Genomic DNA, 72,089 nt, shown 5'->3' with positions numbered 1-72,089 from the left:
GATCCCAGCGCATTCAATGCGCGATCGAGGCAGGGTCCTAGGAAACGGAGAGTATTTCAAGGACTGAACTGTTACCCAACGAAGCAAAAACGTGATCCAAAACCGGGAGAGAATTCTTCGTAGATCCAAAGGAACTCTCAGGCTGCAACAAACAACACAGCTACTCCTGTGGTCAGGTGACAAGCACCGGACTGTAGACAGAGGAGGAGTATAAGTAAGAAAGACAAAAAAGAAAGATAGGACATCACCCCTAAGCATTCTGGGTGATGTACTTTGGTGTTCTTCCTCATTCGTTCTTCATTCTCACGGGAAACCCAGGGCGAAATGTGACAGAACCCTCTCTCTATGACCGACGTCTCGGCGGTCCACCAGGCTTCAGAGGGAAACGTGTGTGGAAACGCCGCAATAAAGCCGGGCAATGGAGACTTGCACGAGGCTCCCATGACCGGTCTTCAGGGCCATACCCTTGCCAATCAACAAGATACAACACCCTTCCTCTCACGCATTTAGAATCCAGAATGGCTCTCACCACATACTCTTCTTCGCCCTCCACTATAACAGGGGAAGGTTTAGATGGCAACCTAGTGTGAGGGGGACAGGGTTTCAATAGGGAAACATGAAACACTGGATGTATATGCCAGGAAGACGGAAGGGTCAATTTCATAGCCACTGGATTGATGACACTGCTTATAGGATAGGGACCTACATACTTGGGTTTTAGCCTAGTGTTTCCTTTAAATCTCAAATGCTTAGTATCAAGCCACACCTTATCTCCTACCTTATACAACGGTTCAGGTGTTCTTTTCTTATCTGCCTGGTTCTTATCCCTAGCTCTAGATGATTCTAGATGTACCTTAGCTTCTTGTAGTACTGCTCGAAGATGAGTGTGATGCTCTTGAATGGTAGGATGCATAGAGGCAACTGGATGCTCAAAGGGAATCATATTCGGATGAAAACCGTTAAGACAATAGAAAGGAGAACAGCCCAATGAAGAGTGGACCGCGTTATTCTAGGCGAATTCCGCTGTCCAGAGAAGCAAACTCCACTCTTCACTGTGCTGTAAGGTGAAGCATCTGAGATATTGCTCCAAGGTTTGATTCAACCTTTCTGTCTTGCCGTCTGTCTGGGGGTGGTAACTAGTAGATAATCTAGCATCCACTTTCATGGCTGAGCATAGTGCCTTCCAAAACCTAGAAGTAAATTGAGTCCCTCGATCTGTAATCAACACGGAAGGTATCCGTGTAACCTTACAACTTGGTGAAGGAATGTTATAGCTAACTCCCCTGATGTAGGCAACTTAGGCAAGGATACAAAATGGCCCATTTTAGTCAGATGGTCTATAATTACTAGAATGGTGTCATGCCCTCTACTAGGAGGCATCTCCACTATGAAATCCATAGAGACAGTGTGCCAGGGTGCAGGTGGTACAGGTATGGGTCTCAACAGGCCACAAGAAGGCTGATGTCTAGACTTAGATTGAGCACAAATCGCACATTGTTTGATATAAGTCTCTGAGTCCTTTCTCATAGTATTCCACCAAAAGTATCTAGACAAGATGTGTAAAGTCTTTTGTAACCCCAAATGACCAGCTAGGGGAGAATCGTGGGTCCAGGAGAGCACTCTTTGTTGTAGCGTTATATGAGGAATAAACAACTTTTTATCATGAAACAACAAGGCATGAGTCTTAGTTCTGTGCAGTGGAACCTCGTCCAACCACTCCTGTTAGTCCATTTGCTGATATTTGGTTTTTACTTCTTCCAGGAAGTCATCAACTGTTGTCACCGCTGGAATCATTGAGTCGAATGAGGCTTCCTGCAGGATTATAGGAGGTTCTTCCATTGCCATTTGGGTTTCACTCACACTAGAAGAGGGTCTTGACAAGGCATCTGCTTTGCCATTATGTGGTCCAGGTCTAAACTTGATCACAAAATCAAAATCGGCGAAGAAAAGTGACCACCGAAGTTGTCTAGGCGTTAAAGCTCTTGCACTTTTCAAAAACAGTAGATTCCTATGATCCGTAAAGATTTCCACTGTATGCCTTGCTCCCATCAAATGATGTCTCCATTCCTCACACACTCTCTTAATAGCCAGCAACTCTTTATCAGTAATGCTATAGTTCACTTCACATGGCGTGAGCTTCTTTGAAAAATAGGCGACCGGATGCAATTGGCCTGTGTCTGGATTCCTCTGGGATAATATTCCTCCGATGGCATAATAGGAAGCATCCGTTTCAATTACAAATGGCTGACTAGGATCGGGATGTCTTACAATAGGTGCGCTGATGAAACACCTCTTTAGTGATTGGAAGGCGCCCTCAGCCTCGTCGGTCCAACGAAACTGTACTCCTTTTTTCAACAGATGAGTCATGGGTTGTATTATTTTCGAGAAGTCTCTGATGAACCGACGGTAAAAGTTAGAGAACCCAAGAAAACTCTGGAGACTTTTCACACTGGAAGGAGATTCCCATTGTACGATAGCATCCGTTTTCTTTTTATCCATACAGAGCCCTCCTGGCCCGATTACGTATCCCAAGAATTCAACTTCTTCCGTATGAAAGAAACATTTTTCTAACTTGGCATACAAGGCATGTTGTTTCAGTCTTTCCAACACTGCGGCTACATGAGGCACATGCTGCTCCAAAGAAGCAGAGTATATCAAAATGTCATCTATGTAGACCATGCAGCATACATCCAGTAATCCCCTCAACACATCATCCATAAAATATTGGAATGCGGCGGGGGCGTTGCAAAGACCAAAGGGCATTACTTGAGATTCGTACAAGCCGTATTTTGTACGAAAGGCCATCTTCCATTCATCCCCCCGCCGCATTCGCACCAAATGGTATGTTCCTCTGAGGTCCAATTTTGTGAAGATGGTGGATCCTTTCAGTTGGTGAAGTAACACAGGAATCAAAGGTAGTGGGTACCGGTTCTTTTTGGTAATCCTATTTATGGCTCTATAATCTATGCACACGCGTAAGCCACCTTCCCGTTTTGGTATGAAGAAGAGCGGCGACGATGCAGGAGATGAAGATGGGCGGATGAATCCAGAACTCTGCATTTTCTCCAAATATGATTGCAAGTACACATTTTCGGCCTCCGTTAGTGCATATATCCTACTACAGGGTATAGACGCCCCTGGCTCCAGATCAATGACGCAATCATACTCCCTATGGGGAGGCAATCTACTCGCTTCCTGGTCATCAAACACCTCCTTATACTTCCTGTATTCTTCGGGTATAGATCCAAGAAAACACACCGAAGGAGTGGTACAACTGGAAGCTAACAGTAAGGCAGGGGTCTCTGGTTTCTGTGAGGAATCAATTGTCACTCGGGTACAGTGTTCTGCACAATAGGTAGAATTGAGGTCTATTGTGCGGGCCGCCCATTTCACCAACGGATCACGTAAAGTGAGCCAAGGCATCCCCAAGATGAGCTTGAAATTAGGAGCATCAATAAGGTCAAATTGCAATGTCTCAAAATGGGTAGACCCTATTTGCATGGGCAACATCTGCGTGTGATAACACACTGGTCCTGATGTCAAAGCAGTTCCATCCACTGCTTTTACAGGTTCTGGTTTCAATTTTTTAACGCACTGAATGCCCAACTCATATGCGTATCTTTGATCCATAAAATTTCCAGTAGCCCCGGAATCCAAAAGGGCATGTACTTGTGTGATTCCAGAACCTTGGATCTCCAATGCCACACATACATTCATGTGAGCAACAGAAGTTTGTACCGTATTAGCCAAGGTAGGGAAGACCTCATAACCATCCAGCTGCAAACAAGGGGTCTCCTGCTTCTTTGCGCTCGTTAGTTTTCCGACTTTTCAAACTGACAGTCAACAGCAGATGCCTTTTTTTTCTCCTTGAGGATTCTTATATGGAGTTCTCATCCGAGATTTACAGTGTTTAATTAAATGACCCGACTTCCCACAATACATGCAGAGCCTCAAATTCCGTCTTCTCTGTCTTTCTTCGGAATTAAGGGGCCCTCTGATTCCACCCACCTGCATGGGTTCCACTCGATCCCCGGACGAAGGACGTTCTTCTGCAAGGGGTTTTGTTCTGGTGAATAAAAACCGAGAATCATTCCGCTGTTTATCTCCCTTCCTCTCCTGGAGACGATGGTCTAACTGGACTGTCAAATCAATCAATTCATCACAAGTAGAAGGCATAGTCACTACCTGTGACAACACATCTTTCAATTCACCTCTTAAGCCTTGATAGAATAGTGATGTTCTTTTACCCACGGGCCAATCGATCTCAATAACCAATCTGTTAAACGTAGTGATATACGCTATCAAGTCTTGTGAGCCCTGCTTCAGCGTTATGAGTTCCCTATCTAGTGACAGTTGGTGTGCCTTCCTATCAAAAGCTTGCGCATCTCTTCACAAAAATTATCAAAATTGTGCAACACCGGGTCGTTCCTTTCGATCAAAGGGAAGGACCAACTGGCGGCGTTCCCCCCAGATAAGACATAACAAAAGCGGTCTTAGCTTGATCATCCGGAAACACAGCTGGTTTACACATAAAGTGTAATTTACATTGCCCCAAAAATATACCAAACTTTCTTGGATCACCAAAATATCTCTCGGGAGGGGCTAGTGGCAGTTGCAGGGGTTGTATTACTTGAATGGTGGACGACCCAGATCCCCCTGCCTGAGCCTGTCCTGCATCATGGGGTGTGGGAGGAGGAAGAGTCCAATTTCTAATGTAAGGGGTTCCTCGCGTACTAGTCGGAGTAGCTCGAGTGAATCCAGCTACCTCTCTACATAGTGTACCTAACTCAGTCCTCAAGTCTGTAGTTTCTCCCCTAAAGGCATTCACCTCCATCCTCAAGGCAGTCATCGTTTCCAATACTGACGTTAATACAGTATCGGTATCCATCGCTCAGGCTGTACTTAACCGTGGGCTTGTCACTCTGTCGTGATTCCATACAGGTTCCACTAACCTGTTAGCCGGGTACAGCAGGAGCGATGACCGAAGCTAATTCTCCCAATCCCCAGGTAATGGCACACCCTGCGAGTATGTAACTGTGGTCGTGGGCAGTCGGCGGACTGGTAAAGCAGGCGAGGAGGCCGGATATAGTGGGCGATAGTGATTTATTTGGTCTTTATACAGTGGTTTACGGGGACAGAAGGAGAGTTCCGGTCCAACAGCCAGGGAAAGGTGCACGTCTTCTTCTCTGTATCGTCCGGTTCCGTCGAGGGTCCAAGGGGCGTCCGGGTCTTGGGTGTAGCTGCCTCGATATGGTCGGAGAACACCTCGGAGGGCAAACAAGAGAAAGAGGGAGCCGTTAGCCGTGCTTGGACTCAAAATCCGATCCCGCCACCGTTACCCGGTAGTGTGAGGAAGCGAAGAGGAAGTGAGGGAGGTACGGGTAGGGGAAGCTACGGGCAAGAGTCGAGGAAGGGGAAGTAAAGGAAGTGCATAGGGTGGTGGGGAGAGGGGTGCTCTTTATACAGTGCTAAGGGCGTATTTACAAACTACCTAGTGCCTACTGGTGACGTGCCTAGGATAGCGGGAACAATTTTACACGGGGAGGGGTTTCTTACTATGTACACAGTGCACCTAATGTGCTTAAGAGAGAAACTGGTACTCACGCGCTCCGCCGTAACTCTCCTCCGAGTTACGGCCGCTCTCCAGCAACCTCCGTGGGACTCCACCACTCTTCGGACCACTCCTCGCTGTCTCCGTTCCCGTCTTCTCCGTCCGTCACCGATCTAGCCGAAAGCTCCTGCCACAATCCTTCGACGCCGTCTGTCTCTTCCCTTCCGTCTTTTCTGTATCCGGCCGTCTGTAGAGAGGCGGGACTTCCGGGTTCGCGGGGTAGTCCTTCCGGTCCTCCGTTACCTCTGATTGGGCCCTGCAAAGGAGAGAGGGGCGGGATTCCGGTCGTCATGGGCGCTGTTGTTGGGGATTCTACGCGTCTACCCGGACATGGTGCGGTGCGATGTGGCACCAGAGGTGAGGGGGCGTCTCGGGATCGGGTGTCCCGTGGGGCCGGATCACATTCCCTTCCCCTAGCTGTCTTTCTTGTACCCGGTATGGATACAGGGTATCGAGATAGATAGTCGGCATTGCCTTGTTCTAAGCCCTTCCTGTGTATGGTTGTGAAGTGGTAGGGTTGGAGGGACAGGAACCAGCAGAGGACTCGATCGTTGTGACCTTTATTTTGAGCCATCCACTCTAAGGGAGCATGATCGGTATAGATGGTGAATTGTCTCCCCTCCAAATAGTAACGGAGGCTTTCCACCGCCCACTTGATGGCCAGGGCTTCCTTTTCTACGACGGCATAGTTTTTTTTCTCGTGGGAACAGTTTCCTGCTAAGGAAGAGAATAGGTTTCTCGTCTCCCTGGGGTTTTTTTGTGATAGGACTGCCCCGAGTCCCTGTTCTGAGGCGTCTGTCTGTAATACAAAGGGCTGTGTATAATTAGGGCTTACTAACACGGGATGGGAGGTCAGAGCGTTCTTCAGATCGGAGAACGCCTGCATCAACTCGGCCGTGGGAGATCTAAGGAGGGTGTCCGTTTTTACGGATTTTTTTAAGAGGTCAGTGAGGGGGGCTGCTCTTTGGGAAAAGTTTGGTACGAAACGTCTGTAGTATCCCAAGAGTCCCAGGAAAGCACGAAGGTCTCTTTTGGTCTGAGGGAAAGGGAGGGACTGTATGGCTTCGATTTTGCTTTCCTGAGGTCTTATCAAGCCTTCACCCAGGAGGTAGCCTAGATATTTCACGGTCTGTGCTGCTAGGGTGGTTTTGGTGGGATTTATGGTAAATCCGTAAGTCCCCAGGGAGGTGATGACCTGGTGTAGGTGTTCCAGATGCTGTGTCCAGTTGTCACTATAAATGACGATATCGTCAAGATACGCGCCAGCATATAGTGAGTGAGGTTGTAAGATTTTATCCATGGCCCGCTGGAATGTGGCTGGGGCGCCATGAAGACCAAAAGGAAGGACTAGGAATTGGTACAACCCATCAGGGGTGGAGAAGGCCGTCTTTTTTCTGTCTTCTTCTCGGAGGGGGATTTGCCAATACCCCTTACAGAGGTCTAGCGTAGAGATATACTGGGCCTTCCCTATGCGTTCGACCATTTCGTCGACGCGAGGTAAGGGATATGTGTCAAATGAGGATATCTTGTTGACCTCCCGGAAATCAATACAGAACCGGACAGACCCGTCCGGTTTGAGCACAAGCACTATCGGGGAGTTCCACTCGCTTACCGAGGGTTCGATGATACCCATCTTCAGCATTTGTTCTGTCTCGTTCCGTATTATCTCCCTGCGGGCCTCGGGGACTCTGTAGGGCCTTTGTCGTATTACCTTCCCAGGAATGGTCTGTATCGTGTGTTCAGTGATGGTGGTGTGTCCCGGGGAAGAGGAAAACACCCGTCGCAATGGAAAAAGGACTGTCTCGAGTTCCTGTCTCTGTTGTGGCGTGATATCGGGATCAATACAGGGGGTGAAAGAGAGGGGACCCGGGTTAATTGATCCAGTTAAAACCGGACGAGGGCCTTCCCACTTTTTGAGAAGATTGACATGATAGATTTGGGTTATTCCATGGGTGGGATCTATGTCTAGCTCGTACGTGACCGGGGTCACCTGCCGTAATATGGCATAAGGACCCTGCCACTGTCCCAGAAGTTTTTGATCGGAGGAGGGTAACATCAGTAACACAAGGTCGCCTGCCAAGAAGGTTCTGGGTTTGGTGCCTTTATCATACTGTCCTTTTTGCCTGGTCTGGGCACTCTCGAGGTTCTGTTGTACTATATCTCTCATGATGGCTAGGTGGGTTTTCAGGTTCTCCATGTATTCGGGAAGGGGCCGAGTACGGTCTGGTTCTGCTTCCCAAGCTTCTTGGGCCATATCTAGCAGGGTACGAGGGGGTCGTCCATATAACAACTCGTAGGGCGAGTACCCGGTGCTACTCTGGGTGGCGCAACGGATGGCAAACAGGGCAAGGGGTAGCATATCCTCCCACCTTTTGGCTTCCAAACCCAGCAGTTTCTTAAGGGTCTGTTTCAGGGTGGCGTTGTACCTCTCGACCAACCCGTCGGTCTGGGGGTGGTATGCCGATGTGCGGATTTGTTTGATTCCCAGGTGGGAGCATACCTGTTTCATCAGCGTGGAGACAAAAGGAGTACCCTGATCTGTTAAAATTTCTCTGGGAAAACCCACCCGAGTGAATACTGAAATGAGGGCCTTCGCAATGTTCTGGGTGGTGGGCTGTCTTAAGGGTAGGGCTTCAGGGAAACGGGTGGCATAGTCTACAATAACCAGGGCGTAACGACACCCGCTACGGGAAGGCAACAGGGGTCCTATTATGTCCATCCCCACTCTGCTGAATGGGACGTCAATGATGGGAAGGGGTTGCAGCGGTGCCCTAGGGGGTCGATATCTGCTATGTTTTTGGCATACCGGACATTCTTTACAAAACTTTTTGACGTGTTGGTAAATCCCAGGCCAATAGAACTTGTCCAGGATTGTTTGACTGGTCTTTTCTTCCCCAAAATGACCTCCCAGAAGGTGACTATGGGCTAGGAAGAGTACCTTCTCCTGAAAGGGACCGGGGACCAGGAGTTGGGGCTTCTGTTGGTTCCCCCCCTTGCGATACAAAAGCCCGTTTTTCTTGAAGAAGTATGGACCTACGGTAAGGGGATCCTCTTGGTCCACGGCCCTTCACCAGGCTTCCTGCAATAGAGGGTCTTCCTGTTGTGCTGCCCTGAATTCTCGATCCGTTTGCCAGGGGTGTTCATCTGGGATCACGGGGTAGGCGCCTGTATATTCTCTTCTTTCCTTTTTCTTGTGTGCTTTGGTTTTGGGTGGTTTACATGCCTGCATGGGGGAGGACAATCCTTTTGGGAAGGGTGCTTCCTCCCACCAGTGTGACAGGGATTCAGTGGTGTCACATAACAATCCGGGTAATCCGGGGGTAATCGCTCCCTAGTATCGCCTGCTCCGGTAGGGTGGGGATCAGTCCCACAGTGAGAGCGGTTCCGGGATCCTTATCATGGTGGACCATTACCTGGGTGGTGGGGTATCTCTTTGTATCCCCATGAACACACTGAATGGCGACAATGTCGGGCGGGGGCTCAACAGGGTGCGATAAGTCCTGAGGTCTGAGGACGCTCTGTCGACACCCGGTGTCAGTTAGGGCCATGAGGGTCTGTCCATCAAAACTCACTGGGCATCGAAAAGGAGGTGGTGGGGCCCCAGGTACGGAACATACATAGTTACGTGCCAGACCCACTTCCATCGGCTCGTCTTTGTGCGGACATATCCTGGCGATGTGACCGAATCCGCCACAGCTGTAGCATTGTGGACCAGGATTGACAGGACGTGGTATCACCGGGGTGGGGAACAAAAGAGGAGGGTCAGGTCTTCTTGGAACAGGGGGACGTGGAGGTCGTATGCCTGTAGGAGGGTGAGGTTTGTGGGGGTGATCCTCTTTTCCTCTCTGGGCCTCCTGGGCCCTGCTATAGGCGCTTGCAATTTCTATTGCCGTGTCTAGGGTCAGGTGGGCATGCTGGCGCACCCATCTTTGCGTGCCTGGGAGCAAAGACGACAGGAACTGTTCCAAGTAGATTTTTTCTAGGATGTTCTCTTTAGTAGAGGTGTCGGGTTTCAGCCAGCGATTGGCTAAGTCTTTGATCCGGAAGGAGAGGGCCCTGGGGGTCTCCTGGGGTCCTTCCTTTACTTGGCGTAGTCGTACTCGGTAGGTTTCCTCATCAATGCCTAGCCTTTCAAGGATGCACTTTTTGACGTCTGCATATGGAGTGTTGCCCTGAATGTTCGCTTGCTGGTAGGCTGCCTGTAGGTCCCCCGTTAGCAGGGGTCCTAGATAATGAGCCCACCGGTCCAAAGGCCAGGTGGCCGCCTGGGCTAGCCGTTCAAAGTTGGTAAAAAAGAAATCAGGGTCCTCCCCCGGCACATATTTTTGAAGGACCACCGAAGGGAGAGAGGACATCGGTCTCGGTTGACCCAGGACATCGGTCAGTTTCCCCATAGCCTGGTCATGGGAGGTTCCCTGTCCCTTTAACACATCATGGAGTTGTCCACGGTCATCCTCAGCAGTTTTTAGGAACTGCTCCATTAGCTTTCCCAGTTGTTCCTGGGATTCCGCCATCTTCTTCATCACGGCCTCCATTCCTCCAGTTAATCCCACTTCTGACACCAGATGTGGTCGTGGGCGGTCGGCGGACTGGTAAAGCAGGCGAGGAGGCCGGATATAGTGGGCGATAGTGATTTATTTGGTCTTTATACAGTGGTTTACGGGGACAGAAGGAGAGTTCCGGTCCAACAGCCAGGGAAAGGTGCACGTCTTCTTCTCTGTATCGTCCGGTTCCGTCGAGGGTCCAAGGGGCGTCCGGGTCTTGGGTGTAGCTGCCTCGATATGGTCGGAGAACACCTCGGAGGGCAAACAAGAGAAAGAGGGAGCCGTTAGCCGTGCTTGGACTCAAAATCCGATCCCGCCACCGTTACCCGGTAGTGTGAGGAAGCGAAGAGGAAGTGAGGGAGGTACGGGTAGGGGAAGCTACGGGCAAGAGTCGAGGAAGGGGAATTAAAGGAAGTGCATAGGGTGGTGGGGAGAGGGGTGCTCTTTATACAGTGCTAAGTGCGTATTTACAAACTACCTAGTGCCTACTGGTGACGTGCCTAGGATAGCGGGAACAATTTTAAACGGGGAGGGGTTTCTTACTATGTACACAGTGCACCTAATGTGCTTAAGAGAGTAACTGGTACTCACGCGCTCCGCCGTAACTCTCCTCCGAGTTACGGCCGCTCTCCAGCAACCTCCGTGGGACTCCACCACTCTTCGGACCACTCCTCGCTGTCTCCGTTCCCGTCTTCTCCGTCCGTCACCGATCTAGCCGAAAGCTCCTGCCACAATCCTTCGACGCCGTCTGTCTCTTCCCTTCCGTCTTTTCTGTATCCGGCCGTCTGTAGAGAGGCGGGACTTCCGGGTTCGTGGGGTAGTCCTTCCGGTCCTCCGTTACCTCTGATTGGGCCCTGCAAAGGAGAGAGGGGCGGGATTCCGGTCGTCATGGGCGCTGTTGTTGGGGATTCTACGCGTCTACCCGGACATGGTGCGGTGCGATGTGGCACCAGAGGTGAGGGGGCGTCTCGGGATCGGGTGTCCCGTGGGGCCGGATCACAGTAACAAACGCCACAGAGTGCAACACCACCAGGGAAGGGAAAAAAGGGACAAAAGAAACAATAAAGATGCAGCGGCTTCAAATAAAAAGCTGTTATCTTCGGATATCTGGGTGAAGTATTAACTCTCTGATCTCTGGTGGTAGACCCTGCAGAGGGAGAGACAAGGTGTCATTCATACATTCATAAACCCTTTCTAAGATCAATGAACTATGCGTGGTATTAACTTACAGTTTACATAGCCGCAAGAATCCCATTCAACTCATTCAAAAAACAGAAAAATAAAGCATAAAAGAAAAGAAACGATCTTGAAGGTAGCAAGAATAATCAGGATAATGTCAATATAGTCACCATCAATTTCTCTGGCAATTATAACATATGCTCCGGAGTAACTCAAAGTCAAAGTAAGCAGCACAAACGATTTGCATAGGGATACTTTGTTGCAACACAAGAAATATCTACTGAGCTGCAATAAACAAGAATTCCTGTAGACTCCTTCCTAGAGAACCGAGAAGTAAGCAAAGTTCATTCCAAAACAAAAATAATCCGCGCTACTTGAAATGTTCATGTCAAGAAGCAAACAACCTCAAAAGACCTTGAAGGAAATATCTTCTCTTGTTCCAACACGCTCGCGAGCAGTCGCTCTTTCTTTTGTAGTCTGTGCGTAGATACGCGAAAATGGAACAATACGTCTGTGGGGTTTCAGGTTGTTCGCCAAACAAATCCACTGACAAAGGAGTTTTAGGTAGTGCAGGTTTTATTATCTTGTACAGTCTCCGCTTTATAACAGGTATCCTGCAGAAGGGAAGAGGGTTTGCAGCCTCCTCTGCAGCCTCTCGTATTCCGCCCTGTCGTCTTGTCTCCCGGTGTCTTCTGGGAGGCGTAGTCCGTGCTTCCGCCGTGGTCGCGTGGGATCCGGGTGGTGTCACCAAAAGTTAAAGAAAACCAGTATTACTCGGCTGGTCTGCCGAACAAGTGTAAGGGAGGGAGGTGAGGACACGTGCAGACTATCTACCCCGCTATTCGTGAGGGACTGTGAAGGGAGGGGGGGGATGTTTGTCAGCGGTGCTCCTTATGGGTCAAGGGGGTTTGCCCCGATTACGTCCCGCCCAACCCAGGAAACGAGACCGTACCTGTCCTAGCCACACTTCCCGGGAAGCGTGGCTGGGCGATGCGCCTTCTCGGTGGCCTCCTGGCGTGTCGCTGCAGTCCCGCTGCTCCGAAGGGCTGACTCCTCTGTTCTCCGCTCCAGGTTCGGTCTGGTCTTGCCTGTTCCCGCTCGGCTCGTCGCTCTCTCTTTCCTCCACCCCGTCCTCGATCCTCCACCACTCCTCTCCGTCCTGGCTCTTCGTCCGCTCCACTCCGTCCTCGATCTTCCACCACTCCTCTCCGTCCTCGCTCCTTCTCCGCTCCTCTCCGTCCTCGCACTCCAGTCTCCACTCTCCTCCTCCATGTGTAACACACACCTGTCTCGCTTCAGGGTAGGGTTTTACCGAGCTGATGAAGGCGGGTTCGCGCTCCGGGGCCGCCCATTTAAAGGAACAGGGTCCCTCACTGTCCAGCACGGGAAGGCAGCTGACCACATCAGGGGTTTTCCAGGAGTCGGTATGCTGTGTAGAAAGAGGAAACACATGAATAGGTAGGCCAGGGGGTCCCGAGTCCGGGTCCCCCACGTCACACACCTCCCCCCTAGGATTCTCCCGATCGGGGAGAGGAAATCTGGACAGGAAATCCGCGTTGATGTTGTCACTTCCCTTTTTGTGGCTGACCTGGAACCGGAATGGTTGCAGGGCAAGGAACCACCTCATAACCCGTGGGTTGTTGGAGATGTTTCTGCTCATCCATAACAGGGGTGCGTGGTCAGTGTATAAAACGAACGGATGCCCCTCCAGGTAATAGTGCAGCTTGTCAATCGCCCATCGTATGGCGAGACACTCTTTCTCGATAGTGGGATATTTCACCTCTCTAGGGAACAATTTCCGGCTGATATACAGTATTGGTTTCTCACCCCCCTCCCCTGAGTCTTGGGATAACACGGCCCGATACCAAAGTCTGAGGCATCCGTGTGTAGGATAAACGGTTTTGTGAAATCTGGTGATGTTAACACAGGACTCGTTGTGATGGCTCGTTTTAGTGTCTGGAAGGCCTTCCACATAGCAGGCGATGGATTAAGGAAGTCGTACCCCTTTCGGTGCTTCTGCAAAGTATCCATCAAAGGGGCTGCTACATCAGAAAAGGAGGGGATGAATCTTCTGTAGTAGCCCACTAACCCCAAGAAGGCCCTCATGTCTTTTGTGTTCTTGGGGAAGGGTGTCTCTGCGATCGCTCTCACTTTTTCTATCTGCGGTTCTATTGCTCCGTGTCCCAACAAATAGCCTAGGTACTTGACCTTCTGAAACCCAACCCGGGATTTCTTGGCGTTGACGTGTAGTCCTGCGTCTCTCAGTTGTTGGAGGATGACCTGTAGGTGTTGTAGGTGGTCCTCCCATGATGGACTAAAGATAATGATGTCGTCGAGATACGCTGAGCTGTATTTCTGGTGCCCCCGCAACACCTTGTTCATTAGTCTTTGGAATGTGGCCGGGGCACCGTGTAAACCGAACGGGAGAACATTGAATTCATACAGCCCGTCTGGTGTTGCGAAAGCGGTTTTCTTTCGGTCCTCTTCGCGAAGGGGTACCTGCCAGTATCCCTTGGTCAGGTCTAGGGTACTGATATATTTGGAGTCTCCCAGTTTTTCAATGAGCTCGTCTATCCAGGGTATGGGGTACGCGTCGAAGGAGGATACCGCGTTCAACGCCCTGAAGTCCATACAGAAGCGGCTACTGCCGTCGGGTTTCGGCACCATCACGATGGGCGAGGACCACTCACTTCGGGACGGTCGGACCACTCCTAAACGGATCATTTCGTCTACTTCTCTCCTTATAGCTTCTCTCTTCGCTGCTGGTATCCGGTACGGGCGTTGCTTGACTGTGACGCCCGCAGGTGTCTCTATCCGGTGTTCAGCCAATCGTGTTATGCCCGGTAGGTTAGAAAAGATCGGTTCAAAAGGGAGTAGGACCTGATGTAATCCCTCTTGTTCGTTCTGATATAGCTCATCATTGACCACCAATTCACCCAGCGTGGTCTCCTGATTGACACCAACCGTGTCTGCCAGGTTGGAAGTCACCGGGGGTGTACCCAGCCATTTTTTTAGGAGGTTAATGTGAAATATCTGGGACTTCTTCCTGCTCAGGCGTAGGCGATAGGTGGTTTTCCCTATCATCTCTATGACTTCGTACGGCCCTTGCCACTCGTTCTGCAAATTCTTGGAGGTAGATGGTAGTAGTACAAGGGCCCAGTCGCCAATGTGTAGTTGTCTCCACTTCTTCCCCTTATCGTAGTGAACTTGTTGCTTCCTTTGACTCTCTTCCAGGTGTGCGAAGGCCAGCTCACGTATCTTCCCAAGTTTATTCTTTAAGTTTTGGCTGTACTCCAACAGGGTTCTGGTCTCACCCGACGGCTCGGCCTCCCACACCTCTCTAGTCATGTCCAGGAGGCTCCTGGGTTGTCATCCATATAGCATCTCAAACGAAGAGCAGCCTAAACTGCTCTGCTTCTGGCCACGGATAACATATAAGGCCAGCGGAAGAAGCAGGTCCCAATCACTTTCGTTCACTGTTAAAATTTTCTTCAGTATGGACTTTAGGGTACCGTTGTATCGCTCCACCAGGCCATCTGTCTGAGGATGATACACCGACGTTTTTATCTGGTGGAGCCCCAGGAGGAGGCATACTTCTTTCATGATCCTCGACATGAACGGAGTCCCCTGGTCCGTGAGGATTTCCTTGGGGAATCCTACCCTTGAAAACAGTTCCAGGAATTTATCTGCGATGTTCCTGGAAGTGGGGGCTTTCAGAGGGAACGCCTCAGGGAAACGCGTGGCGTGGTCCACGATTACGAGTGCATAATTGTATCCTTTTCGTGTCTGGGGTAATGGGCCGATGAGGTCCATGCCAACCCTCTCAAAAGGGGTTCCGATTATGGGAAGGGGTTGGAGTGGCACAGCTGCGGGCCTCTGTGTGTTCTTTCTTTGACACAGATCGCAGGTCTGACAGTGTGTCTTAATGTCATGGTAGATACCAGGCCAATAGAAGCTCCTTAGTACATTCTGGGTGGTTTTTTCACTCCCGATGTGGCCTGCAAGCAAATGCGTGTGAGCGTAGAACATTATTTGTTCTCTAAAACAGGTTGGTACAAGCAGCTGCATGGGATCTTCCTCTTTGGCTTGTCTATACAGGAGATCCTCTTTAATCAGGAAGCGAGGATAGCGAGGCTGTGGATTGTTCAGGTCTTGGTGGGCTTGTTCCCAGGCGTTGAGTAAGCTGGCATCGTTGGCCTGAGCAAACCAAAAGCTTCTATCGCCCTCCCATGGATCCGGGGAGGTCAGGGCAGGGATGGCAGCAGTCTCGGTCTCCCTGTTCTGCTGAAGGCGGTCCTTAAAGAGATCAAGGAAGTGGGGATTGTCTGTCCCAAATATAAGACTTTCAGGTAGGGCATCCATTACTCCGACCTTTACTACCAAAGTGTCCTTTCCCTCTACCACAATGGGGACGTAAGCTACTGGATACCCCTTAATGTCCCCATGTACACATTTGATAAACACTAAGGCGTCTGGCATTACCTGGCGGGGCTTCACGAAACAACCCTGTATCACTGACTGCTTGCAGCCCGAGTCTAGGAGAGTCTTGACTACCGTAGCGTTGACTGTAACACTCACGTGATAGGCACCGCCCAACTCCGCGGAATACATGACCACCTTGGGTAAGAAGCTGACGTTCATGGGTTCATCCGGGGGTCGTTTCTGAGGGCAGAGACGGGCGATATGGCCCCACATTCCACAGTCGAAACACTGCGGACCCCGGAAGGGTGGGGTCTCTGCTGGCATTGGTCTTGGCAGGGTTAATCCAGGGGGAGCCCCCAACCTACGTTCCGGCCGGGGCGCTGGCCGGGGTGCTTTCTCAGGCTCCGAAGTATGCAGGCGGGGTTGAGCGCGGACATAGGTGGCCACCATTTCCATCGCCTGGGTGGTCGATAAATTGGAGTGTTGTCGGAGCCACCTCTTTGTCCCAAAGGGAAGGGCTTCGAGGACCTGCTCTAAGTAAATCTTATCCATTATTTCTTCCTTTGTACTCGTAGAAGGGACAAGCCACTTGTCTGCTGCAGTCTTTAGGCGAAAGAACAATGTTTTCGGGTTATCCCCGGGTTGCCCTCTCTCCTTGCGGAAGCGTACCCTATACGCCTCCGCGTCCAATCCCAAGTGATCTAGAATGATCACCTTGATCTGTCCGTATGGGGTCTGTTCGTCACCGTTGGCGACTTGATAGGCCGCCTGCGCCTCGCCAGTCAATAGGGGAGCAAGACAAAATGGCCATTTATTCAGGGGCCATCCACATGCCAGTGCCACCCTCTCGAAATTCGTGAGGAACGCGTCGGGATCCTCCCCTGAGACGTACTTCTGTAATGATATTCCTGCTGGGGTGGCCGGTGGTCGACTCTCTCTCACCGGGTTACTGGCTGGGTCGGCTGTGGGGCGCATCCCCTCGAGCTGGTTCACAACTGTTGTTCTGAAGGTCTCTCTGTCCAGTTGGGCGGCGGCCAGCTGCTGTTCAACCGCCCATCCCAGCTGCTCCTGGCCTTTCACTAATGCCTGTAATATTTCCTCCATCGTTGTGTCCCGGATGGGTTCCTCGGTTATGCCCGCATTCTCCACCACTTGTGGGGTTTCAGGTTGTTCGCCAAACAAATCCACTGACAAAGGAGTTTTAGGTAGTGCGGGTTTTATTATCTTGTACAGTCTCCGCTTTATAACAGGTATCCTGTAGAAGGGAAGAGGGTTTGCAGCCTCCTCTGCAGCCTCTCGTATTCCGCCCCGTCGTCTCGTCTCCCGGTGTCTTCTGGGAGGCGTAGTCCGTGCTTCCGCCGTGGTCGCGTGGGGTCCGGGTGGTGTCACCAAAAGTAAAAGAAAACCAGTATTACTCGGCTGGTCTGCCGAACAAGTGTAAGGGAGGGGAGGTGAGGACACACGCGTGCAGACTATCTACCCCGCTATTCGTGAGGGACTGTGAAGGGAGGGGGGGGATGTTTGTCAGCGGTGCTCCTTATGGGTCAAGGAGGTTTGCCCCGATTACGTCTCGCCCAACCCAGGAAACGAGACCGTACCTGTCCTAGCCACACTTCAGGGGAAGCGTGGCTGGGCGATGCGCCTTCTCGGTGGCCTCCTGGCGTGTCGCTGCAGTCCCGCTGCTCCGAAGGGCTGACTCCTCTGTTCTCCACTCCAGGTTCGGTCTGGTCTTGCCTGTTCCCGCTCGGCTCGTCGCTCTCTCTTTCCTCCACCCCGTCCTCGATCCTCCACCACTTCTCTCCGTCCTGGCTCTTCGTCCGCTCCACTCCGTCCTCGATCTTCCACCACTCCTCTCCGTCCTCGCTCCTTCTCCGCTCCTCTCCGTCCTCGCACTCCAGTCTCCACTCTCCTCCTCCAGGTGTAACACACACCTGTCTCGCTTCAGGGTAGGGTTTTACCGAGCTGATGAAGGCGGGTCCACGCTCCGGGGCCGCCCATTTAAAGGAACAGGGTCCCTCACTGTCCAGCACAGGAAGGCAGCTGACCACATCAGGGGTTTTCCAGGAGTCGGTATGCTGTGTAGAAAGAGGAAACACATGAATAGGTAGGCCAGGGGGTCCCGAGTCCGGGTCCCCCAAGTCACAACGTCTTACCGTGAGGCTGGCCGTTTTTGGAAATGTTTGTCAATCGTCATCCGACGATGTTTCCCACCCGCCTCAGATCCCGGCGCGTTCAATGCGCGATCGAGGCAGGGTCCTAGGAAACGGAGAGTATTTCAAGGACTGAACTGTTACCCAACGAAGCAAAAATGTGATCCAAAACCGGGAGAGAATTCTTCGTAGATCCAAAGGAACTCTCAGGCTGCAACAAACAACACAGCTACTCCTGTGGTCAGGTGACAAGCACCGGACTGTAGACAGAGGAGGAGTATAAGTAAGAAAGTCAAAAAAGAAAGATAGGACATCACCCCTAAGCATTCTGGGTGATATAGTTTGGTGTTCTTCCTCATTCGTTCTTCATTCTCAAGGGAAACCCAGGGCGAAATGTGACAACAGTGTTCTCACGTCACAAGTCCTCCAATAGTTGAGGAAAAAATTACAGTGTTGAGCTATAATTTTAAACTCGAAACACAAATGCATAAAGCCTCACTTCCAAATACTTAATCTCTGGCTGATGTCAGTGGCATAGCCGGTGTGTCACTGGCCCAAGTGCAAGAAACAAAGTGGGTCCCCTGTTTGAACTGTGAACTACAGCAATAATCAGGTGTCAATATCCCCCTCTGACCTCTGGGCTCTGGTGCCACTGCATCTGCTGCACCCTGGTATCTTTTGTCTTCTGCTGGGTGATGGTGAATAGTGTGGTAGAGTGCAACGTGAATGGTGCGAGTTTGGGGTTAAAACTGCACCAATGTGAGTGTCGAGTGAGCTGCATGAATACAATACGAGAAGAAGGTTCATGTGAGTGTCAGGTGAGAGGATTGAGTGCAATGTGGTGTGAACAGTGTAAATGCAGGGTGAGTGGTGTGCCTGTGTGTGAGTGCAGGACGAGCGGCAAGAGTGAAGGGTGATCTGTGAGAGTGACTAGTGAGTGTATGGTGAGAGATGTTAGTGCAGGGTGAGTGGTGTGTCCCTATGACTTCGGTAGACCATTCTGCCTGTGTGCAGGCACAGTTAACACATTTCTTTTTGCAATTTTCACCCCAAGTGGGCTGGGTATGCTCAGACGTGAGTCCCAGGCTCTCCACATCACTGGAGTCAAGCTATCCAGGCTGAAGAAGGCTGATAGTCAGAAACCGGTCCTTGGATGCTTGATTCCGGTCTAGGAAAGACATGGCTTGGTAGTTCGGGCTGGACTGTTCCCATGAGGCACAGGGTCAAGGCTGAATTGCATATAGCCAGTGTCTGACCTAGGGTGGTGTGGAGTGCAAAAAAACGATGGATTTAGGCCCAGATCTTTGTACTGGGGTGAATGTAAGGCATTGTTCTGCATTCTGCCCATCAACTGTGTTTTTTGCAATTTTCACCCCGAGTGGGCTGGGTATACTCAGACGTGAGTCCCAGGCTCTCCACATCACTGGAGTCAAGCTATCCAGGCTGAAGAAGGCTGATAGCCAGAAACCGGTCCTTGGATGCTTGATTCCGGTCTAGGAAAGACATGGCTTGGTAGTTCGGGCTGGACTGTTCCCATGAGGCAGGGTCAAGGCTGATTTGCATATAGCCAGTGTCTGACCTAGGGTGGTGTGGAGTGCAAAAAACGATGGATTTAGGCCCAGATCTTTGTACTGGGGTGAATGTAAGACATTGTTCTGCATTCTGTCCATCAACTGTGTTTTTTACAGTTAACACAGTGCCTGTAAGAGTGCAGGCTCATAGGTTGTCCGTGTGAGTGCAGGGTAAGAGGAGGGAGTGCAGGGGGAGTTCGGTGACTCCAGAGTGAGTGATGTGTTTGTTTTGCGTGGTGTGAGTGCAGGGTGAGTGGTATACCCATGACATTGAACAGTTAGCTGTGGGAGTTCTTTTATAAGTGCACATGAGCGATGTGCATTGTGAGAGTAGGGTGAGAGGAGTGGCTGCAGGGTAAGTGATGTGACCATATGAGTTTGGGTGCAAGTGAAAGTGCAAAGTGGGAGGAATGAATAAATGCATGATGAGTGACGTGCTTGTTTGAGTGAGATTGCAGGGTGAGCAGTGAGAGTGACAAGTGAGTGAAGTGTCACATGAGTGCGGGGTGAGTATTGTGCTTGTGTGACTGCAGGGTGAACAGTGTGAGGGCATGTTAGGGTTGAAATTCTCATTCCTGCAGTGCACTCGTTTCATGCTCTATTAGGTTAGCAGTATGTGGCTAAATAGACACCATTTGTATTCACGTTATGCAACATACTGAGTTATTCCCATAATGTGCAGGCTTCAGTTAGCAAGTGTGACTTCATTTTGTATTTTGTAATCCCTATTAGGCTGCTTAGGCTGTGCCCGAACTAGGTCTCATTATTTAGTATTGCTAGCTTCAGCAGAACACTGTATTTCTTTATTATTTTCTATTCTGTTCAAGGCTGTTTCTCGACTTACTAAAGAATAGGCCATTCTGCCCTCGCATACCTATCCGAGAGTGTAGGTCTGCTCCGAAACTAGGAGACACTGAGGCTCAGGATGGTAACCTTGAGTTGCAGATAGCATTTACCCATCTGGCAGGTGGTAGCTCATCCATCTGTGCCCTCTTTGTTCATGTTCGGCCCATGTAGGAGAGTAGGGTCTGCAATCCTATGATCACCCAGATTTTTTTGCTTTTGTTTCACTGGTTTACGACTTTCTCTGGCTGTGGGCCTGCCAATCAGACCCACAGCCTGGCTGTTCTCTTTCTAAATTACCACATGTACCCTAGGTGCATTTACCAATTGGTACTGGGCCACCTTATCAGACCCTGTAACTCAGGGCATAGGTGTACCCAGGGCTGCCAGGGGCTGCAGCATGTATTATGCCACCCCTGGCTGGCCTCCTAAATTTGACACAACTGGCTGCATGACAGCTGGGGCAAAGTCGTGTAATCACCCTTTGCTGTAGGTGTAGTATACCTATACCTAACCCTAAAAAGGACACACAGATTCCTATCAGTCACTCCTATGGCAGGCCTTGACAATCCTGAAGGCAGAGTGCTTGGAATCGTGTGAGATGGTGCTCTGGCATGAGCTGAGCCTGTCTGCAGCTTGCGGAATCAAGTCCTAATAGCTGTTCCATGATATCGCATACCATATACTCTTAAGGGCATTATAATCCTCGCGGTTAAATGCTAACTTTGGTATTGCTTTATCAAAACATGTCGAGTAAGGTGTCATACGAATTGGAATACTAACCCCTCGCCAATTCTGGCGACGGGGTTAGCATTCCACCCTTCTAGAGGGACACGACATGTATGTAACTGTGAACCCCGGTTAAAGTTAACTGAAGCCTCAGCTCCACAAAATGGATGCTGCCACCACAGACACGAGTCTGACCTCCTGCTGCTGGGAGTCCTTCCAGCGAGGGAGGCCTGGACAAAGGGTTTCCTGTCCGGGGCGGTGCTAGCACCGTCCCAGACATGGTTTTGTGTATCCTGGGTAGGCAGGGCTTTTCAGGAAGGTGACTGCTGAGTGGCACCCCGGTGCTCACTACGCATAGGCCGGTCAGAACCAGTTCCAGGGGCACACCAGCCCCTGGCCTGGGGAAGTCCGGCATGGCAGAGGGGTGTAACCACCCCCCTCCTAGTCCCACCCATAGGCAGGACCTAGTCACCGGGTCAGCCCCCCTTTTTTAGTATAAAGATGGGAGCGGGCCCCCTGTTCAAATTAGATCATCTTTGGAATCAAGACACGACTTTCTGCGAAAGGACATCAAGATTTCTTCTTCAAGATTCTCCCTTGTGGCTAAGGAGTAGTCACCCTGCATCCGCAGGCACCATCCTAAGAACACTGCGGTCTGCTGCAAGTCCTTCTTCACGAATCCGACGACCCAGCTCGACGAGACCCGGCTTCCCTGGCACCTCTGACCTCTACTCACCTCTACAGCAAAGCTGAGAACCGTGAGTGCGACGAGACCTCGAGGGACCGATGATCGCCAAGACTGCACGACTTCTTTGTAACAAGCCCACCGAGTCTTCCACTGGTGAGTGCTTTGGGGTCCGAGAAGCCCCAACCCTGAGCAGCTCCAGCACCGAAGATCAGCCCTCCAGCATCTCCACGATCTGCGTGGGGCCCTTCTGCTTTTGCGTGCTCACCGCGCTGTGTGGCTACTAGCCGGCTGGCTTGTGGCCTTCTTCACGACGCCCGACGACATCACTGCTGCTGGTCTGGTTGCTCCAGACTGGCCCTTGCTTCCTTCTTTAAGAAAGGCACCCCGGACCCTCCTGGTCCACTCCAGACGCCATTTTAGGTCCACCGCGTGGGCTTGAATTTGCCAAGGCTTTGTTGCCCAATCCTGGGCCCAGCGACGCCGACAGCTTCCATCTCCGTGGGACAGCTCGCTCCTCCTTCCTGGTCGCCGACAACGCCTCCTGGTCCGTGAGATCTTCGAGCACAGCGTCACCCACTCACCTTGTCGAGGTGGCTACCATCCGGTGCCCTCCTGGTGCCCACTGACTACTGGCTAGTAGTCTCGAACTTGGTCCCCTCTGCTTTCAGGTGTCATCTTCCATCGATCCAGGCTTGGATCCACCGAACTTTCTTCACTGGTCGCCTGCCAGCAACTTCTTTCTTCCAGGCTCCTGGTCCGGCAACGAGGATTCCCGACGTCTTTTGAGTCCTATGCAGCTGCAGCCCCTGGGCTAGGTAACTTCGGCATTTCGGTGCCCCAGCATAGCCTCACTATCCAAGGGTCAGGATCCACTTTCGTTTTCTCCCTACCAGGTCGGGTTCGCCCGAGAACACTAACTTTGCAATTTCTAGCTACCATAGACTTTGTCCCGCATCTCGCGTGAGAGTGCACACACTGCACCCGAGTCCCCTGGGTCTCCTAGAAGTAATCTAACGATTCTATAGTCAAGTCCTAGCGATTCCAAAGCCTATTAGTACTGTACTTACCTGCTAGTAATTTCGCATTCCACTTTCAGAGTATATGGTTTTCCGTGCCCCTCGGGCATTTGTATATACTGTGCTAACTTAAGTATTTTTGTAAGAGTTTTGGTTTGTGCTTAGTACCCTGTCCTCATAAAGAGTACAGGGCTGTTGTGATTCTTAATAAATATCTGTTTATTTTCATAACACTTGTGTGGTGTCCTTTCACTTGGTGTTCAAGGGGTATATGTGTGGTATAACAGCTGGCTTAACACGCCCTCTCGAGTCTTTAGCCTTAGACTGCTCGTATCCACGCTACTAGGATAGCTGGTCTATAAGGTTGACTTACAACCAATCATCAATAAGGGTTGCTGGACTGATACATAGTGTTCACTAGAATAGTGAGCACTGCATATCAGGCCACCTTCTCACAGCCCAGGCCAGTAACTTTCCACTGTAGGAATGGTTGGAGGCTCTTGCGAAGAATCATTATGTGTTGTAGACTGTTGGAGTGGTCAGTCCTTTGGCAGACATCTTAGTGTGCAGGTCATATTGGACTCCTCTGCAGGGTATTGCTAATAAAAGTATGTTTGTATTCTCTACTGTCTGACAACTCTTCATTACTTGGGAAGGCATAGCAGGTAGTTGTAAGGCACCCAAGCAGGGACCCCGTAAGATGACCCAACTCACTTGGAAACGGGTTGCAGGATCGGGGTTGCGTCCGGTCAGTTAGTGGATCAGGGTACCAAACACGATCTAGCTTGGTTCTCGCAGCTGCCCCGTCCGTCTGATCGGGTGACTCCTCATCTAGTGGTCACCGACTGGGGTCCTGAGAAGGTGAAACCTTGGAGCTGATTGTTTGGTCTGAAGAGTTGGCAGTGGAGAATAATTTGACTCGACCTAAGTGCACCAGGTGAGTGATTTGATTCTTGGAAAAATTGTGCCATTCTTGAATGGCACAAGCCTGCGGGCTGTGTCTTTGTACAGTTTCCTGACTATCTTGGTGCAGTTTTCATACTCCCTTGCTTGAACAACACGAGTTGACGGGCTGAGTCTTGGTACGGTCTTCGGGCTCTCTTGGTTTGAACTTGGTGGGTCTGCGGACCCCTTTAAAAGACACAGAGTGTTTGTGAACAATCTGCCAGGCCAACTGGAAATTTGGTCTACCCTTGAAAAGGTCTGAGGCTAGAGCCTTTCTTCTTGAACTTGTTACAGTCTCCGGACTGTCTTCTTGAACTTGGTACAGTCTCCGGACTGTCTTCTTGTCTTGGTGCAGTCTTTGGACTGTTTTGTTCTGATGCAGTCTCCGGGCTGACTTGTGTTTGATTGTTGTGTTTGGGTGCTATGAGGTTTGTGGACCGACATCGCTGATGGTGCTTGTGAAATGCTTGTTTCAGCAAGTAGCTTTGTGTGGAGGTAAGGATGCTTCGCCTCAGCAAGCTGTGTTGTGTGGATTTTTTTTGTTTGACACGGTATGAGGATCGTCTTTGGGAAAAGTACTTGTAATTCCTTTGCCAGGAAAAATTATGAGTGTGGCCCCTTCTTGAAAATGTCTGGAATGAGCTTAATTTGGTCTCTGCAGATGCCCATTGGAAGGAGATTAGCTGGCGCCTCCTGACAACACTTTAAATTTTGAAGAATAAAGAAATTGATAAATAAATAAAATTCTGGTTTGATCAAAAATCCTGGCAAGAATGTACATTTGTTTTGACATAGGAAGAGTACAACATGAGAAGAATGTAAGGAAGGGATACACATTTAAATTGAAAATAGTGTTGGAACGAATCAAGGTAATGTATATTTATGCTGAACAGACACACATGCTAAAGGTACATTAGGAGAGGTGAAATACACACTCGTAATTCAGTAGCGATTAATGTGTTCGATCTCTCCATGAAAGGGGGGTAGGAGTTCTGGAAAGGGAAAAGGGGCAGTGGGTTGGTACTTAGAGCTTTCCAGCTTCAGACACAAACTGCATTCTGAAAATTGGCACATAGGAATTCGGTGCAATGCTCAGAAGTTAACTTATGATTGATTTGAGTGGGTGTGTTTCATTTGGATTTGCCCACAATAGAATGTGTATTTAATTCGGAAAAAGCGTTTCAAGCACTCCAGGCAGTGTGTCTTTATTCTGAATAAAAAGGATTTTCAAAGTTGAAACACATAGCATATGAATTCAGTGTGTGGCAGGCTTGCTATGGCCTTCAGGAGAGCCAGCAAAGGATGTTAATTGGGTACAGATTAAAGGAACAGCACAGGAGCTAAAAGAATTGGTTCATGAGTTTTGTAAAAGTGTGTATCTAGAGTTTCCACAGCACTGTGGGATAGAATGTCCTGGAGCCAGTGGCATGAGATTCTTTGTGACTCAGTTGGCTATTGGATTAATGTTCTCTGATCAGATTAGTGTGCACATATAGTAAATATTGGTTTGTTTTCAAGGAAAGGTGATAGATGTTATTCAGAAGGATGAAGGGTACTATAGCGTTGGACAAGGAATGAAGTAGAAGAGTTTTAAAAAAAATATGATGGTACAGAGAGGGGTTGCTAAAAAAAAGTGATTTTACCAGCCTTGAACATAGAAATCCCAAAGATCTCGGCCAATCGGGCTTCTGAACTTGGGCTTGAAATTAGTATAGGGGAAATAGTACTCTATAAAAGCCACAGCAGGGGCGAAGGCTTGTGGGCAGGACGGATTCCCAATTGAGTTTTTTAAAACCTTTATAAAGGAATTATCGATACCTCTCAAGAATTTATTCAATCATATTAAACAAGGTGGACTGGTACCTGCATCCTTCAAGGAAGCCACTATAGTATCATTTGTCAAAAAAGATAAAAATCCAGAAGATGTCAACTCCTATCGGCCTATTAGCCTTTTAAATTCAGATTATAAGATCCTTATGAAAATCTGGGCTTGCCGTTTTGTATATGCTGCACAACAAGTTATACATTTCGACCAGTCTGGATTTATAGCTGGCCGTTCAATGGCCTCAAATACTGAATTTTTAATCCAGGCTCTGGATTTTTTCAACATTAATTCAACCCCTGCTTGCATCCTAATGGTCAATGCGGAAAAAGCATTCGACCTAGTGAACTGGTCAACCCTGTTTTATTCTCTGGGGCAGTTTGGGTTCCCAGAACAAGTGATTAAGATGCTTCAAAATATTTACCAGGATGCTTCAGCGAAGGTTATAATAAACTCAAACAACGCCGGTTCTATCAAAGTCAATCGTGGTACCAGACAGGGCTGCCCGTTATCTCCCCTACTTTTTACTTTTTTTATTGAACCCTTGGTGATCAAAATTAGAAATAATCCGTCCATTTCCCCCCCTATCCATGGGATGGCGAAGCTCAAGCTTTTCACAGACGACATTATCCTCTATATAAGGCCGAATAAAGAGAATATAGATTGTATTTTGAGGGAATTCAAGGCCTATGAACAAATAGGAGGATACAAAATAAATCCAAGGAAAACTGAAGTTCTCGCGTTAAATACTAAACTCAGCCTCTTTCCATCTTGTCTACGTGCTCAGGCTGCTAGCCGAGACCCGATAAGATATTTAGGCATATATGTGACCCGCAAATATAATCAGCTGTATTCTCTCAACTATGGAAGAATGATTAATAAAATTAAGAGTCTTTTTGCTCATTGGCTTTTACTCCCCCTCACTCTGATTGGCAGGGTATCCTTGATTAAGATGTTGATCCTTCCCCTATTAATATTCTTGTTTTGTAATGTTCCTATTAAATTGAATTGTATCTTTTTCAGGGACATGGAAACTATGATTAGAAGTTTTGTATGGGGTGGGAAAGCACCTAGGGTGAAGTTTTCCGTAATTCAACTTCCAACTGAACAGGGAGGACTGTCTCTGCCACATGTTAAAACGTATTATGAAGCGGCCTTTATCGATATAGTGGCAGGCCTGATAGGCGCAAAAAACATTCGTGATTGCTTCTTCTTAGAAAAGATGTTACAGGAGGCTGACTCTCAAGTCCAGGTATTTTTAAAAACTGCAAAGCTCCCAAAAAGGACACGATATAAGACTCTGAAAGATTATTTATTCAGAGTACAGTCTTTTTTTAAGAAAAACCTCGGCTCCCCTGCCTCTAAGTTTTTGAGTCTACGAGAGTGTACTTGCTTGGGCCTGCAAATTAGAAACAGCCATATAATAAATTGGGAGAATCTGGGATTTAGGGAGATAAGGCATTTCATTATCCACAATAGCATTATCACATGTCAAGAAGTATTGGCTAGAGTATGTAATTCTGACAGACTTGTGTTTTTTGAATATTTACAAATTGTTCACTTCCTAAGGAAAGATATAGGTGGTTCACTAGATTCAACGAGCGAGATGGCAACACTCCTGTACGAGTCTAAAATCAGCGGGATAGGAAACTGGTATAAGAAGCTTCACTATGAGGGGCAAGCCGTTATGATAGATCGTCATCTAGCTAAAATAGTCAGCCTAACACAATGTAATTTTACACATAAAGACTGGGAAACTTTAAGTGTGTTGGGTCATAAATCTTTGCGTGCTGCCAATTTCAAGAGAATGGCTTTTTTGTCCCGCTGGTTGGCGTATTGCATTCCGGAGGCACTTGGGAAAAGGTTCCCTGAGGTTGTGAATAAGTGCTTCAGATGCCAAGCTAAGAGCCAGGCTTCATATTGTTTTCACTTGTCCCCAGAATACATCTTTCTGGGAAGCCATTTTCGCAGACTTGGCGGTGCCTTTAGGTCAGGGTTACTCATAGTACGGCCCGCGGGCCAGTGGCGGCCCGGCAAGCCTTCCCTGGCGGCCCGCGGACCTTGCACACATCATTACCAGTGTTTGAATTTTTTTTTTTTTTAAAAGAGTGTCTGCAAACTAAGTTACAGCAGCGCGACTCAGAGACTCTGCTGCTCTGTGGGGGCCGGCCGGGGGATTCCTGCCATAGTTAGAGTGGAGCTGCAGGGGCGCTAAGAGGTCAACAACACAGCCTCATTAACATGCTAATGGTCTTTTAAAGACCTGTAAATGCGCTTGTGCGGCTATGTGTGTGTGTGTGCTCCGAAGCTGTCTCAGCCCGGGCTGACACAGAGGCAGGGTAAGATGGCAGAGGAGACAAATGGAAGGGAAAGGGAGACCGGGAGAGGGAGTAAAAGAAAGAAGGAGGGAAAGGGAGGGAGGAAGGGAAAAGGAGAGAAAGGGATCTGAATTTTATTGCAGCATCGTCAAAATTGTGAATCGATTATTATTTGCAATTTATATGCTCTTTAAAAAACATTCACAGCCTTGGGTGGCTACCCCCAGAAGTCTGTGACTTAAGGGAAGTGGTGATGGCAAGCCAAAGGTATGCAAATCGTGAGTCACACACAATTAAACTGTAAAAGCCTGCACGCAAATCATTTAACCTGCAAGTTGCCATTTTAGATGCCAGATTCAAGCACATTTTTATAAATGATTCACAAATCGATTGTGATTCACAAGTTTTGTGTGGTGAAAATAAATCCACAGGCAGAGGGAGACACATTCATGAGTTTCTGACCCAAAGGCATAGGTGGGTGGAAAACACAAGGCTGCTGGCAGCAGCTTGGCTGTTGATGAGGTTAGGTGCAGGGCTGGTTGCAGCCCAGGCCCTATACCCAACCCCACTGTGTGCAACCTGTGGCCGTGTGCAGAAGGGGTTGGCCAACTGCAAGGTTTGAACCCTGCGCCCACTAGATATCTAGCTAGGTAGACAGCAGACAGACAGATTTTTTTTTTGTAGAGCCGCAATGACCCCACTTCTACCAGTGGTCCACCTGCTCTATTAAAATATTTCCACTTTATTAGCATGATGTTTCAGTCAAAAGCGATTTCATCAATGTGGCAGGAGCGCTTTTTGAGAAAATACATATTTGTTAAATCCAGTGGCGTAATGAACCTTGAGGGAGGGAAAGGGAGACCAGGTGAGGGAGTGAGAGAGGGAAAGGGTAGGAGGAAAAGGGAGGGAGGAAGGGAAAAGGAGGGGAAGGGAGGGAAAGGGAGTGACAGTGAGGGAGGGCGGGAAAGAGAGACAGAGGGAGGGAGTGAGGGAGGGAAAGGGAGACAGAGGGAGCAGTGAAGGAGGGAAAGGGAGACAGAGTGAGGGAGGGAAAGGAAGTGACAGAGAGAGGGAGTAAGGGAGGGAAAGGGAGATAAAGCGAGGGAGGGAAAGGGAGACAGAGCGAGGGAGGGAAAGGGAGACAGTGTGAGGGAGTGAGAGAGGGAAATGGATACAGGGAAAGGGAGGGAGGGTAAGGGATGGAGGGAAAGGGAGTAACAGAGTGAGGGAGTGAGGGAGGGATAGGGAGACAGAGTGAGGGAGTGAGAGAGGGAAAGGGAGACAGAATGAGGGAGTGAGAGAGGGAAAGGAAGGGAGGGAAAGGGAGTGACAGAGTGAGGGAGTGAGAGAGGGAAAGTGAGGGAGTGAAAGGGAGTGACAGAGTGAGGGAGTGAGAGAGGGAAAGGGAGACAGAGGGAGGGGGACAGAGTAAGGGAGAGGGAGGGAGAGGGAGGGAGGTAGACAGAGAGAGAAAGAGAGCGAGAGAGATATATGTATGCCAGGTCTGGTGGCTCAGTGGACGAAGGTGTCCGCTGCAGGGATCAGTGATCAACCTCATGGTCAGTTTTTTTTTAAATTGCTCTAGCCCCGCCCCTCCCCCACTGACCCCGCCCCCACTGGTGCGGCCCTCGGACACAAACCACAGTGTAAATTTGGCCCCCGAGAGAAAGTTTGTGAGTACCCATGCTTTAGGTGGTAAAAAACTTTTGCCCACGCCAGAGTTGGCCCTATTTGGGATAAGTAATGACAGAGGGTCCCTTAAAAATGCAGAGGAAACATTTGTATTTATTTCTTGTGTCATTGCTCGTTCCCTAATTCTCCAAAATTGGAAAACCAAGGAAGTTCCATCACATCTGAAATGGCTTAATAAAATGAGGAGATCAAGGAGTTTTGAAAAAGCTTATGCTAAGAGGGTGGGTGCAATCAGGAGATTTGAAAGTAACTGGAAATATCTGGAGACTCGAAGTTACGAGGGGGTTAAGCTAAATAAGCTAAACATCCCAGATTAATGTTGATATTAAGTTAAAAATATACGGTAGCAGTCCTAAGTTTTCGACAGGTTCAATTGATAAGCTATTAAATGCACTTTCTTTGGCGTATTTTGCACTATTTGAAAATTCCAATGCACTGGCACTTTTTGTCTCCGTTTGGAGTGTACTGTAATTGCATTTGCACTTTAGATTTGAATTTGCGTATTTTGCACATAGCTTGTAAATTGATAATGCATTTATACTCTGTAACTTGACTGCTTATGGACTGTATTTAGTTGAAGAGCTTCCTTTCGTCGCAGTTCTTAACATGAAGAAGTTTTTTAAGGTTTTTTGTTTTTTTTTCTCAAAATTCCATTTCTTGTATTGTACTTTACCTGTGCTCTGCTCAATAAAAAATTAAAAAACAAACAAAAAATGTGTTAGAAGTGTGTTACCTTGAAGTCAGCCATGTTACTGCCCCTCCTTTCTGTAAATTGGTGACATTGAATTGAAAAGGAGATGAAAGGACGGGTAGACTAGACTGATATTCCCTTATCTGATCCTTAAGGGGAACTATAAGTTGATGGCTCCTGTTTAAATTCCCAGGTGGCACCACCACTATTGCTCATGTTACTGCAACACTACATACAGTCGCAGAGACATCACAAGTCCCTTATCAGTTAGCCTGTGTAATTGAGCTGACAGCCCTTACTAGAATTGCGTACCACATGTTTTAGATCTACAGGAGCTTGTTTGGAACAACAGGTTTTGTTGGAGAATTCATGTACTTGCTACATTACTCTTAATTTGTCAGTTATTTATATAATCAGGATCTCTGTTAAATTAACAATTTAACATTTTCCTGCCACAACTATAACTTGAGAGCATGGTCACAAATGCAATATTTATGTTGGCTTCCTTGGAAAAATAATTCTAGAGGTGTCTGCAGACCTACACAGCACAGCAGCAAAAATTCACAAAGTGGAAGTTGTGTTGTGATCTCTTTGACTTATTGAACACAGGCTTGCTAAGACAAGAAACACAAACAAGCCATTGCTTTGAAATTCCCTTTTGAGGTTCTTCAGATGAATAATATAGGAATGGACAGATGCAATAATTCAAAGTATGTCCGGATTGTTCTTTCAGAGCTTAGTAAATGAATTAAGGCTTACCCCACTACTTGGTGTTGGGAGAGAAAACAATTGATTTTATAATGTGTTATCCTTGCCAGTTAATTACAATTCTGCGTTCTAACCACTAATAGTCCCGGGACACCCTGCAGTCATTAAAAGAAAGAAGGGCCCCGGATGTGATGAAGAACCTGGCTGCTTGTTATGGAAGATCCATTAATATAACTGAGGCAGAGCTGCAGAGCAAAGAAGTTCTGGACGACGCACTACCAAGGAAAAATAAAAGATAGAGGGGCTATCCAGGAGCCCCAACCTGTTGGTCCACCTGTGCTTGAGTCCTAGCCCATTGAGCCCAGCTTGTGGGATTGCCTGTGTTTGGGTCCCTGCTCCCTTGCCCTCTTGAGTCTGACCCCATTTTTCTTTGACCCCCCCTGTGCCCGGAATATTGAGGCACAATTTGTGCCCCAACGGAAGGACAGTGCATCAGAGGGAAAGTTGTATTAGTATGCATGGACTTCATGGATGAAGAATAGGGTGCAGGCACCCTGTTGTCAGGGCTCACGGGAGGTTTCCTCCTCGCAGCCCTGTTGTGGCCACTATATCTGCCCCCTTTCTACATGGCACTACGAATAGAGCTTGCCCTGTCTGGAGTTGGCGAGTGTGCTGGCGACGCTGGACATCTAAGATGGCCGCCAGCACACCCGCAGTTTAGCAGTCTAGTTGTTGTGGCTTCCTGATTAGGATCCTCAGGTGAAGCGCGCTCCAACGTTCTGTGGCGCACTTCACCGAGACTTTTCACAGGTTAGGACCTACCTGAAACTTGTCGTGACTAGATAGATAGTTGGCGTCTGACAGCGTCGGTTCTTCGACATCGGGCTTGTTAAAGCGACAAAGTCTACTGGTTAGAGTTCCTGAAGCCTTTTTTCGGAGAAACGAATGTACCACGCATGTCAAAGTGAGTAGCATTCGAGACTCCTCTTGTGCGCATGTGTATTCGGTTAGAGCTGAGTATCTAAGCATTCATAGTTGATTTTCTTGGCGCATGAGTATTAAAGAGAGCTTGCTTCATGAAAATTTGCCTAGTGTAGCGTTCTCGTGTTGTCGACCATTGCGCATGATATGTTAGAGTCGAAATTAGTGCGCAGGTCTTTGGAATTAAGCTCTTAAGACTGACAGGTGCGCAGTGTGCCATATTACAATAGGGTAAGTGCTATAGCTGTTGAGTTAAGGAATGAACTATCTTCCTACCAATGAATGTGGAATTGGTAGAAGCGTTTTGAAGGAAGTTTACTCAAACAGTGTTGGTTTTCTCTAGGAGTGAACTGACTAAGAGCTATTCCTTTATTATATCCAGGTTTTTCTAAGGAGTTGTTTTGCCTTGTGATTAAGTTCTCTCAAGAACCAATAGCTTGTTATCACTCTTACCTTTTTTCAACAATTATAAAAGAAGAAGAATTAAAGAAAGACTGGAAATAAAAGAAGTGAGTAGATTAGATATAGGTAAATTTTAAAAGACAGTCAATGTTATGGTTACTTACTTGTTTACTCTCTTGTGAAGTAGATACCTGAGTTCAGTCATACCTGAAAATAAGAAAAGAGAAAAACATACACCGTTATAATAAAATTGCATCACTCACCACAGAAGAGAAGCTAGCCCCTACGAGTCTCCTATGTAAGATAAGAGTACAGTTAATAATAGTCTGAATAACAATTTATTAAACTTTAATTGTGGAGTCAAAGTTGATGTTTAGAAGTGTAATCTGCACAGCCTTGTAAGAAGAAAGAAGAAGAAGAAGAAAAAGGCAGAGCACTAAAGTAGATAGCGGGCAGTCTCTTCTTTCTCCCACTCCCCTTTCCCCCCTTGGTACTTACCTGCGTAGGTTACTAAAGATAAACCTGGCGAAGAGGTAGCTTGGGGAGAGTTGGGAAAAGGCATAATTCTGCTCCTGTGTGGTACTAAGCTATCAAGCCCTGACACCTGTCTAAGGTACAGAGATAGAGTAGGGAAAAAGAGATTGGTGCACTGGCCTGGACACTGAACAGGATTAGTTGAAGGTGTCCTCCTAGGAGGGAGGGAGGGTGCCCTATCCTGAGTGAAGATGATTTTTCCAGAAAGAGCTAGACGAGTAGCTCCACCGATGGTACTCAACAGCGCCTAAACCAGATGAACAATAGGAGCCTACCAGTGATGGCTCTCTGAAGGACACTGGAAAGAAGAGTTTTGCCCATCCTGTTCCCTGGTAACCAATTCCATTGTGTTACATTTCTCTCCCAATCAACATGTAACCGTTTGGTCACCCAATTGATGAAGAAATAGCCTTTTGCACCTCCCTGTCCAGAGCGGGGTCGGTACATAGAAAGAGCAAGTTGCATCCCTAGTTGTTATTGTGCTAATAATAGTGTTAGGAACATCCTACTTCCTGAATGAGAAGTATCCTGTGCTCTCTCAAGTTCATGCAGCACCTGCTTCTCTTGTGAACATGTTTGTTACTTTGGGTCCTCGCACAGGGGAGCACAGGAGGACATAAAATGATGATTCAAGTGTCTAGATTAGTGTACCTTCGATTCTGTTCTCCAGTCCCAGATATGACATTTATTGATTTCTGCACGCAAATGAATGTGTACATTATGCACCTGTCATGATCATTAATGTGACAGTTCGTTTTTGTAACCAGGAGCGGGGAGATTAAGGTGGGTGAGAACCTATGACTTAATTTACAGACCGAACATGACAATAGGCCCGTCTTAAATTCTGTATCATAATGTTCACTTTGCCCCTGGTACACAAGTTCATACTTAGCATCGGAGGATATGGTTTGCAAATGTTGCCTTTCTTTTCTGTTTTTCCCACTGTATTTGTTGCCCCATCTACATATCGCACATTTCATCAGCTACAATGTAAGAATATGTTATACGAGAATAGGCCCTTGTATGCACTGTCTCTTAGAACAGAATATCCATGCATTAAGATATTGATCATGTGAATAGAGATTTCCCCTCCTGATTAGAATTGTAAAGACCCTACCGGATAGCGCCAATAAAACATTTAGCCACCCATGCTAAAAGGAGGGTCTGTTAGGTTTTAAATTCCCATTCCTGCAATGCACTCGTTTCATGCTCTATTAGGTTAGCAGTGTGTGGCTAAATAGATGCCATTTGTATTCATGTTATGCAACCCATTGAGTTATCCCCGTAATGTGCAGGCTTCAGTTAGCAAGTGTGCCTCCATTTTGTATTTAGAAATCCCCATTAAGCAGCTTAGGCTGTGCCGAACTAGGCCTCATTATTTAGTATTGCTTGCCTCAGCAGAACACTGTATTTCGTTATTATTTTCTCTTCTGTTCAAGGCTGTTTCTCGACTTACTAACAAATAGGCCATTCTGCCCTCGCATACCTATTCGAGTGTGTAGTTCTGCTCCCATGTTAGGAGACACTGAGGCTCAGCACGGTAACCTTGAGTTGCAGAGAGCATGTACTCATCGAGCAGTTGGTAGCTCATCCCTCTGTGCCCTCCTTGTTCATGTTCAGCCCAGGCCGGTAACTGTCCACTGTGGGCGTGGTTGGAGGCTCTTGGGAAGAATCATTACGTGTTGTAGACTGTTGGGGGGTCAGTCCCTCGGCAGACATCTTAGGGTGCAGGTCAGATTGGACTCCTCTGCAAAGTATTGCTAATAAAAGCATGTTCACTACTGTCTGACCGACTCTACATTACTTGGGAAGGCATAGAGCAGGTGGTTGTAAGTAACCCAGGTGGCCCCTAAGGGCAACTTCCTTCAGGCATGGCGAGTAAAGTGTGAAAGCTGTGAGTGCAGGGTGAGAGGTGTGCTCATGTGACTGAATGGTAAGTGGAAGGAGAATGGCGTGAGTGCATGGTGAGCAGTGTGGGTGTAGTGTGATCACTGGGAGTACAGGGTGAGCGTGAGCTGTGAGAATGAGGAGTGAGTTGTCTGAATACAGGATGTAGGCGTAGACACTTGGAGTAACACAGCATAGTATGGACAGTTGGCGGATTTCAGATACAAGTTAAACTATCGCTATTATGGCATCAATCAGGGATGAAGGGTGGACGAAATAAATAATTTGCTGATCCTGCAGCAAACAAAATCTTGCCACTAGGGTTGCCACCTGACCAGATTTCTACCGACACCACAGGTATTTTGATGTCCCAGCCAGTACATAAAGCACCTAGTACCGGTATTTTTAGCCCTTGTCTGTGCATTCTTAAAACTGCACATATAAATAGAAAACACTTTTAAATGTGTTCTAAAGCTGCATTAATGATCCATGACTAATAATTAAAGGAAACAAAAACAGAAAAGTCATGTTACAAATGAATACATTCAATTTGATATACAACCCTATTTAGTATCACAGACAGAGCTTTGCAGACTCTTTAAACAACAAATGGGCAATATTTGTTGCTTGAAAAGGTGGCAACCCTACTTGTGATATGCCTTTTCATGAAATGCATTCTCCTTCTGTGGCAGTAAAAGTAAAATACAAATGTAAGGAATAGGCAGAGTGGGGACTCAAGGATACTCAAGGGGTGCAAACAAAAGCCTCCTTAACCAGTTGACAAAGGTATGTAAATGGTCTTTACAGACCTGTGAAAAACTTGGGTAAGGCTGAAATAGGACCAGACACTGCCCAGCCCAGGCCACAGCAGCTCAAGAAAACAACAATGTTCGGCCCGATGACACAGAGAAAGAGAAATTTAACATGTGCATTTTACAATTGGTTTTATGCCGTGATTGGGAGGGCCAAGGTTGGTGTTCACTGTCTATGCCTGTGGTTGTTACAGTTAAAAATTATAGTTTTAGCCTGCCTGTAATTGCATATTGTATCACCTGTGTTGTGTTTTAAATTTGTGGTTTTCCCTGCCCATGATTGCCTCCATTTAGTGCGTTGAATTGTGGGATTTGCAGTCCAACCTCTGTAGTTTGTCCCTCTCATTCCTTGGTGACAAATCTGTTTTCCCTCCAAATTTCTCCTTTGCTCTGTGCTAAGATCTGTATGTTAAAACAGTGCACACCCAGCCACCATTTTGTGTTCACAAGCCAGTGAAACCAGCCCCCCTGCCTCCCCACCCCAGCAACAGGGTTTTTTCTACATCAGAGGGTGCTTCTGTGAGCTGTTTAAACTGTGTTTTACTAGGGCCTGTGCACTTCATTCTTTGGCCAGCAGGGGGAGTAAAGTTTTATTCAAACAGTATTGTTAGATTTCAAGTTAGTGAGGCCCTTTACCTGCTGAAGTCCAAAGTGTGGATTGAGCCTGTCTGTCTCCTAGGAGATTCTGAACAGGAGAAGCAGCTGCCCAGCCCCCACCCCCAGGCCAGCAGACAATTGGCTATTCAGCTACCAGGCAAGTCTGAGCCCTCCTCTCACACCTGCCCAGGCCCCTTAAGGCCTTGCTGGGTGCACCGCAAATCATTTTCCTCCATCTTGTGAGTTGAAGCCTACCTGTGCCCCAAATTGCAGTGCGCAGAGTCCAGGAAGTGGTAAGGAGACAGACTAGTGCTGTCTCTTCCCAAGGCAAAAAGTTGTTTAAAAAACGATTTTCACTTTCTGTGTTTACTGTCTATGCCTGTGGTTGTTACAGTTAAAAATTGTAGCTTTAGTCTGCCTGTAATTGCATATTTTATCAGCTGTGTTGTGTTTTAAATTTGTGGTTTTCCCTGCCCATGATTGCCTCCCTTCTACAATAATAACACTAACGCACAACACACACACACACACTGCACACCACCACACGTTGTAACTCTTGCAACACATATACATTCAATGTAATTATGGATTTACATATTTATCACTTTCTTCTAATTTAGCATTTCCAATGCACTACCCTATCACTCATCCTATTCATCTATCAATATATCCTCTACATCCACTCTCTCAGTTATCCCAAACCCCATACTACTACTATGATTGCCAAAATAACCCTTTCTGGACTCTCTCCTACTCTACCCCTCCTTGTATCATCTGACACCTCTTTTACTATATCGATCCCCTAAAACAAACCTTTCTAAACTCTTTCCTCTGTGTCTTCCCCTCCAAAACTCCTTTTTACTCATCCAAAAGCCTCCTCCTATTGCTAAGACCTAAAAAAAAAAAAAAAATCTTTCACTGCTTTATCCCTCCACTATCCTTTTCAATCGAAATTAACAGACTAGCATGTTCACTTCTCAAATTCCATATTAAACTATACTAATATACTACCCAAATAATTGATTAACATGTCCATTACTCAAATTACTTCATATTTTTTGTTACTATACTAATTTTCAACAGTAATCCTTTATGGGTTCCAGAGTGGCGTGCTACTCGCCAGAAAAGGGATTCAACACCCATCAGGGGTAACAAGTGCTATATGAATGCAAATCTTTCTTCCCCTTTTATCCCTCCGCTATCCTTCTCACTCCAAGTAACTGACTAATATCCACCACTGAAATTACTTCATATTTCACTATATTAATTCACCACTAATCCTTTGTAGGCTTCATGAATAGCGTGTGTCAACAAGCGCTATATAAATACAAACCTTTGTCCTCCTCTATCCTTCTGCTATCATTCCAAATCCAAATAACTGACTAACCTATCCACCACTTAAAATGTACTTGCATGTTTCACTATACTAATTCAACACTAATCCTATATGGGTCCCGGAGTAGCGTGCTACTCACCGAAAAAGCGCTTCGACGCCTCGCCAGAGGTAGTAAGCGCTATATAAATGCAATTACAATACAATACAATACATTAAGAAGATGGTAATTCCTGCTCCCAGGTCAAAGGTTGCAGCAATAGCTGTCAGCCGGATCAAGGTCTCATGCCTGCCTTGCTCCGCCCCTCCTCCAAACTTTTACCCAGACTGTAACCTCCACTGCTTTACACAAACAGGCCAAAAAACCTCACTCACCTGTTGCCTCTGCCGCATGTACAGACAGGTATACGTAACCAAAAGCAGGTCGTAGTCTAGCAGAAAACAGTGCTTTAAATGGGCCAGTACTCACCAGTGCTGAGTACCAGTACTACCAAATTTTCTAGCCGTCAGTACCGCAACTTTTTTTTAGTCAGAGAGAGTACCAGTACCCTGATTGATGGCACAGCAGGCTAAGGTATGATATCTCACCCAACGCAGGACAGATAACGCTCTGCTACCGGATTTCGCAATCGCACTGAGCCTCTGAAGTAGACTTTTGCACGGACGATGCTAAAGTCCAGAGGTGCTCTTTTGAATTTCCCCACACTGCAGGTGTTGAGAGGTCTTCCATCACACTGTGATTAACAAGACAGGATGTAGGCAGACCTTGCACTGTTAATTAGGTGTGCAACGACCATTCAGGTGAAAGTGCCTTAGCCCCCTCCCCCAACCCCCATCCCCCTCTCCATCAGGTGCGTGAAACTTCCTGGGCTGGGACTGCGGTCAGTAATCCAGTCCCATTTAGGGTATTGCACTGGCCTTACTAAAGCGAGTGGCAGGGCAGCACAATAGTACACCTTCCTCAAAGCCGGTTTTCTTTTCATGTTTGTGTTTTTTCAGCGCAGGAACTGCTTCCCTTTGTGTGCCCCTCCAACACTAATGGCTGCATTTACATAACAGCGAGAGATCTATGGGTGTGAAGGTAGCCCAGCCCAAAGAGCAATAAATAGCAGGGAACGCTGCTGCACTCCAGGAATGAGCTCCCATGACAACTGGTGGTTGGTCTGATTGGGGGAAAAGCGAGATGAACATAGAAGGAAGGGGGAGGGAGGAATGTAAAAAAGTGAGGTGACGGGTGAATTTAGAATTGACACTTTTTTCAGGTTAAAAATAACGGATATGTGTTCAGTTCTGAAATCGGGGCTTAAAAATGGCATTTTAACACAAATTTGTATAAAGTTAAAAATGGATACATAAGTTAAGAATCGGCGGCAGTTCTGGGCATCGCACAAAGCAATGAATGCGCAAGGCAGAGTTAAAGCAATGTTGATATATACACAAAGGTCTAAGCTTTAAAATAAAATCGCATGTAAAGCAAACACACTTTAAACAAGCATTTACAATGCAATGGTTTTGCCTTTGTTAAAGTTAGAGCTATTGGCATTGCCCTTGACATTATTTTTATTTATGTTTTTTGTAAACATAAATAAATGGCATTGTTATTTACAATGGCAATAGCTTAATCTCTTGCCCCTCTTCATGAATGATGAGATTCTTTAAAAGATGTCGGTATTTGTCTAACAAGGTTCCTTTTAAAGTTAAACTGACTGCTTGGAGCTAAGGAGTGGGTGTTCCCCATTGAAGTCGATTCACTTCTGCGGTTCTGGGGAGAAGCCGTTCAATTACTGGTTGCAGGGCACCATTTATGTATTTTGTCATTTATGTTTCTGCTGCACGCAATGCTTAATTTGAACCAGTGGTTGACGGTGGGGCCCACAGGCTCTCATTTTTGCAGACCGGCACTTATTTTCTTGCATCAGACATTTACTGAGAGCAAGAGAGGGGAAAATACACAAAAAGGAAAGAAGGAGGAAGAGAAAGAAAGAAAGAAAAACATTGCAAAGGGATAAAGCAGGTACCTGCAAGAGTTGCACTTTACAAATACTGACTAAGATACAGGGTGCGGGAGTGCCACGTGGTGGATTAGAGAGGCATGAGCTGGATTTAACACTACGAAGCCTTGGTGATTGGTGTACCAAATTTAATAGCGCAGGCCACAGACATCCGAGCAGAGCTTTGGGAGCCTGCACTGATTCTTTTACAAAATAAGCACTGGCTGCATGTGGTTGGATGACGCCATAATGCTCTTAGAAGTCTTCAAAGCTTTGAGCCTGGCTTGCTTCCTGCTGCACAGTGCAGCGCACACTGCAGGCCTGCAAACCTCAAGCACTTCAGAGACAGGCACTTTGCTACAGGTGAACCTGATTTTGGGTGGTGCACTGCCAGTAAACAGAGTGCTCAGGAGTCCAGACAAAGTGTGCAAACAGCTGTTTAAAGCAGCACCGGCTGCGGGCTTCCGAGCAGACCTTTGGGCACCGGCACTCAATCTTTTACAAATTAAGCACTGATGGTGGTCCATCAGGAAGTGGGATTTTACCATTACTGCTGCAATGAAACCGAGTACTGGGGGTCTTAGCCTGATAACGGGGAATAATTAAAGCTTGTAAATGCATAGAAGATGCGAAGCCTAGAGAATATTTGTTAAAGGTAAAATACATTTTTATTTTGTGTATAGTAGCTCCCGTTGGCTGTGTCCAGCTGGCAGTACCTACTTTCAATCCCTGATTAGGCTAGGTTTAAAGACTGTAGTGGGTGAGAAATACGGAATTTGTGGGAATGTGCATGGAGAGTAGGCTGTACTCACTATCCACACCCTTTGCAAGTTGCTGCCGAGTTCAAAACTGAAAGGCAACAAGCATGTTATTAGCAAAAGGGGGTATATTTTAAATGCGGATAGTTGCTGTAAAACGTAGTTCAGTGACACTTTCCGTCACGCCTGCCACAATATGATGAAATGAACGCAACCATAAACTGAAGGGCCTGACTGCTGTCTGAGATTAGTGGCGCGGAGGGACGAAGACGAGAGGAGGAACGGAGGGAGAGCACGCAGGAGAAGCCGGAGAAAAAGGCATCTGGAAAGCAAACATCTCACGGAATAAACGGGGGTCAGAGCCGGACATCTCTCCGTATCCCAAATATTCATCTTGGTGTGCGCACGCTTCCGAGACGTGCCCCGAGCTCTTTCTGGACATTGCTTTTCTCCCCAGTAATGCGCTTAATCAATAGTGCTATTCGCTTTCATTTTGCTACACAAGCAGTGCTGGGGACGCTCTGGCTTTTTTTTTTAATAAGCCGGAGTTTCCTCCAGGCTGTTTAGTACTCATTGCTTAAAACCCTATTATTTCCCCTGCATTTTATGGATCTTAGATCTGTGTAGATGATAATAGTTAGGTTTCTATCGGGGGAATTTGCACAAGGAGAACCTTTTTTAAATGTTATTTGTATTTCCTTTCAATGAAAAAAAAGCTGTTTAAAACCATTCTGGTCAAAATAAATATTTCTTTCTCTTCTCAAATACCATCGGGTAGCAAACATGCTGGTACATTTATTCGAAAATATGCACAGAGTAATGTCATCTGCGCTGTCGTCCTGTGAGTTTTAATGGCATCATGGTAGGTAAAATAACGCAGTATTTATTTTCGTAATCAAAATATCTACACTCCTGTCAGATACACGCATTTTCAACGCGCCGAGCAGAACAGGTGAATCAAGTGTCTACACTCTCAAATAACAGTTCTGTTTTTTTGCCGCTTTGAGTTCAACGAAGTTTTCAGAAGGGCCCGACCGGAAGTCCAATTGGCTTGCCATCTGTAAGGTCCCAAAGAGTCCGAGGTGTTCCCCTTCTTCCTTCCGTGATCCCGCGGTCGAAATGAAATACGTGATAAGTATAGGTGTCAGGTGTTCAACATGCAGTGGAAATAGTGTGCCAGGTGGGTGTTTGGGGTTTCCCCCTAGGCTGCTGGTGGCATCTGCACCCAGTGTGCCAGGTCCTAAACCGAAGAAGCTTCAGCGTACTCTACGCTGTCCCCACTAACTAATCCACTAAAACATTTTTCCATACATATTTTGTTTTTTTACTATCTGTATTGTATTGTTTGAATTGTGTTTAGGGCTGTATGTTAAACATTGCAAGCATTGGCCCTTTAGATGCGTATAACATACGAGTAAAAAATAATGAAATATAAGAAACCGCCCGCACTCACCATGAAGGGTAAGCCTGTACCCGTCCGCTCTTTTAATGCCGATGTATGTACAACGAAAAAAACGGTATATAATATATATAGCTTTTTTTAATGAGCTGTACTTAGCAATTGGGTTTACGGTCGAAGAAAACCCTAATACACATTATTAAAGAACTAGCACGGGTACACCGAACTCGCTTCGCTCGAGCTGTCCCATCTCTTAGGAACAAGGGGCTGGGGTTACAGAGTCTATTGCGTTCGTTGCTTCTGCCTCCTGGTGCACCTCTCTGCTCAGTCTCCTGACCCACCCCCTGGCTCTGGAGGGACCCTTCTGCTCTGAGAACCACTGCTGGGTACAGATCTCGCTGCTTCCGCCTGTCTCCGTGTTCCTTCCTTAACATACCGGCTGCAGGCAGGGTGGATGCCTCCTCCAGGAACACCAGGGGAGCCCGCTCAGGATAGCAGCAGCCGGGGGTAGAGATCCCGAGTTCTAAATCTGGGGTCAAGTCACGAGCTGCCGGAGGAGTGGGATCATCATTGGAATCCCTGCAGTTGTATTCACTGTCTGAGACTGTAGCGCCCAGAAGAGTAACGGAGTACACGTGCATCAGGAGACGACGATTGCAGAAGCAGATTGGGCTGCGGCTGTTGTTCCCTGTTCTGCAATGCACGGATTAGGGGTAAACAGTGCGAAATTCAGCTCTCGGCTTAACATACCGGCTGCAGGCAGGGTGGATGCCTCCTCCAGGAACACCAGGGGAGCCCGCTCAGGATAGCAGCAGCCGGGGGTAGAGATCCCGAGTTCTAAATCTGGGGTCAAGTCACGAGCTGCCGGAGGAGTGGGATCATCATTGGAATCCCTGCAGTTGTATTCACTGTCTGAGACTGTAGCGCCCAGAAGAGTAACGGAGTGCACGTGCATCATGAGACGACGATTGCAGAAGCAGATTGGGCTGCGGCTGTTGTTCCCTGTTCTGCAATGCACGGATTAGGGGTAAACAGTGCGAAATTCAGCTCTCGGCTGAGGGCGGGAACGGGCATTGTAGAGCGGGAAAGGGGGCCCGGAGACACGGGGGGCGGGAACGGGCATTGTAGAGCGGGAAAGGGGGCCCGGAGACACGGAGAGCGGGAGGGGGGCGGGAACGGGCATTGTAGAGGAAAGCACGCTCACCAGCGGGAGGGGGGCGGGAACGGGGACGGGGGACGCTGCGAGCAGGAGAGGGGGTGGGAACAGCGGGAAATTAAAGCAAGCACTCACCTGGACTTCTTCCGGGTGCCTTCAATGCCGGACCGGATTCGGGGGCGTTCCCGGCTTTCGGCTGACGTCGCGTGACGTCGGCAAAAGCCAAAGAATGTCGGGGACGCCCCTGTGTCTGGTCCGGCATTGACGGACAGGCCCCTCATCCAATGGCTAGGCTCCATTTATGGAGCCAGCCAATGAATGACGAGGGCCGACCCAAAGCCACACTACAGTTCTCATCAGGTTTTCGCCTGCGCGAAAAAGATGCGCAGAGCGCATCTTTTTGGCGAGGCAAAACCTAAAAAGGGGTATCACATAGTTGGGTCAATAGGACCCAGTCGTGTGAAAACAAGTACAAGTAGGTAAACAAACAACTGTATAAGCACAAATGCAATGAGAGTACTTATCTTGTTGAGCAGCAGCAACAAAGAAGGAAGATGGACGTGTGCTCATGCACTATATACTAGATTGGAATGTTGTTTGAGTTCTATATTCTCTTCATTGTTACTGCTGAGCTGTGGCAATAAAGGAGATTTGCATAATATTGGCCTCTGTGTCATGCCATAAAATCTGCTGTATTTCTTGTTAACTTTTATAATTATATATATTAAGACCGGCATCAGGGCAGCAGACAACAGAGGCTGTCTGGTACAGTGTGACGCACCGTGGCAAGAGGGCTGCCAGCTGTGACCACCTTTCGGCCTTTGATTACGGCCTTGGTGTTAATTGTTAAAAAACATTTTTAATATTAGAGACATCAACACCTGCAGATCCACCATACTTAATTGTCTTAATCCGACAGACCCTCAGCTTAACTGCAAAATGATAACATTTCTACTCTTATACTAGGAACTAATCAGGACAGCTCATCTTTCCGATTAAGACTATGGTATTAAAAGCACAGTAGCACTTTATGTTATTAATATATATATTTTTTTATTGATATAACAATAAAGTACCAAGGATACAATGAAGCATAAGATGAAACAGTAGAATAATAAAACAAATACTATTAAAAGATATTATAATAAGGAACAATCAGTTGTGGTAATAATGAGAAAAAAGGGGTAAAGAAACCATCATAAAATGAAAATAAGTAAGAAAAGTAAAGGGTACATAGTAAATCAGGTGATAGTGGAATAAATATTTAAGATAACAAAGAAAAAGAACGAAAAATAGCAAAAAGAGAAAAAGAAAAACATGAAGAGAAGAGGAGAGGGGAAAGATAAGATAAGTAATTAAGGTACAGATGTGTGTAAAGATAGGAAAGTAGTAAAGGGAATCCAAAAGAGATCAGATTTGATTTTCTGAGATAAGGTTGATGATGAGACCGTAGAAATTCTATGTTCATTCCAAATTAGGCTCCACCACATTAAAGTACAAACTTTAGAGTTATCTTTCCAAGAAGTTAAAATAGCTTTAAATGCAAGAGAAATTAAAAGATCAAACAGTTTCAACTTTGGTGAGGTGTCCAAGAAATACATTTGTAATTGATAATGGGATATTACAATGAAATATCTTAGAGGACGTAGACCAAATGGATTTCCAGAATTTAAAAACATTAGGACAATAATATATTAAGTGTAACAATTTGCCATCCGAGGAGAGACAAAACCAACGAGGGGGCGGGGAAGAGGGGTAAATCTTATGAATATGAACCGGAGTGCAAACTGCTCTGTTGTAGAGGAAAAATAAAGTTTGAGGAGTGTTAGCAGCTCTTGAGGTAGTGAAAATGTTATGCCATAGTTTGTTCCATCGATTGGGGGAAAGAGATATAGGGATTTCTTGTTCCCACGCTAATTCTATGATGGATTCTGATCTATCAGATATGGGAGTAGACAAAAGCTTGTATATAACAGAAGCTTTAGGAGTGGAGTCAGGGAGGATTGTGTTCAAGGGGTCAGGGATGCAAATGAAATGGGGTCATCAGAGAAATGTTTGGATAACAAGAATGGCTGTAGAGCATTTGTTATTTGTGAATATTGGGGAGAGTAGGATAGGGGTAAATGATAGTGTCCTTGTAATGCAGTGAAGGGTATTACAGAGTTATGGGATACTAGTTCATGAACATAAAAATTACCATTTTCTTTCCAATGTTTGAAATAGAATGATTTGTGTTGAAACTTAATGAATTTATTATACCAAATGGAAGAAACAAGAAATGCTTGTTGAAAGGTAGCATGATCTGTAAACAGTGAATGTATCAAATGTTGGGAATATTTTTAAATTTGAGAAATAAAGGTGCAATTGGAAATAGAGCAAATGATGGAAAAGGAGAGTTAATGTAGTAAGGAGCGCTCAAAAGTAATCCATCTGGGTATCGGTGAATCTTGATCCTGCTTATTTAAAGCATAAAATTGTCTAAATAAAAAAGCAGTATGGTATAATTTAAAATTAGGGAATCTCACACCCCCTTCAGGTTTTGGTTTAATTAATTCAGATAAGGCAATGCGAGATGGCTTATTATTCCATAAGAATTTAATACAGAGAGAGTCAAGTTGTTTAAAATAGTAATTGGGAATTTTAAATGGTAGCATAGAAAGTAAGAAAAGAATGAGCGGAACAATCATCATTTTGATAGTGTCCAATCTACCCCACCAAGATAGAAAAAGAGGGGACCAAGAATTAAAAGAATTTTGAATCTTAAGTTTTAGTGCATTTAAATTGTGTAAAAGAGTGTGAGGGATAGTAGGGGAAAATCATACGCCCAGATATTAACATTTTGAGGGACACCATTTAAAATTGGTGTCAGAAAACATATATTGATAACAAGCAGAGTTTAAAGATAAGACCTCAGTTTTGGAAAAAGTTTGTTTATAGCCAGAAACTTTAGAGTATAAATCAATTTCCTGCAAAAAAGGAGGCAGAGAGGAAGGAGGTTTAAAGAGATAGATCAAGATATCATCTGCATAGGACGATAATTTGATTTTGTGGGATTTATGTTGAAACCCCGTTATTAAGGGGTTATGACAAATGCGTTCAAGGAAAGGTTCAAGGCACAAGAGAAACAAACATTTACAATGCAATGGTCTCGGCAATATTATAGGTAGAGCTATTGGTATTGCTCATTGGTTTTTTTACCTTTTTTGTATCCCTAAATAAATGGCATTGTAATTTCTATTGGCATTAGCTTTTTTTGCATATGTGGTACCTACTGCATTAGCAGAGAGAGAGTGAGGTAGTGAGATAGAGAGAGAGAGAGTGAGGTATTGACATAGATAGAGAGTGAGGTAGTGAGAGAGAGTGAAGTAGTGAAAGAGTGAGGTAGTGAGGGAGAGGGAGGTAGTGAGGGAGAGGGAGGTAGTGAGGTAGTGAGATATAAGCATAGAGTGATGTTGTGATGTAGTGAGATGGAGAAAGAGGTAGTGAAAGAGAGTGAAAGTGAGTTAGTGAGATAGAAAGAGTGAGGTAGTGAGCTAGAGAGTGATTGAAGTAGTGAGTTAGAGATAGAGAGAGCGAAGTTGTGAGCTAGAGAGTGAGGTAGTGAGAGAGTGAGGTAGTGAGATAGATAGTGGAGTGGTGAGGCAGAGAGAGTTATGTAGTGAGGGAGAGGTAGGTAGATAGAGTGAGGTAGTGAAAGAGTGAGGTAGGGAGGGAGAGGGATGTTCTGAGGTAGTGAGATAGAAACAGTTTGTGAGGTAGTGAGATAGAGCGAGAGTGAAATAGAGAGAGAGTGAGGTAGTGAGTTAGAGAGAGAGTGAAGTTGTGAGGTAGTGAGATAGAGAGTGAGTTAGTGAGAGAGTGATGTAGTGAATTTTTGAGGGAGTGAGTCGTGATATAGTGAGGTAGTGATAGTGAGATAGAAATAAATAGAGTGAGGTAGTGAGATAGAAAGAGAGTAAAGTTGTGAGGTAGTGTGTTTGAGAGTGATGTGGAATGCATGCTAACAATAAGCAACAAACAAACATGCTCCAAATACCTCCCACCCCAAGACCGGCACTTACCTCTCATGCCGCTGATCAGCACACATAAGCGGTCAGGCGAAATAAGAACAATCTATCCCAGGCTCATTAGTGCTCGTTCCACTGCACATCATGGACCGGGCATAAAAGGCAACAGTTTCCTGATACACCGCCAAACTCTCCAGGCACAAGAGAAAAGAGAGCGGCGACCTCATCAGCGGGAGGGGGCGGGAAAAAGACACGGACAGCGGGAGGGGAGCACCCCTGGGAGTTGGAGGGCCCACTTTGGCATGTCTCTATCGAGAAAGCCTGCTGTCACTTGGGAGCAGGCCTTGGGTTAGAGGGATCCCTCAGAGGCTGCAGCGCCTTTTGTAAAGTGATCTCCTCCAAACACATTCCCAAAACCCCAAAACAGGAGGTGAAGAAGGACCAGGGCACCACAGCGAACAGGCAAGGCCCAAGCTAGTTAATGGGGCTTTAAGGGGAAACAGAGGCCCGGACTGTATCACGTCTTCAGAGGCATGAGAAACATAACTGAGGCTATTGCTCCAACAGCCACAAACAAGCTTTCCCCTACAAGGTTTTTTACTGTCTTCTTTTTTGCCCGACACTCAAACAGTTGCTTCAAATAACACACTTAACACCATAATATGCCACCTTTTTTGACAAGGATTCATGTATATCAAGAAAATTGAGTTTTTTGTTCATGAAGGAAAGATGCACCCGCCTTGCCTAAATAACCAGAAATCATCTTGCAAAACGTTGCTAGGCTCAGGAAAGCCAATTTCGATGAAACTGCAAAATCTTTGTATCTCCTTATTCACATTCCACCTGTCCTTATCCACTGCATTATGCTTGATCGCCCAGTGCACAAGCCTTTGTGCATGAATTGCTGCACACAATTGTGTGCACACAATCGTGATCTCGCAGCTGCAGGCGTGTGTGTTCACACGGTGCATGGACTGCTGCACACGTGTGTGCAGACACAATACGTGACCTCACAGCTGCAGGTGTGTGTTCACACAGTGCATGGACTGCTGCCCACACCTGTACACACACAATACGTGATCTCACAGCTGCAGGCGTGTGTGTTGACACAGTGTTTGGACTGCTGCACGCGTGTCTGTGCACGCACACCACCGGGGCTCTGCTGCAGACAGGTGTGTGCACACAATAACTGCTCTTACTGCTGCAGACGTGTGTTCACATACACAAACAGTGCATCGACTGCTGCAGATCCGGTTGTGCACAGCACACCACCAGAGCGATGCTGCAGGCGCTTGTGTGCACACACAATGATTGCTCTCACTGCTGCAAACATACCAGTGCGTGCACAGCACACCATCAGAGCTAGGCTGCAGACGCTTGTGTGCACACAAACAAAATACCGGCGCTCTGCTGCTTACACGTGTTTCCGTGCACACGTCAGTGCCGGGGTTGCTTTGAACAAGTGTGTGTGTTTGTTTGTATAGAAAAACCTGGCTAGAGAGCAAGGAAGCACTGGAATAGTCCTAATGTTTAGTGTTTAGGGGCCTGTACAGCGCTCCGCCGCCTCTTGGCGCTATAGAAAGCCGCATACATTAGACAGCTGGTGTCTTTTAGGGAGGGGTCTTCCGGTCCGGTCTGGGCGGCGGGAGAGTGAAGGGGGCTCTCGTGCTGGTTTGGATTAGGTTTCCGAACTTTTTTTTGTATTACAGATTCTAGTTTGCAGTCCAGCGATGCTGTGACACCGACAGCCAGAGGCCGTGCTACTGATGTGTACACACACAACACAGTTACACACACACCATCAGGGCTCACTGCTACACAGAAACACCTTTAGTGTCACACTCTTTTCAGGACTGCCCATCAAATCAGTGCTCGGCTGCTGCAGATACCGGCGCTCTGCTGCTTACATGTGTTTCTGTGCACACGTCAGTGCTGGGGTTGCTTTGAACATGTGTGTGTGTTTGTATAGAAAAACCTGGCTAGAGAGCAAGGAAGCACTGGAATAGTCCTAATGTTTAGTGTTTAGGGGCCTGTACAGCGCTCCGCCGCCTCTTGGCGCTATAGAAAGCCGCATACATTAGACAGCTGGTGTCTTTTGGGGAGGGGTCTTCCGGTCCGGTCTGGGCGGCGGGAGAGTGAGGGGGCTCTCGTGCTGGTTCGGATTAGGTTTCCGAACTTTTTTTTGTATTACAGATTCTAGCTTGCAGTCCAGCGATGCTGTGACACCGACAGCCAGAGGCCGTGCTACTGATGTGTACACACACAACACAGTTACACACACACCATCAGGGCTCACTGCTACACAGAAACACCTTTAGTGTCACACTCTTTTCAGGACTGCCCATCAAATCAGTGCTCGGCTGCTGCAGATACCGGCGCTCTGCTGCTTACATGTGTTTCCGTGCACACGTCAGTGCTGGGGTTGCTTTGAACATGTGTGTGTGTTTGTATAGAAAAACCTGGCTAGAGAGCAAGGAAGCACTGGAATAGTCCTAATGTTTAGTGTTTAGGGGCCTGTACAGCGCTCCGCCGCCTCTTGGCGCTATAGAAAGCCGCATACATTAGAGAGCTGGTGTCTTTTGGGGAGGGGGTCTTCCGGTCCGGTCTGGGCGGCGGGAGAGTGAAGGGGGCTCTCGTGCTGGTTCGGATTAGGTTTCCGAACTTTTTTTTAATTATAGATTCTAGTTTGCAGTCCAGCGATGCTGTGACACCGACAGCCAGAGGCCGTGCTACTGATGTGTACACACACAACACAGTTACACACACACCATCAGGGCTCACTGCTACACAGAAACACCTTTAGTGTCACACTCTTTTCAGGACTGCCCATCAAATCAGTGCTCGGCTGCTGCAGATACGCGCCCACACACGCACACACATCCACCACCAGCGCGTGGGTAGCTGTCGCACGCATTCTTGTTTGTGAAACTACCTACAACTTAGAATGTTGCGTTTTCACATTTGAAAAGTGTTCACTATCTCGATTACTATATAGAACCGCTTCGAAGTGCTAACAGCGTGCATGCAGCTTTACATACAAACAGTAGGTTTAAACAACCGAACAAAACGCCCCACATTGCGTGAAACAGTGCCCCCCCCACCCGCTGACACTCCCAACAGACAACAGTTAGGAAGCTTAACTGGGGGCAGAAGGCAAGAACGAGGAAGCGAGAGTTTGTGCCTCCGACGCCTGGAGCTCGGAACGGGAGGAGGGAGAGCTCAGGCAGCTTTACATACAAACAGTAGGTTTAAACAACCGAACAAAACGCCCCACATTGCGTGAAACAGTGCCCCCCCCACCCGCTGACACTCCCAACAGACAACAGTTAGGAAGCTTACCTGGGGGCAGAAGGCAAGAACGAGGAAGCGAGAGTTTGTGCCTCCGACGCCTGGAGCTCGGAACGGGAGGAGGGAGAGCTCAGGGCGACGAGAAAAAATGGCGCCCGCCGGCTTCTGAATTTTTCAGATTTGGGGGCGTGGCTTTGCTGTCCTGAGTGACGGACGACGTCACTGTCTAAAGAACAGCAAAATCTACGCCCCCAAATCCGAAAAAGACGGAGCTTATTCCGAGGGACAGCTCTCTCCTCCAATGGCTGGCCTCTGTTTAGGAAGCCAGCCAATGGAGGGAGAGCCAAAAAGAGGGAGGGATAAAGCATCCCTCTTACTGACAATAATTCTCGGACATCCGGTCTGCCTTCGGCAGACCGGATATTACCGAGACCTAATAAAAGAGGGGAAGTGGACAATCTTGTCTGGTACCTCTATGTAAGGTAAAATATGGGGACAAAAGACCATTGACAGAAACAGATGCTCAGGGTTCAGATTATAATAATTTATTAAATGAAATAAATTTGGGACCGAAACCAAACCAATGAAGAATTTTGAACATGAATGGCCAATTTATACGATCAAATGCCTTTTCTGCATCAAGGGATAATGCAGCTAGCATTATCCCCAACAAAAGAATATTAGAAAACATCGTAGCATTATTAGAAATAGGTCGACCTCTAATAAATCCAGATTGGTCAGGTTTGATTAGTAGGGCTATAACATTATCCAATCTAGAGGCAAGAATTTTTGCAAAAATGTTACAATCATAATTAATTAATGAGATTGGACGATAATTTTGGCATAGGGTATGATCTTTATCTGGTTTAGGCATGATTACAATAAGAGCCTCTAAAAAAGATCCCCCAGGTTTTGATTTGGAAATAAAGGAATTAAAAAGTTCAATTAGACGAGGAGCAAAAATAGAGGAGAAAGAAGAAATTAGCTCAATAGAAAAACCGTCTGGACCGGGAGCCCTGGCACTCCTCAAAGATTTAATGGCATCAAGGATCTATATATCTTTTTCAAGTAGAGTCATAGAATCCGGCACAGAGAGGGGAGAGGAAAGATCATCAAAAAAAGATTGAGTATCTCAGTCAGAGGGATGTGTATCATCTGTATATAGAGAATGATAATAGGATTGGGAAGCATTAACAATATCTGAATCAGAATTAAGTAAGTTATTAGTGGCAGTATTACAAATAGAACCAATGGTTTTCTTTTCCATACTAAATTTTTAAATAGTTGTCCAACATTTTACCTGCTTTATTTTGACCCCTGTGATATTTGGATTTTATTTTAAGTAAAATATTGCAAGCATCAATTGTAGCTAATTGATTAAAATCTGATTTTGCCTTAATAAAGTCACAAAGATGTGTGGAACAGTTAGATGTGAAGAAAGATTGTTCGAGAGATTTGATATGTTTAAGGTCAGAGAGCTACTGGAAGTTCAATATTTTCTTTTTTTGGGCCGTGTATGTAATGGTGAAAGCCCTAAAGGATGCCTTAAAGGCATCCCAGTTGTTGTGGATAGAAGTATCGCTAGATTTATTGAGAAGAAAAAACTCATTTATGAAAGAAGTAGCCTCAGATATATAGAATTGGTCAGACAGGAGTAAATTGTTAAATCTCCACTGGGCATGCTTGGAGTTGGAGAGGGAGAGATCTAATGATGAAGAGACAGGGGCATGGTCAGAAATAAAAATGGATCCAATTTCTGAAGATTGAATAGAGAGTAGTAGGGGCTTTGAAACCAAAATATAATTAATGCGCGACATAGTATGATGAACATTTGAGAAAAATGTAAATTCCTATTTGTCAGGCTTGCAGGTCTTCCATACATCAAAAAGTGGACGAGAGGCAATAGCAGACTGAAATATTTTATGAGACTTATCAGGTTTAAATTTACATTTTGATTTTCAATCAGAAAAAGGATCTATCCAATTGTTAAAGTCTTCAGCAACAATAATATTGGGATTGGTAATGGAGGATAATTTTAATTTAATCCTATTCCAAATATCAGGGTCAGGTTTAACTGGTCCATAAATATTAAAGAAAGTGATCGTTTTATTATGAACCTTAGCCTGAAGTATTGCCCATCATCCATTTGTGTCACATTCAGTAGACAAAATTTGAATTTTTAAGGATTTGTGACATAGAATTGCAACCTCACCCTTACGGTTAACCGCAGGCAAAAAAAACAACTTGGCCCACCCATTGGCGTTTAAGTTTAAGAGATTCAATATCATTACAGTGTGTTTCCTGCAAAAAAGCAATTTGACAATTTAACTTCGATAAATGAGAAAGTACCTTCTGACGCTTGACAGGGTGACCCAGACCACGGTCATTCCACGACACAACATTAAGAATGGATCACTTTAAAGACAAGGGTACAGGAACAATGATGACACACTGCAGAGACAACAATGAGAATAAAAAGGCACTATTTGTCAATAACAAGGTAACACAAAAGAATTAAAAAGAACCTGAGAGGATAAGAGAAGAAAACCCATATGGAGTTGTAAATAGAGAAAGAAAAGGAAGAAGGTGATAGAAGGTAAAGGAGAGAAAAGGGTGACAAAAAAGGGCACACTAGAAAAATGGGAAAATTAGAAGGAAAACGAGACAGATCAAGAACAAAAAGCCAGATCTGAAGCAAAAGGAGAATAAGATAAGAAACGGGCATGTCGGAACCGAGAAACAAGAACAACAGCGGAAAAAAGAGGAACAATTATAAAATAGAAATAATTAATTCGGCCACGTAAAGTGAAAGAGCCAGTTTTGTAGTCTGGCACCCTATGATGACCTCCAACTACCGCCATTTTAATTGATTTTAGTGTGTTATTTTACCCTAGCCTTAATGTAGGATGTTCCTGCATTTGTCGGCTTCTCCAATGTTCTGTAATCTTGCTGTCTTTCAGTGGGAGCTGTTACGGAATGGAACAGTCTTGCCAAGAGCAGAGCATATGGGATGTGTATTTGAAGGTGTGCAGTTGTGATTGTATTGTGCATTGGTGAGAATTATAAGTTCTTACTATTGGCTTTGACCATTCTGTTTTCTGGACGCCCTGAGAGACGGTGTTGACAAGGCCGTTCCCCAGGCCCTGGTACTACTAGATCTGTCAGCCGCCTTCGACACGGTGGACCATAACATCCTTCTCCACCGTGTCGAACAGGCTGGCATCCAGGGCCTGGCGCTGGCCTGGGTCAGATCCTTTCTGACAGGCAGGTCCCAGACCCTCAGCCTGGGTTCCTTCAGGGCTCCCAGAGAGCACTCGCTCTGTGGGGTTCCCCAGGGTTCTTCTCTGTCCCCTCTTCTCTTCAATCTCTATCTTCGCCCCCTTCTTTTTTCCTTGAGGCAGTGGGACGTCACCGTGTTCAACTACGCGGACGACCTGCAACTCATCTTTTCTCTTAACTCCCCCTCCGCTATCCCCAATTTTCAAGCAGTCATGTCCCACATTCTCCAGTGGATGGGCCAGAATCAGTTAAAGCTGAACCCCGGAAAGACGGAGCTCCTCCTCCCCGGCAAGAGCGCCACCTTCTGGGGGCCTCATTTTTGGCCGGTGGATATGGGCCCCTCCCCCACTCCTGTAGCCTCGGTGAAGAGCCTGGGGGTCACCATCGACTCCGCCTTATCCCTAGGGCCGCAGGTAGGGACCATGGTCTCGTCCTGCATTTACCAACTGCGCAGGATCAGGAAAGTGGCATATCTCTTTACACCCGATGCCCTCCTGTATGTTATCATGGCCCTCGTCCTCTCCCGCCTAGATTTTTCTAATTCGATCTACCACGGCCTGTCCAAAACATCGATGGCTAGACTGCAAGTGGTCCAAAATCAGGCGGCGAGACTGGCCTTAGGGATTCCGAAGTGGCAATCCGCCAGGCCTCTTCTTGTCAAACTCCACTGGCTCCCTGTCGCCTCCAGGGCAGCCTTTAAGATCGGCTGCCTCGTTTTTAAGTCATTAACTGGCCCCTGCCCTGCTTTCGTCAAATCCCTCGTAACCTGAGATCCTCTCATCTCCAATTCTTGACTGTTCCCTCCTTCAAGCTCTGTAGATCTGGAGGCCGGAGATTTGCTTACCTGGCCCCCAAGCTTTGGAACTCTTTCCCCCTCCCTCTCAAAACCTCTAACTCTTTAACCCTCTTTCGTAAGTCTCTAAAAACCTGGCTCTTCCCCCAACCTGCCTAGTCTCACTGCCCTCTGTACTCCCAACCAGCGCCAGGAAACCCATGGTGTCAGTGCGCTTTATAAGCTCCCCTTACGATACGATACGATACGATACCTTGCTTTATGGCAGCGCTTGCTTTTCAATTCCATTTTGCTTTGGGCCGTTCCGTGTGCATGGCTTAACTAACTCCATTTTCATGACTGAAGCCATTTTCTGTGCCTGCACGAAGCTGCAGAGCTGAAGAGGGCATGTTTTGCTTTCCTCCTGTTTTTCATACTTTTCTGACTGGAGGAAACCGGTTCTTATCAGAGGAATGTACAGGCTCCTTCTCGAAGTCATAGCAAAGGCCTGATCAGCTGATGCTGTGTCCTTGGCACGGAGTGGTACGGAATCAGATGGGAAAAGGAGGTGAGGCTTGCTAGAAGCTTCGACCAACGTTTCCACTTGTATTAAAAGGGGGAGCCTCCACTGGTCTGGTGGAAGTTTGGGAGTTTGGATTCCGAGTGAGGGCAGACGTGTCTATCTCGGATTGAACTCTGATTGCTGAGCTCTGATCCCCGGCTGTGTGAAGACTTCCCCCGGCCAGACGTGGGCAGTGTATGCATCAGGTGATGTACTGAGTTTTGTGGTTATTGCCATTGTGATGTGAGCCAGTGGCTGTGATCGTTTGAGGTGTTTTCTTTGTGGTGTGGGAGGTGCACATCCAGAGTGATCCTCTACTCTGTATATATATCTTTCTGATCTCTTGCAGGACGTCCAGTGTATCTTATCTTATATCAGTTATTGCTTGTTTATTATTCAGTATAATAGTTTGCTCAGTTATTGATTCATGCCTTTATATTATAAGTTTGATACATATATTTGAACCTAATGCATTGGGTATCTGAGACAGCCTTTGTTTAGAGAGTATTATGTAATAAACCCCAAGCCTTATTCTAAAAGTGATATTCTTTGCATTTTGTTAAATAAAACTCCTTTTCAAAAGGTGCTGTTTGTTTTGTGTTGCAGTCTTGCTGTGCTAGGGGTGGTAAGACATGCTTAAAAGTGTATATTATTCAAAGGTGTAATGATATATTTGCCTCCCAGGTGGGAGTGCAGTGATTGGGTGTGGCTTATTGGTGAGAAGCCACATTCAAAACATCACATAGCCCATGTTAGAAGAGCAAATCTGTGGAATAAAAAAATTAGAAACAACAAGCCCCATAACAGAATCAGTAATATAACGGCTTAAGAAGAGTGAGTATTTGTGTCCATAGGTGTTCTAGTGATTGATTGTAAGAACAGTCTTAACTTAGCCGGATCATCAAAGGAGCGAGAAACACCTTCATGAGTAATCTTACAGAGACAAGGATGAAGAATGCCATAACGAATATTCAGGGATCTCATTTGAGGACAAAGTGTTAAAAACTCCTTAAGTCTAGCATTGGTTGCATTTGAAAGGTCCTGACATATAAAGATATTATGACCAGACCAAACAAGACAACGTTTCTCTCTGGTGCACTTAAGCACTTGCATCAAATCCGTGAATTCTAAAAAGAGTATTATGATACCACATGGTCTGGTAGAATGAGGTTGAGGACGACCAAGACGATGTGCTCTTTGGATGTTTAAAGTTTTAGAGGGCAAAGATTCAGAAGGTCATTCAAACATTTCTTTAAAAATTAGAGTAAGTCAGGGCCTTCAATGTTCTCTGGTTAACCATAAAGATGTAGGTTATTCCTACTATTGTGATTTTCAAGATCCTCTGTGTGAAGTTTAAGCTTTTGAATTTCTTGCTACAGCAGAGGGATTTCGGTTGCTACATCCTGAATTTGACCAACACGTTGTTCCATGTCAGTTATTTTGCCTTCCATATTAATCCATGGATCCTCAATTAATTGAAACTTTTGGGTGGTGGCATTCATGAAGGGTTTGAGAGCATGTAATTCCTCCAAAATTGCATCCAGTACAGGATTTGAAGATGAATGAATTGGAGATGGAGGATCATTTTTAGCCCTTTTAGGTTTAGCGCCAGAGGCAGACGCCTTAGAGAGATTAAGTGCGTTGTTAGACATGTTAGTCAAACGTGACTGGCATTGAGAGATCTTTGTAGTATTAGTAAGCCTGCCCATACAATGAATGATATAACTGTACAAACAGCAATAGTAGTACAGGCACCATTAAGAGGAGAGGAGGCGTAGAAAGGAATCTGATTTGAAAAACCAGTAAGGAACGCCTCACAAATCGTGTATCAGGAACATTAACATTCAAAGACCATCAACAAAGGTGCAAAAAGAGCTGATGTAGTGACAGTTTATGACAAAAATAAGCTCCAGGTAAAATAAACTGAGTGCACCATATGCAGACAAATTCCAAGGTGTATGTAGTCATAATAAATAGCAAATTCCTTTTACCATAATGTTAATAAGAGAATATCTTAAGGGCTGATTGGTTCAGATGTAGTAGAAGAGTCAAGTAAAACAAGCACCATAGCACAGGCTTAGAGAAAAAACCATGGTTTAATGTAAAGGTGCTGAAAAATGTTGAGTATAAAACGAAATTGCAGATTAGGCTCACCTAAAAGATATTGGCCGCATGGAGAACACCAAGAGAAGACTCGCGTAATGCGCCATACAAAATGGTGGCCGCCCGAGAGTGCGGAGATCCATATTTGTGGCACAAAAAGACGAGGAAAGGGCATGAGTCCCAACTTCCTTCAATAGCATGCCGGAAGCATTAGGTGTCCGGGACCCTCTGCATGGACTCGAAAAGAGGTCCAAAAGCGGCCAGAAATGTAAAACGTAGCTCCGTGAATTGCGGCGCTCAGAAGGGCACTGCCATCTTGTTGCGGCGCTCAAGCCACACCCCCCAGCACTTTAAGTTAAACACTGCACATCAGTCCATGCTTCATTTCGTCCTCCACCACCACTGATGTATCATTGTTCACTCGCAAATATTTAGTGATTATAATCTATTTTACTGTAAGATGTATAGTTTTATTGGTATATTGTTATGGTTTTAATTAACTTAAACAACAACAAATTTCAATTCAATGCAATTCAATTAAATCTTCAGCCTCACTGCATTAAGCAACTCATCAGGCTTCGAACTGACACCTCTGTACTGTACATTTTCTCCATCAGTGTCTGTCTTCTGCTTCATCAGTATTGTAAGCAGCTTTTGTTTTCTAGGCATTTCTTCTGGATGTGAGATTCTGTCACAGTTGCTATCAGAAATTGCAGCGTCTGTCGATCTCACATCCAACATAGACAGCATTTACTGTTTCACTGCTGCTAGAACCTTTATCATACATTTCTTTTCCTTTACAAATTTTTTTCCTTCTCCCTTTTCCCTCTTTCCCTCTCCATTTCCTTCTTTCGGCCCTTCTGTTGAAATTGGCAGTGATCACTGTTAGCATGAGATGAAGCCATTTTGTTTGTGGCAGCCATTTCAGTTAGCCATGTGCTCGCCACATGCTTTTCTGTCCTCACTGTTGTCTGCCCTTGTATTTCGCTGGAGTCATCAAGTATAGTTAACTGTTTCAGCACTGAGTTAGAGCCTTGTGCATTCTCAGAAAGACTTGTAGCTGCTGGAATGCACCTGTTATAATTGTAATTGTCAGACTATTTTAGTTAATGTCAGCAGTTGTGTAGCTCCTCCCACCTTGTTGACTAAGCGATTCTCATGTGTTCATGTATGTACAAATGACTATCTGTGTGAACACTTGTACTGTCTCTTTTTGAGCTTCCATGCGTACTCTGCAAGTATTATGGCATAAAGGCACCATGGTTTTTGTACTCTGTGTGCTGCCTCTTACATTGCCTGAGGGTTGTGTAGAGACGTAGTTCCACCTCATGAGGTTTAATAAACTATTTGTTTAATATTACAGCTTCCGTGACAATTTCTACTTTGTCAGTCTAAAGACCAGTGCGATAAGAAGGGCGAACCCCTGCACCAGTGGGCTCGGTAAGGCCCATCCCACAAATTGGCGCCCGTCACATGGGGCTCATCAGTGACTCGGATACCCGAAGGAGTGGTCTCGACGGAAGTTTGGAATTTCGCTAAGGACGTACACTGCATGAGGAGGACCTTGTCTGTGCAGGCCGAAGTGCTTTTCCGATTTTCCCGATTTGACCCTCCAGGTGGTGCTGGTCTCCGACTGAGATCCCTTCTGGCGTTCCTCTTGTAGTGACCATTTGGTCGATTCAGAACTTGGAAGTTGGAGGCTAGAGACTTTTGTTTGGTAAGGTCGTTGGATGCAACGCTTTTTGATTTGTTTGCCAAAGATTCTGGTTTGGTTTGGATATATATAAATTGCAATTTATATAGGCAGGTAATGAGGCGAGTGTTCTCTAAATTTTGAAGTCTTCAACATTACAAATTGTGTTAAGTACTACTTTGTTATAATATTCTATATACTATAATATTTTTGACATGCCTGTTTCAAGCATGCTCCGAAGGATGTGTTGCTTTCTTGGAGGCACCAATATGGATTTAGAGCGAAATCAGCCGGCTCCCCCCAAGGGGACACCAAATAGGGATATGTACATTAAACACTGTATTTCTGGGGCGTGGCTTGGCCAGCGAACATGGCGGTCGTGTAGAGCCGGAGCTCCGACCAGCCGATCAACATCCTTGCTTAAATATCCTGGCCCTGGTCGAATATCGTGGCTCCCTGCACTCTGACCTAATCTCGAACCCCGGGTCACTTGAAATCCGCTGCTGGGGCCGCCTGCGCTGCATCCTGAGGCGGTGAGGCGTCGCGGAGGGAAACCGCGAGTTGAGCTGGTTGGTGCGGCCTGTGGAGCCGGGGCCTCGATTTTCGGAGCGTCCCGCCAGGCAACAGGGGCCGCGCCGAGAGTTGCTGGGGTGCCCGAGCCGGGTGCTACCGGAGCGCTGGCACTGCTGTGGATCGACGGCCCCGGGCCCCTAGAGAGGCGATCCCCGCCGGGCGACGCCGCGGGCGGCGGCTGCGGAGTGGGTTCGGCAGGTCCCTGCAACGAGGAGAGCAGAGGAGCGCGGCCGCCATTTTCACCGCGAGGAGGGCCGCCATCGGCATGGAGAGAGCTGCGTTGCCCTGACGAGTGACTGTCTCGGGCCCGGCGAGGGACTGCTACAGAGCCAGGTCAGAGTGGTGCCCGGTGGGAAGACAGGCGGGGAGGTCGCAGTACTACACTGCCATATCGAGGGTTGAGTCGGGCCCCGGGCTCACCTCTGCCCGCATTCCTGAACGGCAATCCACCGCGCTACCCGGGAGACCCGGACCCAGCCAGGAGGAGGGCAGGACCGGAGCTTGCTGGACGCCGCAGTGGGTCTTGGGTGGCCAGACAGCGGGTCCTCCCGGGGTCGGCGGGGCCCTGCCACATTTCGGGGGTCGGATCGGACCCCGGTGCCTGACATTTGTGGAGTAGACTGCATTGTGGGCCCCCCCCCTCTCCCCGGCGAGAGCCTGGTGTCCCCATATTGCTGACTAGAGATCTTGGGGAGCTGGCTGGGGGGTGAGGCTGCTTCTCACAGACTGCAGTGAGTGAATTATTCCCGGTGTCGCCATCTTGTCGCGGGGTGCCTGGTGGCAAGCGTCGCTTGTTGAGCGGCTTCAACTGGGAACGGCCGGTGAGAGGCCCCACTCCTCCGCAACACCATGACACAGGATGGAGGTGGAAGCCAGGGCAAACAGGGCCCCAATGATAAGTTTACCGAAGCCGCTGGCGCAAAGGGGGCGCAAACTCCGGTGCCGGACAATGCTGCACTCTTGGCCGCGATCACGCAGTCCAGGGACGTCCTGGATGCCAAGATTGGGGCAGTGGGCTCAGATGTTATGCTCCTTCGGCAGGACTTGCGAAACGCCGTGGAACGCATAACAGGCGCGGAAACACGCATTTCAGCCATAGAAGACGACATGACTACCCTAAAGAAGAGGGTCGTTGCCCTTGAAAGGACACAGAAAGGACTGGTGGCGAAAGCGGAGGAGGCAGAAGGACGCGCCAGGAGCAGTAACCTTCGCTTCCTGGGGTTTTGTCTTGACCGGTTTTTTGGCTCTATTTCGGAGTGATGAAGACTTTAAACTTGCTCACAATCATTATCTGTATTCTTACCTTGTGTTGGCCCTTTTAAGCCCTTTCTTTCAGACCTAGAAGAGAATAGCTGCTTTATATGATGATAGATCCCTTATTCTTGACTCTAATGCATCTATTGCCTATTGGCTTTGACGTGGTTATGTGTTCTTTCATTATCCTGCCTATAGTAGAGGGTGGATCCTGTGGTCCTGACTTTATATTACATATTGGTATGGTTTGTGTAGGTACTCTGACAGAGCTAAGGGTTATTTCATCCTTGTCAGGCCTACAAGGCACAGAACTAGAGAGACTCCATTTTGCTTTCTATCCCTGCAGAGCTGAGATGCTTGAAGGGGAAAGGTAATATTTTGGTTTTGAGCTGTTGTTCGCCCTAAGCGAACCGGAGAGAACCGGCCAGAGCTGAATCTAATCAAGAAGTGTCCCTGGGCGCAGGTCTCTAGACGAAACAAGCAGCTGATCACTGTGGGGGCGTCTAGAGCAAGGAGCCCGGTGCATGGACCTGGTGGGAGGAGGCTACTGGCTGGAGCTTTCCACTAGAGGAGAGGATTCCATATTAGCGAACTGCAGGAGAGGAGGAGTGGTCAGTTTGGTTCTTGAAGAGTGGAGAGTAGGATGTTTGCTGGAGCTGCAGAATACAGTTCATTTCTGGAATGGAGAAAGAAGGCAGATGATTGCTGAAGCTGGAGAGAGCAGTCATATGAACAACTATCAGCTGGGACTGCCACTTTATCAGAATGCATTAAAGCAGATGGAGGAGTTGAGGCTGTCAGCTGAAGCAGTTGAGCCAGAGGCGTGAAGCTGTGGTGACGGAGGGAGAGACAGAGAGCCCTGATCCTACCAGAGAGATAAATCTTCCTTCTAATAGGTGAGGTAGTCTGAATCAGCTTACTTTACACTTACACCTTAATCTTGTCTTTATTCCCTAGGCTATTGTATGTCTAATCCTTTTTCTTTCAGCGGTGTGTTACAGTTCCTGTTAGGTATAGAGACCCCGCAGATTTGTGTATGTGTATTCTATTGTTATTGTAATAAAGATACCCCAGTTCTTAGTGAACTAGTGTGCATGTGTTGTTCTTATGATAGAGAGCGTTTTAATCAGGTAATAACTCTTGCATACAGTGTGTGTCTATTGTTCTTAAAGCACAGGTAACCTTTCCTTCTAGTCAGGTGTTACAGCCAGAACAGATGCTGCCCCTGATCCGGTAAGTAGCCACGGAATAATTAGGGAGAGAGAGGAGCCCTTGAGCTAGGGAATTATTGACACTAAGTGATTCGGCCATCCCATAATATTATTGTAGTAGCGAACCCTTAGTGAATAGTGAGAGAGACTTCCCAACACAGAGAGACAGAGAGCTGAAGGTATTCATAGGACAGAGATTGCCACTAGAGAGAGAGTGGCATTAGTGAGAGCACTCAGTGTGTATACCCACAGGATTGTGGCTTGTGTAAAAGGAACAGTCTTACGGGACTCTAAAGATAGAGAACAGTCTTACGGGACTCTAAAGATAGAGAACAGTCTTACGGGACTCTAAAGATAGAGAACAGTCTTACGGGACTCTAAAGATAGAGAACAGTCTTACGGGACTCTAAAGATAGATGGGCTTGAGTGAGCACTGAGGGTGATCAGTGTGTATGGCACGCCGGATTGCGTGTTGAGTGAGCACTGAGGATGATCAGTGTGTATGGCACACCGGATTGCGTGTCGAGTGAGCACTGAGGGTGATCAGTGTGTATGGCACGCCGGATTGCGTGTCGAGTGAGCACTGAGGGTGATCAGTGTGTATGGCACGCCGGATTGCGTGTCGAGTGAGCACTGAGGGTGATCAGTGTGTAATGGTAAATAATCAGAACTGCCCCAGGGTAGATTAGTCTGGACCCATGTGGTCGCGAGACTATGAGGTATGAGTGTGGTGTAGGGCACGGACGTCCTTGGTAATCAGTGAGTATTCCTAGTAATCCCTATAGATTTAGTGGTGTTTCTGATGATATGAGCTTGTATATTGCGAGTTCCCCATCCTCAGGTAGGTACCCAGGTGCCTGGATAAATGGGTCCTGAGGAGGGAGGTGGTTACGTTTTGGCCAGGTTGGTGTTGCTCGGTGAGCTGGTTCTATCTGGTCTGAAAATCTGGTCATTACATCTGGCGTCAACGAACTGTTTACGAAGCCTGTGTGCGCTGTATTGGTTTTTATCTTGATGGTTTGCACTTGGCACGAAAATTGGCCTATGGGCTTGAACAGTTGCAGTGTAAGGAGATTGCAGTACATCATGTCATTTGACTTATGCAGGGTGGAAGAAATGCTTTTCATCTTGGTGTTTGAACTGTCAGGCTTGAAGGGTGACATTACATGAGGGAGCCAATTACATCTTTGTGATGGTCCAATTGTACAAATGTGTGTGAAAAATGCTTTTAAATTGCCCATTAAATTGCTTGCTGCGTTTGCTTATATTGTGCAATGTGAAATGTGTTCAATGTAATATGACTTGTGGAGTTCCTTGTAAATAGCGCCATGTAGATGTGGCTTGTGAGGTGCATGTTCTCATTTTGACCTGCTGTGTTCCTTGTGAATTGCGCCTTGAATATATTCCTTGTGAAGAGCATGTCATTTTTTGGACTTGTTGACTTTCTTGTAAATATGGCTTGTACAGAGCATGCTATTGTTGCGTTAGGCAGGAGAGAACTGGATCTCTTTCAAATGCTTGGGGAAATTGTTTTGTAGATGTGCGCGCGTGTTATTTGAAAACGTGGAGTGATAAGTTCTTGAATTTCCCATGTACTGCGGACATAGGGGAATGATTGTGTTTGAGCTGCCAAAGGGTTAATATCTTGTATTGAGACGGCAGTTTTTATATTAACATGCTGTTTAACATGCATGGTTATGTGAACTGACGCTCGCTCAGAGGTTTTCGTCAGAAACTCTTGCCTGCCGCTACAGGAGTAGCTCGTCATTTCTCCAGTGCTCCAGCCCTTGTGCCCTTGGTGAAGAGGAGGAAAACCACCTGCGAGGCCGCAGAGGAGGCGAGAGGCGCGGCCCCGGGACTGCGAGGCTCAGTGTTCAATTCCATCAGCTGTTGCCTCTTCCCGCGTGAGCCGCGCCCCTCCCAGTGCCACGCCCCCTCTCACCTTACAGAGACTTAAACAAGGGCATTAACGCGCCTCGCGGGACGCGCGCGGGTCGCAGCCCGGGGCAAAGCCCGGGCCAAGGGCGGGCCCGTTGTTGCCCGTTAGTGACCGGTAGAGACCGGACCGGGCCACCCCCTTTGGCCCTGGTTTCAACAGCTATCAAATCAAATCCATTCATCTCAGAGCCTTTTGACCTGCAGCACACTTGTACCATGCCTACTAGAACCAGAAGTAACGCCAAGACCAAATCTAAGAACGCCCAAGAGGTAGCTCAAATAACTGGACCGATCGACCTATTTATCTCACGGACCCATGAGGTAATCAACCAGAGTATCTCTCTTCTTGAAAAAAGAGTGTCACTGGACCTTATGAATGCAAAACGCTCGTCTTTGGGCACTCTAGCAACCGAAACTTCTCCCATTCACCAAACCTTGCCAAACTCCTCTCTTCCCACAACTGTGACTGTTCCTGACATCAATACAGTCCCGTCCACAGTCGATTTATCTGTAACTCAATTTGAATCTGACCTATCATCAACATCAGATAACCTAGAGGCATCTCCTGATCTAGCAGCCTGTCAAACACTCGAAGGATCCCACACCAACATAGATACCTACCTTCGAGGGGATAGAGAAGGAGCCATCTCAAAACTAGGTAGTACAAACCCAACCGACTCTGCAGTAGCCACGGCTTCTTTCCCGGGTCATGAGACGGAGCTGGGGAGGGAATCATTAAGTCAAACAACACAATCTGTGCAACTAATTACAACAATCCCTCCAGAAACCAACCTCTTGCTTCCTATCACCCCTAATGAGGTCACAGATAACCCCTGCAGAATATGCAAAACCACCTCACAAATACTAATCGCAACTAAAGACCTCTTGGTACAGTACTTGAAACCTATACAATTAAGTATCAGGAATCTTGAAGCCCAATTGGCAATTCTTTCCACCGTACTCCTTGACACGAACGCACAACCTGTAAAAAAAGGGCCGCGAAATGTGATTCAGCCCTCGAAAACATCTCTCCAATCACAACCACCCAAAGTAACAAAACAACCAAATCCGACTATTTCACCCCTACAAAATCCAAAACAAAATGTTTCAAAGCAAAACCTGCATAATGTAACGCCTCGAGCACAACAGGTTAAAACAACTGTGGTGCCGAATCAACATACACCTAATATAGGCCCGGTAATCCCAGGTACCATAGGGGCCGCAACAGGAAATCCGAACGCAACTCACTCCATTAAAAAGTCAACACCTTTACCATCTAAATTAACGGTCCCACCCCAGTTGTCATCCAAAAAGACCCCAAAAAAACACCAGGAGCCAGGCGTTCAGTCCATCTGCCCCCAGAGGCTACGCCATATACAATCGTACTCACTGGTGTACCCGAATTAACAGAAGATACACCGAAACTGCCTGGTCACTCAAAAACAAGGTCATGCAATGGCTAAGCATCAACAGGCCTTTAGAACCCCATCATTCTGGAGGGATCTCAACAGTCCGCAGGGTAGTATGGGTAGGTAAAGCACCAAAGTCGACCCGCGGTGACTGCATCATCGTAACGTGTAGAGACCCTTCCACTGTGGATTATATTTGTGCTTGGCCCTCGCTGTAGAAAAAAGGTGGAATTGATGCTCGTCATCTCTCTTTCTTTTACCCTCCAACGAAACAACATCATTATACCCCAACCTGGAATTGGCCCCACCCCCAAAGCGATCAGTGGAAACAGGTGGGGTATACCTATGACCACGGAAACAGAAATATATCTAGAGATTGGCCAAGGCAGTACTGGCAGGACAGACCCCACCAATCATACGAAGGCTGGCAGGGCTTTCCAACACAAAATCGCTTCGACTGCCTAGAGATGGTCGATTGACCGTTCTGGTCTGAATCAATGAGTAAAAACATCAATATTACTTACCCTCCAGTAAATCTAAGCCAGCAGCGAGTGACACCTAAGCCTGTTCCCCATATCCACGCAAACCAAAAGTCGGAGACTACCACTGATGTCTCCTGCAATCCTACTAATGTTATGCATAATATATCCACCGACCCCTCTGGGACTGGGCCCGACTCATACTCTCATCAACTAAAATCTTTAAGAGATCCCATCAATCCCTCCCTGACCCAGATAGAGTACTCAACAGACACCCCGATAGTGAGTATCCTGAGGGAAACACCTCTCCCTCATGTATCCCCTGAATCTACCAATCTGAGTCTTTCCATTACATATTGGAACGTCGCAGGTCTGTCTTCAAAAATAACAACAGAGCTATGGCTTGACACAGCCAGGGAACACCAGATACTCTGCCTACAAGAAACATGGTGCACAACCCCGATACACCTAACGGGATATAAAACTTTTTTCACCCCAGCAGTGCAGGGAAATATGGGCAGGCCAAAGGGGGGGCTCATCATCTATGTCGCCAATACTCTTCCCTTTATATCGAAACTGTTAAAAGAGTCTCCAACACACCAAATTATGCAGATAATCACCACTAATGGTAACACCTATATTTTGGTCAACTATTACAATAACTCTGGCACCTCGGAATGTTGGTCAAATTTGGTAGAGATTGCCACATTCTTAACAACATTGCAAAATGATAACAATAAAACTACAACACACCTAATCTGGGGTGGCGATTTCAATCTCCCTTTGTGCCCAAATCATAAAAGAGAAATTTGTGAGCTGCAAAACGAACTTGGCAGCCCCATACCCCACTTTGTGCACTCGACATGTGGAAGTAAACTGAATGACATTATATTCTCTTTAGATTTGGATTTTGTGAATGAATTAGTTGACCCGCAGCAGGATTTTCTACCAACGTTCCACGGAAGAGGCTACTCAACAACCATAGACTACATAATAGCCTCCCATTCACTTAAAGTGCAATTAGCAAACTTTGAAACTGGGTCTAACGTAATGAGTGACCACTACCCACTCAGTGTAGGAATCATCATCAAACTGGTAAATGGCCACCCTGTAAAGCCAACCCTCTTAAATCAGCAATCACTTACCATGAATAAACTGAACGGCTACACGGGTAAATGGGCTAAGATCGACCCGGAAGAGACGACGCAGAGGGTCCTTGAAAAATCCAAGCATTGGATATCTGAATGCATGTCCCTGGAGACGTCACCTCAAATGATCGTTAGTAGTTTCCAAAGCATCCAAGAAACAATAAGGAATGAACTATTTGTCAAGCTAAAAAAGAACAACAAGTCCCCTACCACGAGATGGTTTGACACCGCTTGTCGGAAGGCACTTTCGACTCTTAAAGAAGCCTTACACAGACCCACGAGAGACCCCCTGGAAATCTCTAACTTAAGAAAAGCATATAATTCTGCCAGACGGGAACGTAAAAAACAAATCAAACAAGAACTATGGTCACAACTGCACGACAGCACCCAAAGAAAGGATAGTGCCTTATTCTGGCAAGTCATAAGATCTCCATTCTTGGCCAATAGCTCAGAAACTCAACACCTAGATGTGGCAGTAACCGAAGAAGACTGGGTCACCCATTTCTCAAAAATCTTTGGCCCACCTCCGGACTTTGTAGTAGTTAACGGTTCAGTAACAAATGAGGTCCATCTATCGGAAAACAACATCTATCCGATAAATATTCACTTCCACCTCAGCGAAGTCATCAAAGCAATCAGGGCATCAAAATCTGGCAAGGCTCCTGGCCCTGATGGAGTTCCAATGGACATCTTCCTCCACAATGTAGACTTTTGGTCACAGCTAATCACTCGGGTTATGTCAGCTGTAACCTCGGTCGGGCTTTTCCAGTCATGGTCGACATCAATCCTTTTAACCATCTTTAAAAAAGGCGATCGCAACGACCCAGCCTGCTACAGACCAATCTCCCTTCTGGACTCCATGGGTAAGATCGCGGGTCGAGTGCTCCTGGACCGTTTACAATCTTGGGCCCGGGAGAATAACATCATAACCGACCTACAATATGGCTTCCAGAAGGGGCTTGGGACCGTGGAACAGGCCCTTAATCTTGCCCTTTTGGCAGGGAAATATGTTGGCGCCAAAGGAGGTAACATCTTCCTTGTCTATGTCGACCTAAGTGCGGCATTTGACTGCGTCCAACATGCAAAACTCTGGCAAATACTTAGTGACCTTGGAGTGGACCCCCCATTAATAGCCTTCCTACGTGAACTCTATTCAAATGCTGCAGGGCGAGTAAGATTTGGTACCAGTGGTGAGCTGTCCCGCTCATTTCAAATAACGAAGGGAGTAAGACAGGGATGTGTACTGGCTCCCTTCCTGTTCAACCTTTATACAAACGGGCTTGAGCAGGCTATGTTGGAAGGGAGCCAGGACTTACCCCAGATAAACCACCGCCCGATACCCACACTGCTATACGCTGATGATTCAGTTATTTTAGCACGGACCTTGAACCAACTCCAGATACAAACTAACAAATATGCCACTTTTATGGACTCACTCGGCCTCAAAATAAACATAAAGAAAACTTTCATAATGCACATTGGCCCCAGGGTTAAAAACCCTAAACTGATAATGGTGGATAAAACGAAGCTGGAAAAAACCTCAGTCTACCCCTACCTGGGAATCTTAGTGGATGATGCGGTAAACTGGCGCCAGGCAATCGACGCCAGAAACCTCCACTTTCGTCGGGCAACATCGGCTTTGATTTCTTTCTCGAGGAAACTGGGGAAACCAGCGCCACCCGAACTTCTGACCATATATTACGCAAAGTGCCATAGTGTGGCTACCTATGGAGCTGGCGTTTGGGGTTATGGGCGCATAGATCAACTACAAGTAACGGAGAATGGCTTTATCAAATATATTTTAGCCCTCCCTCAAAGTTCCCCGATACTAGCCTCGCATTGTGACACTATCCGCTGTCAACCAATCTTACTGTGGCATCGCATATGGACTAACCCTGAATGCCATCTAACTCGCTCCCTTATTACAGACTGCTTAGCTTTGACAAACTGGCGAAAAATTCCTTGGCTGACCTACATATGGAACTTCTTCAAAGACCTGGACCATAAGTCTTACTTCGAAGATCCTGCTTCGATTGAAGATATTTCCAGGAAACAACTAAAATCAATGTGTTTGGGTCACCTGAGGGAGTTACGGAATCAAGCTGAGATCTTAAAACCATCTAACGAAAAAATCTGTGCACAACAATCTTGCAAAGGCATACAACCATATTTGACGTATTTCTTATCAAACCACGAGAAATTTCTATTAACAAGACTTCGTTTTAACATTTTTTTCCGTTTAGTTTCATTTCCGGAAACTCAAAACTGGTCCCGCAATCTGATGAACTGTCCATGTGATGAAATTTCCCAACAGTCATCGATTCACGTTGTTCTATTTTGTAAATATTACAAACTTCCACGAAAAATCTGGATTATTCCACTTCTTCGATCCAGTGGCCATAGAAAATGCTATTCGGCGTTTCTTTTTTTGCAGTCTCTGAACACGCCCCATGAAGCTAAACTTATAGTGACTTTTCTTAAAGCAGCCATAACAATACGTCAAAATGTTCTAAACTAATCAGAAGCATACAAAACTGCAAATTTTATTTCTAGTATGTTTCTTTGTATTTCGACTCATTTTTTAAATTTATTTATGCGCTGAAAAGTTTTTTTCTTCTGTATGTACTTTTTATGATTATACAATTGATAATCGAATAAAAGTTTATGAAACCGAAACCGACACTAAAAGTCAGTGAGTGTTTAGATGACTGATGGTTTGATTTGACTTTCATTGGTTGCTGGGTTCTGCCTTTGTGCTTTGTCAGCTTGCTGACAGAATGGTAAAATCTTGCATAGAGAGAAAAGCTGTGTTCATTTAACATTCTATTTGAAATGCGTCCACGAATTTGTGTGGGTTTGCCTTGGAACACATGATTTAATGTGTCTGACTCAGAGGTCCGAAAGTTATAAATCAACCAGTTGGATTGAGATAAGGGTTTGCTCGGAGGGTGCTTTAATTGATGCTTTCGCGGTTGAGAACAAAATAAAACAGACCCATCATAGAATGTGCTTTTAATTAGTGAAATGCAACTGTGTGCTTTTTAAAAAAAAAATGTGTTCTAGAAAATATACATTATTATTTTTCCAATGCAAGCTGCCCCTTAGAATAGCGTGTGAAAGTTAACCCACTCAGTTTGAAAAAATGGCTATTTGAAAAATAAATGATGTTGAATCTGGCCCTTTTTAATAGGTAGAGTAGAAATGCTTGCACACTAAATTATGAATTCTTGGTTCTGCAATGCAAAATTACATGTTACCCTTGTTTAATTTGAAAAAAATGTAATGTGTTTGCATGCAATGTTGTTCTATTATTTTTCCCTTTCAGCCTATAGCTGTTTTTATACTAGTATTATTTTAAAATGCTAGCATGTGACTTAGTTGCAAAAAATATGTCTTTATTAATTTGCTTTTTACCACGTTTCAATCTGCTTCACTTAGTTAGAAAATAATATTCAGTGCTTCTGGCCTGGGAAAGGCTGTAATGTTTTCAGTTTCACGGCATCTGCTTTGACCTTGACTGATATGAGCCCTGCATCTGTTCACGCTCTGACTTTTGAAAGGGTGGAAGATGGGTAACTTCTGAGAGCAGAGAGAGCCAGCTTGTTATTCTTGGCTATATTCCAATTTCTTTCCACGGAGAAATGTTTATGTAAGGGGGGGTCAAGTCGCTCTTCCTTGCTGTCGGCGCAGACAGCTTCATTGACTTCAGATAAGGGATCCTTGCACATGCAGAATAATTGGCAGACGCTTGGCCCTTGGAGTTAGATAAATACAGTAGGCCTAAGTGAGCTTCCCTGACTAGAGATTATAGATGCTTGGACAGAATGGTTAGCAGTAGCCTTGCTCCTGCAATGAGATCAGCATTTGGCATTACATCGCACTGTAGCCCGACTTCTGCTTATTTTGATTGGATCGGATTCAAAACTCTGAGCCCGAACATCTTTCTGAAGGGAGGGGCTGTTTCTCAGATGAGTAAGGAGTAGCTAGGCCCCAGCCCTTCTGGCTGTGTATGACAAAATTGGATTTTGCCCAAACAAATTTAAAAGAATATGATTTGAATTATTCCTTGAATTTAGAAGAATTACTTTTATAAATTAGGAGGTTTCTTTCGACAATAAAAAGCACTTGGGGTGCTTTTTAAATGGAAAATGTATTTTTGCTAGATTAATGATACTTGTTTTTTCGTTTCAGGTTGTTGGGTTGTGGTGTTTGGTGTGTGCGTCGGCCCACCCCCCTCCCACTCCCTTTGTTATTTTACTTTATTGTTTTTATTTTTTATGTTAGTTTGTTGTTTTTGGAATATGGAACCAGACCAGACCGGATGGTGGCGGATGAACGGCGGAAGCTGGTGACTAATGACCAGATCGGAGGAAGTGCTTCCTTGGCACCGGATACAGATGAAGATGAAGGGTGGTGACCTACACTGATGAATCAACAGACTGTCTTTCCACAGTTGACTGCCTTGAACCCTAAATTACAGTATTGCACGAGTCATGTGCTATGATCCCTAATGATGGTATGCTGAAGAACCCATCTTTATTTGGTTATAATTATGTTTCCTACAGAAGGAGTCTGAAAAGTAATTTTTTTTTTTTTGGCCTGCGTTTTTTTTTAGCCTTGCATTTTTCCCATGTTTCTATTTCAGATGGACATTATGCCACTTTTGCAGTTACCATATACAGGCCCCACTTAAAAAAGTCTCACAGTCCTGTTCATGGTTTTGATGTTTATGCAGTGCCATATGAATGAAATAATTCATATATATTTTGCCTTTAGTATGCTATGCTATTCTATCTTTGATACAAAATGACTTTACACTTGTTTATCTTTCACCTATTTCATAGTTTTCCTGTTTTCTGCAAAACAGTCTTGCCAATGGCAGTGTTTTAAATTATGGTGCACACATGTGTTCCACAGTGTGATACAGTGAGGAACTAGGTGCTAACTGTTTTGTGATATTGTGTCCTTTACCTATTGCCTTTGGCATGGTTCAAATTTATATTTTAGATATGCACCACACTTAGATAATTTTCTTTGACTTATTGCTTGATATGCATAGTGCTACACCAGCTATTTTGTAGGAATGGGGTTATCCTTATTTTTCCTGTTATTACATTTTCACTTTGATTCATCAACTCTTATTTAGAACAGTGGGATTAGTTCCAAGGGTGGTCACCCTAAACTTTAAGTTGTCCTGGGAGGTGTGTCTTTTAGTCAGGTTATGTCCTACATCTATTAGTAATGTTTGCCCAGACCTTGAGGACCGTTTGTCATGTTTATTTGTCAGATTTCACCAAATTCTTTCTTAAGTTGACCAAAGTAGGTAGGCCTCATTTAGGCCCTTTGTTGTTTTATCATTAGAAGTTGAGGTACATTTAGTTCTTAAGTTGACCGAAGTAGGTAGGCCCCATTTAGGCCCCTTGCTGTTTTCATTCTACAAACATGTCCCTACATCAATAGATTTTATCAGTTATCACTAGAAGTTGAGGCACATTTAGTTCGAGGGTGCTTTGGTTGGTTTCTGTTGTTATCAGATCAATCTTAGTTATGTTTCAGCATTCAGGTCAAGGGTGCTTTGATTTGTTTTCAGTTGG

General features: G+C 46.4%; 1 protein-coding gene across 1 annotated transcript; it reads right to left on the bottom strand.

Moving 5' to 3' along the window:
• Nucleotides 1-12,232: 12,232 nt before the first annotated feature.
• On the bottom strand, nt 12,233-42,578 carry LOC147748756 (uncharacterized). Its single transcript, XM_086928405.1, has 5 exons — nt 42,374-42,578; nt 42,060-42,227; nt 32,485-32,519; nt 17,355-17,831; nt 12,233-12,763 (listed from the first exon to the last, which is right to left on the bottom strand). Exons 1-5 carry the CDS (start codon nt 42,576-42,578, stop codon nt 12,233-12,235), a joined length of 1,416 nt encoding a protein of 471 aa, XP_086784531.1.
• Between the last annotated feature and the right edge of the window lie 29,511 nt (nt 42,579-72,089).

The sequence above is a fragment of the Lissotriton vulgaris genome, chromosome 1_1 (genome assembly GCF_964263255.1).
Source record: "Lissotriton vulgaris chromosome 1_1, aLisVul1.2, whole genome shotgun sequence".
Lineage (NCBI taxonomy): Eukaryota > Metazoa > Chordata > Amphibia > Caudata > Salamandridae > Lissotriton > Lissotriton vulgaris.
This window is presented reverse-complemented; position numbering and strand designations above follow the sequence as displayed.

What these genes read in the sequence shown, in the direction of transcription:
- LOC147748756 (XM_086928405.1), bottom strand. Translation starts at nt 42,578, where the DNA reads ATGCACGTGCACTCCGTTACTCTTCTGGGCGCTACAGTCTCAGACAGT. An exon ending in ATCCACCCTGCCTGCAGCCG is followed by an intron (nt 42,228 to 42,373) that starts GTATGTTAAGCC and finishes TGGGCGCTACAG; the next exon opens with TCTCAGACAGTGAATACAAC. An exon ending in CTGAAGTGTGGCTAGGACAG is followed by an intron (nt 12,764 to 17,354) that starts GTACGGTCTCGT and finishes CTTTCTACACAG; the next exon opens with CATACCGACTCCTGGAAAAC.